At 30.6% G+C, this 72,089-nt stretch overlaps 1 protein-coding gene across 1 annotated transcript; it reads right to left on the reverse strand.

Moving 5' to 3' along the window:
- Positions 1-43,845: 43,845 nt before the first annotated feature.
- Positions 43,846-44,891, reverse strand: LOC122501900. Its single transcript, XM_043611674.1, has 2 exons — positions 44,711-44,891; positions 43,846-44,467 (listed from the first exon to the last, which is right to left on the reverse strand). Exons 1-2 carry the CDS (start codon positions 44,852-44,854, stop codon positions 43,850-43,852), a joined length of 762 nt encoding a protein of 253 aa, XP_043467609.1. The 5' UTR covers positions 44,855-44,891; the 3' UTR covers positions 43,846-43,849.
- Positions 44,892-72,089: the final 27,198 nt, after the last annotated feature.

Raw genomic sequence — 72,089 nt, forward strand, 5'->3', positions numbered from 1 at the left:
CAATTCTTTAGAATAATACTTATTCATTATAGTTCTATTTATAATTAAGATTCGAAGAAAGAATGCGTCTCATCGGCAACTAGCCAACATTTTACCTCATATATGGAAAATATGATGCTCGAGTTACAAGCGATGATTCCTAGAACTCGGGTTGCGGGAAAGAGGTCATAGCCGGCGCGCTCGAGCTTACGTGAGTCACTCTTTGATTCAACGCATTGTTCTTTATTTTTGTTAATTTTTATCTCTGGTTTTGTTTTTTTTAATCATTATTCTAATATGTAGGACGAAGTATAAAATTTCAGTTATAACTTCTATCTCATTTATTGTATTTTTACGTTTTTTACTTGAGTATTATGTGTTGAAATTAAGATAGTGAAGTTACATTACAGATATGCCTTTATAATCAAAAATAAAAATGTATCTGGGATGTAACAGGAAAAAAAATTACATATTCCCGTTTCTTAATATTTTTGTAGAAAATTTTCAATTTTCATAAGGAAATAATTTGAATCAATTCTATTTCTTAATTTCAATTGTTTTAATAAAATTCAAAGTTTTTTAAAAATAGAGGGAAAAAATGTTTATAAATTATATGTCAATTAGAAAATTTAATTGAAAATAAAACTGAAAATTTTGAAATTTTTAGAAAATAAAGGAAAAAATTTTACTAAAAAAAATGTTTCGTTACATTTTTACGAATTTCTTTAATTGTAAAATTATTCAAAAACATAAATAATTTCTTTTTTAAATAAATATTTAATTATTGTTATTTTTCTACAGGAATTAAGACATTCATATAAGTACGAAAATTGAACAAAGAATTGCAAAGAATACAATTATATTGCACAAAAATGTTTCTTAAACTTTAAACGCGTTTTTATTGAAACAAGATTTTTCAAACTGGTGGGTATCGTAGCGTCTAAACAATTTAATCAATCAACTTCGGATTTTCGGATCATTAAAGGTAACTAAATAATGCAAAACGCAGATTTTTTTAAAAATGTGTCCGCCATTTTGTCATTTTATTAACTTTTTAACTATTTTATAGGTATAATCTGTTCTTTAGGATGTCATCTTTATAAAAAAGTTTGAGTTTTTGTTTCAGACTGAGAATTGCGCAGTATAGAATGCCCACCGTTTTCCCTATTTAAAAAAACATTATTTTCCAGATGCGCCATATTAGCCGCCATTTTGCATTTTTTTGAAAATGAAATATATGTTTTGAAAGTTCAAGAATGTATCTTTATTTAGAAAGAAATATATCGCTAAGTTATAGCCATTCCTCACAACAAATTGTCAAAGTTTGTGTTTATTTTGGCCTCCGCAATGAGAACCTCCCCTTAACACATTAGAAAGACACAATTTTAATTTTACAATTTTTCCACAAGTCAATTTGGGGCCGTCCATAAACCACGTGGACACATTTGGGGGGGGTAAAAAGTCCACGTTTGTCCACGAAGGGGAGGGGGGGTGTTAAAGCAAATGTCAACGTGGACATATAATCAAAGATATTTCCAAAAAAGATATCTTAAGCTTAATCAGGATGATCATAAGTTTCAGTTAATCAATTTCCCTGACAATTTACTGACATTAAAATTAATTTCCCTGACAAAATTCTTTTTACAGGAAGATATGAATGTTTACGGAAAATGAGTAGGGGAGAGGTACGCACGTTGAGACGGGTTCTGTTTTTCAGTTATAATTTTTAAAAAACAAAATGTAGCGAAAAATTCGAAATGCTTTCTTAAAAGTATTGTCCAGGGCTACAACATTGCCAAAGAAAGTTATTTTTTTTTGACAGAAATGAAAAATTTATAGATGATTTTTCAAACATGTTATTTTTGACCCAAAAAAAAGTGGTACGCACGTTGAGACACCCATAGTAATTTATTTTAAATTGAAACAAAATGAATAATTACGTCAGATTCTAATTGTTTGTTGTTTATTTACTCATTTTGATGGTCTTAGCTCAAAGAAAAAAAATTAAAACATTAAAAATTAACTTAAAAAAAATCAAAAAATAAAATTTTATTTTGGACAAAAATAATTAATCGAAATTTTTATATTCGCAATTTTTACAGGTGAAGAACATGTAAAACGCTTAAAAATTGTGGATTCAAAATCAATTTTAATGACAGTACTATTTTCACACCGTGAGCGTTTTTACCTGCGTACCACAGTGTGTCTCAACGTGCAGACCTTGCCGTTATTTTTTTAAAGCTTTGAAATTATTTGTAGATGTTAACGTATGTCTAAATTTTCGTCGGAACTTTAAAGTAGAACCAAAATTGATATGTAAATGTTATCCGCAATTTTTTCTGCCACTAAAAAATACATGGTAAATACACTAAACAGAAATTCTGAAAAACACTTTTTTAAACTAAAAAATTGGTTCGCTCCAGTTCTACCGAAAAAAACAGGAGTTATTGCGCTTTTTCAAATAAAAAGTTTGGTATTAATGATACGATAAAATGCCAATAAAATTTTTGGTATTATCAGTTACACAGATTATAATATCTTAGTGTCTCAACGTGCGTACCTCTCCCCTAAAATTTATGATTTTAATTATTTTTTAAGGTATTTGTCGCGCGACTGGTCACTGTCAAAAGTTTGTATCCGTTGACTGTACTTATGAAACGATTATGAATGCGAGTTTCCGAAAAACTTTTGCAGACGTACAGTTTGACACACAGATGTTCTCAAAGTATATTTATAACCTCTCGCATGAAAAACGATCGTGGCAACGTCGCAAGTTTGGCGTATGGCCGTCTTTAAAATTTCGCGCCAAAAGTAGCAGACAAGCTGTAGTATTTGACAAGCGCTATTGCCACGTTTACAAATTCACCTGTCATTTACAGTAAATGTTAAAATAATTTTTCAAGTTTGATGTTAAATATCTTTTAAACAAAACGGTGAAAAATTTTCATTTTTTTTATAAAAGTTCATTTTGGTTCAATAAATAAAACTTTAGTTTTTCTAAAAAATCTGACGATTAGCATAAGTGCAAAAATTAAAAATCTGTGGTTTTCACATGGTTTTCCTATACCGTACATGTTAAAAATCGAAACTTTGATTTCATTTTTTGAGACTTACAGACGGTCAATTTTATTTTAATAGGCCTTATTTTGTAGATAAATATTCAAAGAATAATTATGTGAAATTTAAAAAAATTTTGTCGAAAACGAATTTAAGCGACAAATACCTTAAAATGACAATTATAACATTTCCTGAATTCAATTATTTTCTACAATTTCTAACTAAACCTTCGACTCTGGATCAATTAATTTAAATAATTTTCCGAAAGTTCTTCTAAAATTCTGTTATATTTTAAAATTATTTTTGAATTTGATTGATAAATTTTAATTAAAAATTTTGAACATGATTGTTTCCTCTAAAATGTTATAAAAATAATTTTAAAATGTTATTTTTTTGTATATATTTGAATTTTTGAAAATATGTAATTGAAAATATTGAATTTTAAAAAATTAAAAGCTAATTTTCATTAATTTTCATTTTTAAATTTACCTTTAAAGATTTTTTATTCTTCAAAAATTGTAACAAAAGACTTGAAAATAATAAATTAATTATTTTTAATTACATTTTACAAAATTTCAACTATTCAGAAAGATTTGTTTATAGTTATTTTTCACATTATAAAAATCAAAATAACTTGTACTATTTTTACTAAAAATTGTGGTATTTTGTCGCAATTTTTTTAAATGAGTCGAAAAAAGTCACAATTTTCTTAATTTCCCTGACAAAAAATTTTTTCCTGACATTTCCCTGAATTTACTGACATTCTTGCTTTAAAATATGTTTAAAAATAATCTTTTTTATTTTTTAACATACAGGAGTATGTTTAAGAAATGTCCACGACTGTCCACAACGGGGGTCAAAAATTGGTGAAAAATTGTCCACGTGGCTTATGGACGGCCCCTTTTAGAATTTGTTTAACAAGAAAATTTCTATTTCTTCTTTTTAGTCCAAAAGAGCATAAACAGTAATAACTAATCATTTGACAACAATATCAGTCTTGTTTTAAATTATTGCACTTCTAGAATAAAAATACCACAAGGGAGACAACCTGCAAGACTTGCCCATATTTTTTCATCAAATTTGAATTTTTTTTTATTAAAGAAGAGCTTCTCCCAAAACACGGATGTACTCAGAACTCTTTAATAATTTACTTTTGATTTAGAAAAAATTTGTTTCTTGAAAAACAACGCTGGTTTTGATAATTATTTTAAACAATTTTTGGAGTCAAATATAAAATTTGGTCTTTTTTCCATCAAATGGAGCTTTCTTTGAATAAAAAAGAACTTTTCTAAAAATTGTTTTTATCAAATTGGAGCTTTTTTATAACAGAAGAGTTTTTTGCAAAACACGAAGGTACTAAGAATTTTTTTTAGAATTTATTTCCAATTCAGAAAAAATTTCTGTCTTCAAAAACGAAAATGTAAAAAAAATTGTTAAGATTAGCGCGTCTTAACAACTGGAGCTTTTTTTATTAAAGAAGATATTTTCCGAAACACGGATGTACTCAGAAGTTTTTAATAATTTACTTTTTATTCAGAAAAAATTTGTATTTTGAAAAACGACGCTGGTCTTGACAATTACTTTAAACAATTTTTTTGCCCTATCTGCACGAAAAGTATGTCATTTCGGGCACTTAAGGCTGGCGCAAAGTGACTGATTCTCGCCCAGAGTCAGGGTAGCGGGCGCAAAAGTATTTTTACGCCCGCTTTTTTTCGTGCCCACAATGCCATACTTTTCATGCAGTTCGGACAAAAAATTACGTTCGTGATTACGACTCAGGCGAGATTTCGGGCGCGAAATTGTCTCCCCTTGATCCCTTAATCTCGCCATCGTCCCAATCCCTTATTTTTCGCCCTTGATACGAGAGTAACTATTGGAGTCAAATATAAAATTTGATTTTTTTCTTAAAAATGGAGCTTTGTTTTTACCATATGTACGAATTATCATTTCTATAAATTATTATTTTTAACATTTATTATCTACATTAATGTTTATATTATTTAGTTAATAAAAATTGATAATAATCAACATTGTAGTGAGTTTCCTTTGGTCCACAACCAGGATTATAATATCTAATAATAATAATAACAGGTTTTCAGTACCTGAAATCATAGTATACTATAAAACAAGTTGTAAATCCAGATGTTCATTACATGAACATTTTGCATCCTCTTTACGATCAGCAAAAAAAAATTTTCATCCTCGTGGAGGAAGCATTAACGATAAACATATTTCATTTTTAATTCATTTTTAATACAATTTAATATTTATAAAATAAAGTTCATTCGTCTTAATAAAAAAAATAAAATTTTCTTATAGAGTAATATGAATCTAAATAAACAAAAAAATTTTTAGTAAAAAAGTGAATTTTTCAAATTTAATTGTAATTAATTCTATAATTTTCAATAGAATATATACTTTATATACATCAATCGATTCGTCTTAAGGCTATGTCCAAGTTGTGAAATGTAAACAAACCAAAAGGTTACTATACCAGCACTAAAATCGCAATTTTGCGACAGCCAATTCTCCCACAAAAAATAACATTTTTACACTTTCTCTACAAAAATGGTAAATTAGAGTTTCAAAATGTCCAAAAAAATCATTTTTGACTATAAGCAATAAAAAGCAATTAGTAAAATAACTAATTAAAATGACCTGTAAAACAGCATTTTTGACGCGTCGCGAAAAATAAACTGTTTGAGTATATCAACCGCACGGATGATGAAGAAGTTCCATGTCAGCGATTGGACCTTCAACATGTGGAAGGGTAAATTTTTCCCTTTCCTCCTTGAAATTACAAGAGAAAGGGTAAAAACTTCTTCATCGTCCGTGCGGTTGATATAGTCAAACAGTTTTATTTTTCGCGACTTGAACTCTGCTGCTCGCTGCGCGTGCGCAGACCGTACCAAGGTCGCAATGACATCACCATGCAAAAAGGCACATTTTGCTTTTGACTGAAACTCAGTGGTTTTCTCATTTTTTCAGTTATTCAAAGTTTAGTAACCAAATTCGATACTTTAGTTCGCCATTTCCATAAAGAAAATGTGAATTTATATTGATTTACGCAAATGCGAACAGCGAAAAAATGCTTCATTATAGACCGAATAGTGAAGCATTTTTTCGCCGTTCCCATTTGCGTAAATAAATATAAATTCACATTTTCTTTATGGAAATGGTGAACTAAAGTATCGAATTTGGTTACTAAACTTTGAATAACTGAAAAAATGAGAAAACCACTGAGTTTCAGTCAAAAACAAAATGTGCCTTTTTGCATGGTGATGTCATTGCGACCTTGGTACGGTCTGCGCACGCGCAGCGAGCAGCAGAGTTCAAGTCGCGAAAAATTAAACTGTTTGACTATATCAACCGCGCGGACGATGAAGAAGTTTTTACCCTTTCTCTTGTAATTTTAAGGAGGAAAGGAAAAAATTTACCCTTCCACATGTTGAAGGTCCAATCGCTGACATGGAACTTCTTCATCATCCGTGCGGTTGATATACTCAAACAGTTTATTTTTCGCGACGCGTCAAAAATGCTGTTTTACAGGTCATTTTAATTAGTTATTTTACTAATTGCTTTTTATTGCTCATAGTCAAAAATGATTTTTTTGGAAACTTTGATACTCTAATTTTCCATTTTCGTAAAGAAAGTGTAAAAATGATATTTTTGTGGATGAATTGGCTGTCGCAAAATGTCGATTTTAGTGCTGGTATAGTAACCTTTTGGTTTGTTTACATTTCACAACTTGGACATAGCCTTAATGCAAAGAATAAGATTTTTGATTTATTTTTCAATAAATAATAACATTTTATTGTACAGCAACATGATTTTTTAAGAAAAAATGAATTTTTATTAAAACTGCAAATTTTTTGTCTATAACTGGTTTTAATTCTATAAATTTAAATACAATATATGCTTCTTCTTCAATATATACTTATCTTGGTGCAAAGAATAAGATTTTAGAAATAATTGAGTAAGATTTTCTTATACGACAACATAATTTTGCGGAAAAAACTCATTTTTTATAAAAATGCGAATTTTACAGCTTTAATTGTGATTAACTCTGTAAATTCTCATACAATTTATACTTTTTATATACCAATAAATTCGTCTTGATGCAAAGAATAACATTTTATTATATATTAACTTCAATAACCACACTGAGAAAAATGGATATTAAGGCTTACTATCTAGATATTCACAGAAAAAAACTTTACTCAAAATCGAGGGGCTGATCACTCAGAATCCAATTCAACAATAGTTTAAAAATTTATTATTTTTATTATTATTTGCATGGATTCACATGGAATCGACTGGAATCGTAGGTGACGAATTCTCTGAATCTATTGGATTCACATGAAATCGCTTGGATTCGTAAAAGGCGAATCCTTATGATTTCTTAAAATTCGGGCGGATTCTCCACGGATTTCTTTGTATTCGTAAATAATCGTTCCCTTACGAATCTTGTATTCGAGAGTGAACAGCCCCTCGCTCAAAATGAGTATCATATGATACTCATTTTTAAGTGCAACAAAAATAATACCCCTTCGACTCATTCTGAGTTTCTGGGGAAAATACTCAAAATGAGTATAAGCGGGATCATTTTGAGTTTATGAAAAAATTACAATAACATTGGAATAACTGGGAATAATTCATAAAAATATGAATTAAAATAATTCTATATAATTAATAAACACGTTGGAGTTGTCAAAACATTAATACTTGAAGTCGATTTATCGCATTTATGAGAAATTAAAAGCAATTTTTTAGGTTAGTCGCTTGTGAATTGACTGACAGGGATGGTAACCATATAACACGAAACATGCGAAACACAAACAAAGTAACGGCGCATCGCGCAGCAGACATTTTCTATAGTTGTTGCCATAAGTTTTTCCATTTTGATGCTCGCGATGCTCACACATCAAAACTGGGTGATAATATAACCTCACTTTTGCTTTATTGTAGGCTGCTGTAGGCGCCTTAAACGTTGCGCTTTCGCAATGCACAGATAATAAATTTCAATATATTAGATTTGTTAAGTTCAGTATCTAAACGTTATATTCTACAATACACTACATATTAAATCTAAACATCTTATATATAAAGCGTTAAAATCTAGATAATATATCTAAGTATCTCATTTTTAATATCTAATATATTAAGAATTTAAATATCCATTTTTCGCAGTGCAACTTAAAAAATTTTTTTTTACTATTGCCTGATATTTGAACCAAGTTTTTTGTTTGTTATTCCCAGGTAGAAATTAGTCAAGTAGTACTTGTTTCCTTCCAGTAGCTATAGAGTCGAGAGCGAGTTTTACTTGCCAAGACAATCTGGCCAGTCCTGAATGAGTGACTGGACAGTTTCACTGGATAAAAACAATTCCCCTTTGTGAACAGTACTTTTGTCAAGTCACTGACCAGAAAATCTGATCATAATCGTGATAAGAATTTCTTTCCAGACACTGGCCAGTCACTGATTTGAAGAATTATTTAAGATTCCACCTAGAAAAACTGGTCCACCACTGATCAGAAAAACTTGCAGAATCCTATTAAAAGAATTATTCTAGATTTTTCCAAATCGCTAGCCAGAAAATCTTGACACAATCAAAAAAAGAAACTGCGGACACAGTAACTGACCAGTTACTAAGAAAAAAACAAAGCACTACACTGAAAAACTGTTGGTAGAGCTGTTCGCCCAATGCGGTGAACTGCTACGTTAAAAAGAAACGCACAGCTCACTTTATTTTGGGCGAGTTACTCTCCTTTTTGATAGAGCTGCTGAACTATTTGTCAAGCTCCCGCTCACCAACGCCATTGGTAGTCAATAAAAGTGATTAATAATCAGTTCAAGTTCTTAAAGTTTTTAAGATGCATGTCATTTGAACCTTTGTAGGTTAGAATGACACGCATCTCTCACGTAAATTGAATTTTCTAAATTGCAGTAATTCTCTTTCAAATTTTAGGTTAGGTGTCCTTCATTTATAAATCTCTTATTTAACCTATTATATTTTTCTTTATTACAGTAAATGATTTATTAATTTCAATTTGAAATACTTTTTATTATTAGTTTAAAAATATTTATTGAAAAAGAATTATAAATTGTTACGTATGATTTCAACTAAATTTTATTTTAAGTCGAAGTTCTGCTTACGTCAGGCAAAATCTGACGCTTTCAACAATTAATAATTTAGAAATTTAAATAAATAAATCTCGCCGTCAGGCGCCAATTAATTTTAAAGGTAATTAATAAACTTAAACTCCGGCTTGACTCAACTTTACAACAATTCAACACCTCTGAGTTTCTCTCTCACTCAGAGGGAATTCTACTCGAACGATTGGCAAGCAGAAATGCCAACGACGAGACACGACTGGCACAAGAATGTCAAACGACTTACCCACGACGCTCACTGCCTTGATTTCTGACCTTTTTCCGTCTCCTCCTCGGCCCTTCGTCTCGGTTTCCTCCTGGAGATGTCTGATGACAAAAATCCCAAATTTGGAACAACACAAAGGGGGGGTCAAAATTAAAGAAAAAAACACAACTATTACTCTTTAAATTCACAACTTTAATCTTATAAGTTCTCGAGCTTCGCGCTCCACTTCACAAAACGCCCTAACTCAATTTTCTCACGAAAAACAAAACGATTTAATGTCCTCCTGTCGATACACAATGGTGGCGCGGCAGAACGAAAAACCGTTATGGCGGCTAATATATGGAACACCTGTAGCGTCCGATTTCTCTCCACATGGCCCGTCTTCTTCTTCTCGTTCTCATTTTTCAATACTGGCCCTGCCACCTGTCACTTTCTCTTCCTACTAACTAGCCGCGCGACCCACTTTCACGACTTTCACTGGGTCGTCCGGCGGCATCCAGTTTCCCTCATTATCATAATTCTGAACTCTATGGTTCAATGACTTCTGACAGGTGGCACCACGATTTCGATATTTGGGGTTTTAAATGAGAGTGACTATTTACATTGTCACAATCCCCTCCCCATGACCGGTACTATTTTATATAGAACCGTCATTTCATGACGAAATTTGACCTATCTATTGACTCTCTCCTCTCCGACCTTTCACTTCTCTACTGGCTCTCCTACTCTCTCATCTGGTTCCTTTTTGTTTTCTTCTCTCTGACCGTTTTACTTTTCTACTGGCCCTCCTTCTCTCTTATCTGGCCCTTTTCTCCCTTCTTTCACTAACATTCCACTTCTCTACTGGCTCTCCTTACTCTCTCATCTGGCCCTCCTCCTACTCTACTCATTTGCCGGATCCCCTTTCCAACTTCATTTTCCTTTCATAAAGGAGTTGACGGATCGCCAAATCCAACGTTTCCGCTGGTAGACCCTCGAGTGCCTTGGTCAGAGCCAAAACGCTTTGCGCTAAGTCATCGAGGTCTTCTTTTTCCTCCTCTTTCTCCTCTACTGTTGGCTGATCCTGGCCGCTCTGCTGGTCCTCTGAGTCGGATTCCTGGCTCGGGGGATTCGTGATTGCGGGGGTATTTTCACCGACTTCTTCTTCACCTTCCTCTTCCTCCGACTCCGTCTCTATTCTTACCTCTGCTTTGAACGGTCTTCCCATGTAGCGCGCATACGCTTTTGCACACCGGGGACATTTCTCCACACTGGTGAAACTCCGGCCGCAGTTCCAGCAATATTCTTGATGTTTCGGATCACGACAATGTTCGCATTGTGCCCCACTCGCCAGCAGTTAAAACAACTATAGGGTGGGGGATCTAGCGTTCTGTCCGTGGGGATTAGCGCCAACCCACCGAAAACTATTCCTCTGGCCTTTGGTTTGAGTGGAGGTTCCTCCGGTCTCTCCTTTGATCTGGCTCCTAGTGATGGTTTTTGTTCAGTCGGAGGTCCTGGTTGAGGGCTGTTCGACCTTTTCATCCTCGGTGTTGGTTCTTGACTCTCCAGATCTTCCTTCGTCCACTGCCTCTCGCTTCTCTCTCGAAGCGCCTTCCTCTGTCTGGCCCTAGCTTTTTCCAGTGCTACTGTCGTCATTGGCTCCTTTGCTTTTAAAAACATCTCTAGCTCGTATTCGGCCAATCTGCTTTCGTTTGCCTCGAAACTCTCTTTAGGGCCCTGGTCGGCCGGCCAACGGTATGGCACAACCACCTCTGCTCCGTCTGGCCGAATCGTCTTCTTCTCCTCCTTTTTCTCTCTCTCCTCCAGCATACTTAATTCTGCCCAGTCCTCGGGCTTCGTGACGAACACTGCCTGTCCTCCCGTTGCCCCTTCCATTTCCTCTGGCCGTTGTAATTCCTCCGCCGTTTGATGATCGTCTCTTCTCCTTCTCACGTTCTCTCTTCTGGCCGTTATCGGATTCTCCGATGTTGGTTCCGTAATTGGGAAAGACAGAAGAGACGGCCTAATCATTTGGACGTCTCCATGGTGAAATTCTGGTGTTGGGCGGTGATAACTCTGGCTTCTTCCCTGGCGATTAGTTCGTGGTGGGGATGGTGATGCTTCCCAGTCAGGTCCGACGAATTCGGACGAGGCTCTGTGACGGCTCAATGACCGTCGACTGCGGTTGTTCCTCTGGCCGGACATCTCCTTTCTCTTTCTCTTTCTCGACTTCTCTCTCTGGCCTGGGCTCCTCGCTCGCTCTAAAACAAATTTCTTTATTTTCAATAAGAACATGACATTTTACGAATTTAGGACAGGTAAGTATGGTTTCAGGTCAGTAATGTGGACTTTGGGGACTCTTCGGCTTTGTTCATCTCGCAAAATAAACACAGTTGGCGACCGAACTTCAACGATCTCAAATGGACCCTCGTATTTCGGTGCCAGCTTCGTCGCGAACTTTTGTGCCCCACTGGACAACTTATGGCTTTTCCGTAGTACTAAGTCGCCTACTTTAAAAGTCACTTCTTTCCTACCTTTGTCATAATACTTTGTTTGTCTCGCTCGCTCTTTGTCAATGTGTCTGGCCACCATATCTCTTAACGCGTCTAGCCTTTTTATCCTATCTACCCACTCTTCTGGCTCTATCCTAACTACCTTTCTCGTTCCCTCGACTTCTCTTCGTAGGCTCTTCACTGGCTTGGGGTGTCTTCCGTAATTCAGGAACGCAGGGGACGTTTTGGTCGCCGCCTGTGTCGCTGTGTTCACCGCATGACGGAACTCATGTACATGAAGATCCCAATTCCTATGATCAGCACCAATGAAGGTGGAGATCATCGTTTTAAGAGTCCTGTTGCTTCGTTCGACTGGGTTGGCTTGTGGATGGTAAGGAGGGGTCGTAATGTGCTTGACTCCATATTCCTCGAGTGTGGACTTGAGAAATTTGTTGTCAAACTCCTTACCGTTGTCAGTCAATAAGTACTCTGGCGTTTCCCATCTGAATAGGACCAACTCCTCGAATGCTCTGGCTACCGACTTCCCATCAGCTGACCTCAGTGGCTTCACCTCAATCCACCTCGAGAACAAGTCCTGGAACACCACCAGGTACTTGCACTGGCTCTTACTCGGTGGAAACTCCATCGTATCGGCAGCTACTACGGCCCACGGTCTCTCGACGATCCTCTGGCCCATCAGTCCGACTGGTCCGGTTTGGGACACCTTATGCAGTTGGCACTGGAGACAATGTGTCACATAGTGGTGTACATCGTTCCATATGCCTGGCCAATAGTACTCTCGTGCTATCCGATCGTAAGATTTCTCAATCCCCAAGTGTCCGGCTGATGCTTGGGCATGTCCATCTTCCATAACCCTCTCTCGGTACTCTTCTGGCACAACTAACTTCCAACCGTCCTCATTTCCGTTTATCGGCAGTAGAAGTGGGTCACTCCGATGGCGATATAGGTTTTCGTTCTCAACGATCCACCCTGGAAACCTCTGAGGATGCTGGCTCACCAACTCTCGGCGTTTGAGGTACCACTGGTCCTCAATGGATTCAAACGCGGCTACTGACTCTTCCTCATCTTCTTGCAGTCTGGACAATGCATCAGGGACATGATGTTGTGCACCTCGTCTGTGAACAATGTCGAAGTCCCACTGCTGCATTTCCAGGGCCCACCTGGCTAATCGGCCTGTCGGATCTTTTAAGTTCCTGAGCCATTTTAGGGCACTGTGATCCGTGATCACATGGAATTTGTACCCCTCTATGTACGGCCTGAACTTTTTGATCGACCACAGTAATGACAGACACTCCTTTTCTGTCACACTGTAGTTTCTCTCTGGCTCCGTTAGGACTCGGCTAATGTAGACTATCGGATGTTCTCCGTCTTCAAACTCTTGTGTTAATACGGCTCCAATGGCATAGTTGCTGGCGTCACATTGAATGGTAAACTTCTTCGTGAAGTCAGGTCGGGCTAAGACTGGCGCAGATGTCAGCTTCTGTTTAAGCTGTTCAAACGCTTCTTGTTGCTCGTCCTCCCACTCCCACGTCCGGCCTTTATGTAGCAACTTCAACAATGGTATTTTGATTTCACTGTCGTTTGGGATAAAACGGGAATACCACCCGACCATGCCCAAGAAACGTCTAAGTTGTCTCACGTTCTTCGGCTCTGGATAGTTTCTCACCGGCTCTGTCTTATTCGGGTCTGGCCTCAAACCTTCTCTGTCCAATAAGTAACCCAGATAAGTCACTTCGGAACACCCGAACTCACACTTATCTGGATTCACTATCAATTTCGCCTTATTCAATTTTTTTAGGACGAACTCCAACCACTTAGCATGTTCTTCGAAAGTGTCTGTGACTACTATTATGTCGTCCAGATATCCGAAGACATGCGGCTCTACTTTCGGCCCCAGTAATGCGTCGATTAGACGTTGAAACGTCATTGGCGCGTTCATAAGTCCAAAGGGCATCCGGCGAAACTGCCACAGTCCTGACCCAGGTATGGCAAAAGCGGTATATTTCTTACTCTCTTCGGCCATTGGTATTTGGTGATATGCCAGTTTGAGATCTACCTTCGACAAATATCTGGCTTTTCGGAGCTTATCCAAAATATAATCAATGGATGGCAGTGGATATCCATCCTTGATTGTGACTTTGTTGACATCTCTGTAGTCGTTACACTGTCGAAAATCGTTCTCTCCTCTCCTCGTTATTACTGGCGCACTTCTCCAACGGCTGGCTGATGGCTCAATGATCCCAAGCTTGTACAATTTTGCGGCATTACCTTGGGCCCAAGTCAGCATGGCTGGCGACATCCGTCTTATTCCATGTTGTACTGGCGTTTCGTCCGTAACACGTATATGATGTTCCGTCAGGTCTGTCATTCCGTGTTCTTCCGATTCTGGCAACACCCACTTGTCTACGATGGCCTGAATGATGCTCTTTTGCTCATCGTCGAGCGCAGAAATACCGGCACATTCGGCGAATATTAGTTGTTCATCCTTCTCTCTTTCTCTTGGCCCAAACTCATGCCATTCTCCTTGGAAAACTCTCCATAATCCTTCTTTCAGCTTCACTTCCATGTCCCAGGCCTTACAGAAGTCGATGCCCAAGATGATGTCCTGTGTCAAAGTCTTCATGACTTTTACTGCGAATTTCTGAGCAAATCCATCGACCACAATGTTAAGGTCCAGAATTCCGGCTGTTTCAGTAATACCTCCTGTCGCGCTCCTTACCACTGTTCCACACGGCTGGATACGGCTCTTATAAGGTGCTGCCACACTGGTGGTGATTACTGATATCATCGCACCAGGGTCAAACAGTGCTTCGAAATGGCGGTCGCCGATTGTCATGTCGAAGAAGTACCTGTTCTCCGTCCTAGATCCATCGATGTCCTCTCCATCACTTAGGTTTGGGTCAGCTGTGACTCTCACAGCCTCTCCCCTTCCCTGGACTATAGGTACCGGGATCACATCCGTACCTTTTGTCCCACACTCTTCGGCCCTTTTCTCCACTTCGCATCGGTAGAGTGAGCTCTCCTCACTCGACCGCTCTTGATTACATTCTGGCACGAATTTGAACGCGTTGTCCTCTGTCAAGTCGTCCCTACCTATGACTGGGTCTAAACTTTCCTTCGTTTCTTCTCTTCTCTCTAGTTCCAATTCTCGCTCAGTTTTTACCCAACTACAACTAGGCGTAAATTGGTCTCTACACTCACTATTTCTCTCTACTCTACATGTCTCAAAAATCTTGGTTCTCGTCTCTACTATACTTGGCTCATCATTTTTGACTCTACACCCCTCAACAGTATGATTTACTGGCCTGTTGGGTTTGAGGGGGGTACAGGGCTGCTCTGTGCCCCCCACACACCGTTTCCCAAGGCGGCTCTGACTGACACACAATTTGGGCAATTTAGAAAATTGCTGCCTGGCCTCTTGCATACCAAACACGCTTCTGTTTGGGCTGGCTTTAGAGGGCATTGATTTGCATAATGCCCCTGTTGCTGGCAAGAAAAACAGGTTCTCTGAGGACAATCTCTGGCTCGATGTCCCGTAGTCTGGCAGTGAAAACATGCCCCAACGAATTCTTTCGGGGTATTTTGGGTTTGTGTACCATTTTGCCCCGGTTTGGGTCCCTTTGGACCATTTGGCCTGGGGTAATTTGGTTTCATTCCAGGCGGAAACATCCCTGGGTAAACCATTGGATAGGCAAATTGCATTGGCATTTGCACTGTTTGGGGTGGCGCAGTACTGGCAACTTGGCCCTGGGCCATTGTTGGCTTCTGGCTTGGTGTCGCTTGACTCATGGCCTCGACGTTCTTCTCTTCTGGCTTATTCGTTTCTTTCTTGACCTTCTTATTTTTCTTCTTCTTTTTCTTCGGCTTTTCGGTCTTTGTAGAGTGATCGCTCTCACTCGACTCCGACTCCTTCTCAAGTGCTGCTACTTTTTCACTCTTGTTGTTCTTCTGGCCACTCTTCTTCTCTTTCATGGCTGCTGCGGGGAAACGCATCTTCTCTTTGGGTAGTGGTGGGGCGTATCTTTCATCCAAGTCCTTTGCTTTCTCAAAATTTCTCAGAATTTTCTCCATCTGGCTCAACGATTCAAAATGGAGTCGTTCTAGTTGACGACGGTAGGCTGGTGTCAGGCCTTTATAGGCCAACCTGACCTGTTGTTTCTGGCTCAATGGTCGTCTCATGTGACCCAAAATCAACCGGAAGCTGGTTAAATATGGAGAAATTTTCTCCCCTTTTCCTTGTGTTCTGGCCCGAAGTTCGTCTATAACGTCATCGTCGTCCACTGTCACTAAATACTCATTTTTGAATGCCCTCTTAAATGACCTCCAAGAATTTAATTCGCGGCGTAACGACCTAAACCAACTACTGGCGGTTTTCTGGAGGATGATTGGCAGTGCTTGTAAGATTTCTCGGTCTGAGAAATCTGAGTTGTCCTTACAGTCCTCCAATCGTTCCAGAAATTCTTCGGCATTGTCCTCATCTCCAAAGAATTTGAGGTCCCAGTCTTTCAGTGTTTTTATTACTTTGGATCTACGGCCTGGCCTACATTCTCGGTTCTCCCCACTACTGCTCAACCTCTGACTTAGGTCGCTCTCGATTTCGGACTCACTCGAAGAGTCATCTAAGAACGACCTCTGGCTCTCCCCCACTCTTCTTCCTACTATACGTTCTTTATTCGCCTTTCTTCGATTTTTCCTGTCCGGTTGGTTATTGTCCTTACCACTACAACTACATCTACTATTTACACGGCCCTCCTCACTACCACTATATTCAATCTGTCTCTCTAACTTGTCTCTTTTACCCCTACTTCGGCTCTTATTGTTTTCGGGATTCAAGACTGGCTCTCCATTTTCTGGCACTCTACGATGATTTATGCTAGAGTCACTCATGCTATTGCGGCTTGACTGACTTCTCGGGGCGGGCGTGGGCCTCACTCTATCCTCAGTTTGGTGATTGTTTGAGGTCTCGGCTAACAGGGAATTTCTTTGAGGGGACACTAGTCTCGATTGCTGGTGGTGAATCAAGTGGTGCCCTTCGGCAACCTCGGCCCTACATTGGCTTTGTCGTAGCTCCCATCCCCCTCCCGAATACTGGCGGTCCATCTTCTCGGCGTACTCCATAATCTTCTTTATTTCGGGTGACAAACCTAAACGTGCGACTGAATCACGGAGGCTTTGGACCACTGGGGCCATCGTGGCCGACTGAATAGTATGGGGTGCTGTCATGACCGTGCTCGTTGTCATACTCAACTGAGCATTCGATGTGGTGGGGGAAAACGTCGTCATACTGGCGGTTGTCATGACTGGGGTTGGGGGTGTAAAGTTTGGGGTGGATACAACGCTGGTCGGACTGTGTCTACTGTACGTTGTTTCAACTTTATTTTTGTTTCCCCCACTCCCTGGAGTTTTCCTGGCCCTAATACGTTCGATAACCTGACTTGCCCCACTATCTGATTCTTCGTCATCTGCCGATGACATCTGGCCGCCCCGACGATAATTTACAAATGGGAATTTGTCGAATTCTGGCTCTGGAAAAGCCTCCATTAAGAAAATTTTGTCAGAGCTTCCTAAGTCATAAGCGTCGCAAAATGGTATATCTAAATCATCAATTTGAGCTAACCTCAATTCCGCTCGCAATAATCTCTCCTTCAACACTTGTGACGAACCACTGATACACAATTGGTGTCTCAATAAATTCGTCACTATCTGGCCAACTTGCATGATTTTAATTTTTTCCCATGCTCGGCTTACACATGGTACTCCAATTAATTCGCTCATGCGTCTCTTATAATCCTGCATCTCATCAATTGCCTTTGCCATTTCAAAAAAAATTATTTTAAAAAAAAAATTTTCTAAGTCTGAAAAATTTTTAATTTCTAGGGGGGTGCGCAATTTGTATATACGGCACTGTGCTGTCTTGAAGCAAGGACGTGACTACTCAAGGAGGGCCCCTTTCTAAAAATTTTAAATTTCTGGCGGACTGGTGATTCGACTTTCCTTCTGTCTCTTCTTCTCGTTCTCTCTCTCTGTGTGTGTAGCCGCTATTACTACTACTACTAGGCCACTCTTTCCTGGCGCGTTCAACTTTCTCTCGGCTGTCGAAAATTTAAATATCCCGGCGCGTCGTTTCTCTCGACCGTCCGGCGCACTATTTACAGTCACGTGATTAATTCGAATTTTATTTCCGGTCTAACATGTGCTCGGCATAAATTTTTGGGAAAATTTTTGATTTTTGCACAAGTTGTGGGGAATTTTTCTCGGATTTTTCTCACAAACTGGCTTTCGACAAAAAAAATTTTTAATTGTTGACTTTTTTTTTTTATTTTTATCACGACAGGAAATTTTTACAGTCTCAAAAAAAAGAAAATTTCAATTTTACAATTTTAAATGGCAAAGGCACTCTACACTTTTATTTTACGCAAATTCTGGCCGTAATTTACTCATAATTTATGAATAAATAGATTTTTGGCATTGGCAAAATAAACAACAAACAATCTGGCAAATACAATTTAAATTTTGAATTTTCTGGCAATCTGGCAATGAAGAATATGAAAATTTCCAAATTCTGGCAAACAATACAAATTTCTGGCAATGGCAAGCAATAAAATTTGAATCTTCTGGCTATTGACAAATAAACTTTTGCTCTGGCTAAATTAAAGATTCAAATTTCTGGCACACTTGCACTACAATCTGGCTCACAATTAAATTTCAGTCGTGTCTCGGTTCGAGCCTGGCCCCACGTTGGGCGCCAAATTTTGTGACGTATGATTTCAACTAAATTTTATTTTAAGTCGAAGTTCTGCTTACGTCAGGCAAAATCTGACGCTTTCAACAATTAATAATTTAGAAATTTAAATAAATAAATCTCGCCGTCAGGCGCCAATTAATTTTAAAGGTAATTAATAAACTTAAACTCCGGCTTGACTCAACTTTACAACAATTCAACACCTCTGAGTTTCTCTCTCACTCAGAGGGAATTCTACTCGAACGATTGGCAAGCAGAAATGCCAACGACGAGACACGACTGGCACAAGAATGTCAAACGACTTACCCACGACGCTCACTGCCTTGATTTCTGACCTTTTTCCGTCTCCTCCTCGGCCCTTCGTCTCGGTTTCCTCCTGGAGATGTCTGATGACAAAAATCCCAAATTTGGAACAACACAAAGGGGGGGTCAAAATTAAAGAAAAAAACACAACTATTACTCTTTAAATTCACAACTTTAATCTTATAAGTTCTCGAGCTTCGCGCTCCACTTCACAAAACGCCCTAACTCAATTTTCTCACGAAAAACAAAACGATTTAATGTCCTCCTGTCGATACACAATGGTGGCGCGGCAGAACGAAAAACCGTTATGGCGGCTAATATATGGAACACCTGTAGCGTCCGATTTCTCTCCACATGGCCCGTCTTCTTCTTCTCGTTCTCATTTTTCAATACTGGCCCTGCCACCTGTCACTTTCTCTTCCTACTAACTAGCCGCGCGACCCACTTTCACGACTTTCACTGGGTCGTCCGGCGGCATCCAGTTTCCCTCATTATCATAATTCTGAACTCTATGGTTCAATGACTTCTGACAGGTGGCACCACGATTTCGATATTTGGGGTTTTAAATGAGAGTGACTATTTACATTGTCACAAAATATTATTAAAAATTAAAACTTTAATTTAATTTAATTTAATTTAATTTAATTTAATTTAATTTAATTTAATTTAATTTAATTTAATTTAATTTAATTTAATTTAATTTAATTTAATTTAATTTAATTTAATTTAATTTAATTTAATTTAATTTAATTTAATTAACTTTAATTTAATTAACTTTAATTAATAATTATTACTAAGAATTAAAACTTTTATGTATACATAAAAGTTTTAATTCCGTTTTACGTTTTGCTTGAACGGAATAAAAAGGTATTCAACTTGGCTGTTATCTATTCCTTACGTAGACTTACGAAGTATTGGAAAAATCAGGTATTAAATGGAATTCATTTTTTTAATTCCAATCAATTCCAGCCTTCTTGCCGGGTAAGTATAGCGCTGCACAACAGTCAATAGCGGAACTGTTCTACCAACAGTTTTTCAGTGTAGTCCCATAAAAATACACTCTTAGTCAATTATTTATAATTAGATATTAAAAATAATTTTTATATTCCATACGGTCAAAAGCAGAAAAATCTAAAGTAACTTTATATAAAAGTTATGATCGTACAACTGTCAAATTACCAAAGTTTACATTTTTATAAACTTTGACAAGATAAGCCGTCAAGTCTCTGACAAGTGACTAAACAGTTTATCTGGTCACAATTGGAATAAAACTTCAGTTCTTAAACTTGTAGCTATGATAAGTTAAGCACCTTTTACCTTTTACTTTAAATAAATAAATGACTATCAAAGTGTCAAAACATTTATTTAACGATAACTTTGGTTATCTGAAGTAAATTATAACAGTTACCTCCATTACACTCCATTATACAAAAAAAACTTAAATACGGTTAGAAAGCTGATTAAATTTTGCGTAAAATAAGCCGCCTTTGAGCTCATTTTGTTAACTATTTTTTGAGTTGTAGAGTGAAAAAGAAAAAAAATCATCAAATTTTTTCATTTTTGTCTCTTGAATCAACATTTTACCGCAGCTCTCTATCGACAGCTGTCTGCACAGGCAGATGTCCTTAATTAGGCGGATGATTTAAATTAATATTAAAATTAAATTAATAATCTTTTACTTTTAATTGTTAAAAAGAAATAAATCGATAAAAATCAAGTTAAATATCTGTTTTTTTTCGCTTAGGGACTTTTGGGAAATCTGCATACAGATACCTTGGACTCCGCATTCCAAGATTATGTGGGGTTGGTATAATAAAAAAAAGAAAAGGAAAGATAAAATAAGTAAAATTTAATAAACTGGCGCCCTACTGCCAGCCCCGACCCACTAAAACCCGTAACCCTTCTTTTGGAGCCCTTTATCTACCCTCGGAACTGTCGCAAGACTTTAGCCTTCGAGGGTGGCGCTCCGACTCTGTCGCTCATGCGACTTTGTTCTCTCTCTGCGGTTCTTCTGCGCCAATAGTTAAAATTAAAAACCATTCCAATGTCAAAAAATAAAGGAACAAATGTTAAAAAGTATTAAAAAGATTAAAAGGTTAAAAGATAAAATTGTAAACGGACATAAAAACAAAAATTAATCTATTAAAAATAAAATGTAAAAAGGACAGTATAAAAACTACAAAAAATAATCAAAGGATTAAGAAAAAACAATTAAAAACTATTCGCTCCTTTTAACACTTCTCATTTACTTTTAGTCCTTGCAAGAGTCTTCTTCGCCTCCTCAAGGGCCGACCTGAAGACTTTGCATCCTCCGCTGCCTGCAATATGGGTGGTTGACACCTTATTGCCAAACTTTTCAGTGCACAAAAAGCAGCTTGCGTTCTTTTTGCAGTTGGAGAACCTGTGACCGGCCTCACCGCACTTAAAGCACGCAGCCGATCTGTCCTCCTTCTGGCATTTGGCTCCAATATGGCCGTATCCCAGGCATCGATGCCACCGGACGACCATTACTCTTCTTTTGATTGGGCAACACATAAAACCAATTTTTACGTGTCCCAATTTCTCCAGCCTGTTCGCCTCTTCCAGATTGGTGACTACAACCGCGAGCTTCATCCCTCGGCGGTTGGGTCCTAAGACCGTCACTCTCCTGTTTCCTGGCTTACCCATTGCTTCAGACAACACTTGTTGCACCTCAGCTTCTTGGGTAAGGCAATCCAAATCACGGATCTCGAGTGTAACTCTTCGATCCAATGACTGCACCTTACCCATGCTTCCAACCGCTTTGGTGACCTCGGCGGTGAAAGCGTCCTTGTCGGAGTCTCCTCTGAACTTAATCAGAAGGTCCCCCTTGTTTGTAGCTTTTGCTGCTACTATTCTTGTATGGCTGTCCTCCGGGTTAACCTCTTTGCGAAGCTTACCTAGAACGTCAGCATACGTCAATCCTTGACCGACTCGGATTAGAACTGTGGATCTTTTTGACCCAATTCTTTCCAATTGAGGAATCTTTAGATCTGGTACTTCCGTTTCCATTGAAGGAGCTTCCTCCTTCTTCCTCTTATCGGTTTTGGTTCGAGTCTCTTCTGGACTGTCACCCTCTCTCTTCCGTTTCTGAGCATCTCTTATGATGCTTTTGAGATTACGCCTATATGAACGCTCTCTCTCTTCCTTACGGTCCTTGCGGTTACACTCGGCACCGCTCAGAACGCATGCCAAATCGACGTCCGACTCATCGGCCGCGACATGCTTTGCTTTTGCTTCTTTCAGCAGGACTTCGATGACTTTAAGTCCATCTTTTACCGTCTTCTTGACGCCCCTCTGAATGTCGCAAGACTCCATCATCTTTGCGACCTCTAACTCCAATTTGTCGAGACAAGTCGCCTCCTCCTTTCTGAGCCGCAAGCATATCTCGGGACTCTCTTCTATTGCCTCGTCGTCCACTTCCGAGTGGATAGCGCTGCGTACAGTCTTTCCGCTACTGCAACTTGACACACTCAGAAGGCTCGACGCGCTTCCTTTTCTCCTTCTTTCTTTTTCCACGATGTTCTGTGGTTCTAACCTTTCCACGATCACACGTGGTACTGCAAGAAATTGTGCGCCCCCACAATCCGCGCGCACTTGAGCATCAGTCCTGGGACCGATGGTGAGATTTCCCGTTTCCGGCCTGCTCACATGGGGTACCTTCTCTGAATTTTCTGAATCCATTTTTTCTTGCTGTTTAGTTGCCCTTTAGTGAAAAGCCCCGCCACCACGACAAGGTCTACCGAACATATCCATGATGCCAGTCGTGTCTGGCAGCGAACCCACTTCTCCCAACTCATCAAAGAAATCAATCATGTCTGGCAGCGGACCCACTTCTCCCAGCCCATCAAAGAAATCAATTATGTTCGGCAGTGGATCCACTTCTCCTAGTACATCAAAGAAATCAATGATATTTGGCAGTGGATCCGCTTCTCCCAGCATGTCAAAGACATGGATGATGGTCGGTAGTGGACAACCATCGGCGGGGAAGTTAAATATGTGTTGAATCGATACTTGAAATTCGTCAGCAGAAACTATGAAGAAGAATTTTTAAACGGAGTATATAACTACAGCAAAAAATGGAAATATAGTAGAAATAAGAGCACAATTTGAAAATGTATCAAAACTTGAATCGAAAAATAAAAAATTTTATTTTTCTCTATATTTTGCTTTTTTATGGAGAAAAAGAAAGTGTGGAATATTTGCTAGAAAATAATGTTGATCCAAATTTCACCTTTGGACCATATCTCACACCGTTACATGCTGCAATATTTAAAAAATTTGAAGATATTGTAGAATTATTATTAAAGTTTGGAGCCACTGTGGAACCTAAAATAACACTTCAATCCGGTGAAGGAAATGATTATTTTTGTTCTCCACTCATCGCTGTTGTGTACATGAAAAATGGAAAATAGATGGACACACTTGTGAAAAAAGCGCCAATGTTAATGCGAAATTGCAAACGGTAGAGGAGGAAGAACTAAAGGATTTACAGTCTAACTACAAGAAAGATGGAAATTTTTTGAAAAACTGTTTAAATTTTGGTACATTCAAATATTTCTATTTAAAAGATAAACCAAGTTTGTTCTCTGTAGCTGGTTCGTCAGTTCTGCATTTAGCAATAAAATCCGGCAGTGAGAATATTATGAAAATCATATTAGAACAAGAAGGTGTTGATTTATATATCAACCCAACACGTTTCGAATATCAAGTTATAAATTATTTAAGTGATATTCTTTCTCAATTGGAACAAAATTATAAACACTGTCCAATCATACTGGGAGGGGATTTTAATTGTAGGATTTGTTCTTTAGGGCAACTCAATGATCTTGTAATGTATAATTTAAATACTCAAATTCGTGAAGAACGTTGTTCGTTGGATTTGGTAGCAAATAAAAATGGGAAACAGTTAATCTCAATGATGAACAATTATGGGTTCATTGTGTTAAATGGTAGAACTACTGGAGATGATTTGGGGCAATTTACCATTTTAGGCGTAATGGAAAATTCAATCATAGATTTAAGTTTTTGTAAACTCAAATATATACTGAATATGTATCAAATTTTAGAGTACTTGATCTAGTCACGAATTCCGACCATCTGCCAATCGTTTTTGAATTTTTATTAGGAATAGAAAAAAGAAAAGAAATTGGAAATAAGGGAAACGAAGAAATATTTATTATGATATGAAATTCACAAAATGTAAATAGCTTTCAAAATTTTATGTATTATGCGGAATCGATTAAATATGTGAATAATGATATAAGTAGTACTATTAATAATCTGATCTCCATGATTATATTAGCGGCAAAAAATTCAAAAGTGAAACATGCAAGTATCGAAGGGAAAAAGATTCAAAATAATAAACCATGGTTTATCCTTAACAAAAGGATTTGCAGTCTAACTACAAGAATGATGGAAATTTTTTGAAAAACTGTTTAAATTTTGGTACATTCAAAAATTTCTATTTAAAAGATAAACCAAGTTTGTTCTCTAAAGCTGGATCGTCAGTTCTGCATTTGGCAATAAAAGCTGGCAGCGAGAATAGCAAATAGCTTTTAAAATTTTATATATCATGTGGAATCGATGAAATATGTGAATAATGATATAAGTACCCAGTAAAAAAGCAGTATTGGATAAGAGCGAATAGTATTCGCGGTGAGTTTCTGCCAATACGTTTTCGCGTGAAAACCATATTGGGAGCATTACCTCGGTAAGAACGAAAATCTCGCGAAAAAGACAATAAAAACAATTGAATGTTAAATAACTTTTAATCTCGCAAAGAAAACAATTGAATATTATTTGACATTCAATTGTTTTCTTTGTCTTTTTCGCGATATTCTTGTTCATATCGACAAGATACGAGACGATACTCGCTCATAATGCATCACTGAAGGAAATTAAAACTTAAAAATGACCTAAGCGTGGGTGTAGCGTGGCAATACCGTCGATATAAAATTGTTCTAAAATGACTTAAGCGTGGGCGTACTGTGGCAATACCGTTGATATAATATTTTTCAAAAATGACTTAAGCCACAACCAAAAGCCACAAAAAAAACATTATTTATTAAATAATAGACTTTAAAAATTAAAAAAAAAATTTAAAATCTGAAGTCTACTTAATGTAAACTTCTAAAATAATTTTAAATAATTCAGCATACTATTTCAAAAATGACACTCTACCTAGCAAATTAGTCGTACACACCGCCTGTCCCTACTAACCATTGAATACTTTAGTGAGATTTTCGGACTGATGAGCGGCAGTGTTTCGGTATTGACAATGTTACAAAAAAGGTGACCAAACTTGATCATTTAGAGGTAGTAAATGTCGTCAAAAGTTTTCGTAAGTGAACCTGTTGAAATATCATCAACGTATTATAGTTGAAGTGTATTATCTGCAAAGCATCGTCAACTATACTAGAATGTTTCCCTATCCACGAAGAAAATCTCAGCAACTTCCTAATAATTGTTTACATACCAATTGCGAAAGAGGAGTAAGTTATCTTGGAATATACAAAGGTTAATGACAATTTAAACATCACCTTTTACGACTACAAGATTTGCGTTGAATTCATATGTATTAGAGTCCTAGCCAGAATGTATATATTCACAGATAGAATATGACGAGTTGAGATCATGTGAAGTTATTGAAGGTGAATTTCACGTCAACTCAACACAGATATTTTCATGACCTAATGGGATTCGCTTAATATTCTGTTTATACACTCTATAGGTGATGAAAATAAACCCCTCCAAATGTTTCTTGAAAAAAATAAAAAATTGCGGAAATACAAGACTGAACTTTTTTGTACCATTTGTTTAAAAAATCTGTAACTTCTGTTCTAATAATACGATTTAATTTTTCAAAATCGGAAACTGTACCTTAAGTCTCATATTTTATAACAAATATTATTAGAATTAAGAAAACAATTTTAGCATTATTTTTGTCGAATTTGAAAAATAAAAAACGCCATTACAAAAATATGGGGTTTTTAATTTTTTTTATTTTTACACCAAATGAAGCCCAAAATTGTCTTCTATATGACCTGTGAGTTTCATTATGGGACCGTAACAAGTTTTGGAGAAACAAAATTAAGTTTTAAAAAAATCCAATCAACTTATATACTTTGTTTCAAAAAATATAAAAAACAAATGACAGTCAGAAAAGAAAAACGCGGACTGTTCCTTACCACGAACGAGATTTTTCATTATATCAAGTTAAACTTAATTTTTTTCTTCAAAACTTTTTACGGTCCCATAATGAAACTCACAGGTTATATAGAAGACATTTTTGGGCTTCATTTGGTATAAAAATAAAAAAATTAAAAATCCCATATTTTTGTAACAGCGATTTTTATTTTTCAAATTCGACAAAAATAATGCAAAAAATTGTTTTCTTAAATCTAATAATATTTATTATAAAATATGAGACTTAAGGTACAGTTTCCGATTTTGAAAAATTAAATCGGATTATTAGAACAGAAGTTACAGATTTTTTAAACAAATGGTACCAAAAAATCCAAAGTCTTGTATTTTCGCCATTTTTTATATTTTTTAAAAAACATTTGGAGGAGATTTTTTTCATCACCTATGGAGTGTATAAACAGAATATTAAGCGAATCCCATTAGGTCATGAAAATATCTGTGTTGAGTTAACGTGGAATTCACCTAAAAAGACAATATTCGGAGTGTGAATTGCTTATATAATTGGCTACACGGAAAACGTCAACTCTCTCATGAATGTTCAACCTAAAATTATCTACGATTTATTATGCTAAAGTAAAGTAGGTGAGAAAAATTTCTTAAAGTTGATAGTGGTGCGTTTAGTGTTGTAAACTGACAATTATTACCTAAGAAAGTTGAAAAATTGTCCAAGATACAATATTGGGAGTTGGAAAATGAAATGTATAGAGCAAAAAGTCAGCCAGGGTTCGGAAGTTACGCGTAACTTTGAGTTGTCTACGTAAATTACATATTCTACGTAATTTACGTAGAATACGTAATGTATGTAGACAACTTCAACTGTTACAACGAAATGCAAACATACTGTCTAAAATCAACAAACGCAGAATTTGTTGACATTTATTATTTGACTTATTTTTATTGCTGTATTATTTAACCAATGTCTTCTAAAAATGAAAATAGCAATTTTAAATAAACATATACAGAAATTTCGTGGCTCGAAATGAAATTTGAAAAAATTAAAACTGTTGAAGATTAGACGGTAGCAAAGTGCTTAATTTGTAAAAAAATTTTAAAAAATACAAGTTACATGCGACTTGTTGGCCACAGATATTTATTAATAAAACTTTAAGTTTTTAGATAAATAAATATTGTTTTTTATACGAAATTAAAATTTTTGCTTTAATATAAATACGGAAATTTCTGATAAATATAATATGTTTGCCATTTTCATTTCTTGATAAAGTAAAATTTAATTTATCACAAACTTCGTATTTGGGCCTGTCACCAGCACCACTACTACTTTTTGATATTTTAAGTTTTCTTTTAAATTTAATTGAACTGAAACTGAAAGCCAAATAATAAATATTTTCGTGTTTTCTCTACGCTTGTGAGCATGATCAACATGAACAAAGTGACATTAGAGGTTATGTTGTTAAGGGACGTAAACTACGTAGAGAACTAGACACGTAAATTACCAGGTAATATACGTGTAGACAACTATGTAGACTACATCGAGTAGTTTACGTTCCGAACCCTGAAGTCAGCATGAAGAAAACAAACGTATGAACATAAAAGCGATGAAAAAGGTGTGGAAGTGTATTTAGGAGACAATTGTTCCAAAATTGTTTATGACAAACTTTTCGAAGATGTCGATGAATACGAAAACAATGAATATATTTTTGCTGATAGTTAAAGCATATAAAAGGATGAAAGATTTTTTTTGTCAGAATTATGAAAGACTTGTTGTTCATAATCTGAAAATGCTTTAAACTACCCGGAAAAAAGAATATCAGAAGAAATGCGCCAAACAATAGGACAAGTTGTGTACGATAATTCAGAGCGTCTGGTGTGCCCTTTCGAAACATCAGACCGTGTATCTCACAGTGAAGGGATGCCTGTGAATGTCTTTGTGGGAGAGGATTTCCTGTTTCCAGCTTGCTATTTGAATTTTGTAAATTCATTATTTCTTGCTGTTTGGTTGCCCTTCAGTGAAAAGCCCCGCCACCACGGCAAGGTCTACCGAATATATCCATCATACCACTCGTGTCTGGCAGCGGGCCCACTTCTCCCAGCACATCAAAGACATCAATGATGTTCGGCAGTGGAAAATCAGCGGCGGAGTGTTGCTTGGGTCTTGTAGACGGTCTTAAACTCTTCAAAATCCAGATTATAATTCGAAAAAATATTTATAATTATCAAAATAGGGAGTGATTTTCCCAAAATAGAAAATATCAATTTTCTGAAAATTACACCACTTTTTATTATCAAATTTCTACTACAAATTCCTAAAATAATAATGAATGTTTCCTATGAATTTCAAGTGAGCTAAACCATTTTAGTAATCAGGAAATTTTTTTTTAATATTTATTTTCATAAATTTTTAAATTGTTGACGTTCACGTCAATAATGTTACGATTCTTATGTTTTTAAAAATACACGTCAAGAATATGAAAACCCCTTGCCAAGTTGTACGTTTTCGTAAATCACGTTGTGTTCATTTCATGAGCACTTTGCTTCTTCATAGAGATGTTAAGGCTATGTTCAAGTTTTGAAATGTGAACAAACCAAAAGGTAAACAAACCGAGTACAAAAATCGAAATTTTTAACAGCTTTTTTTCACATAAAAATTAACATTTTTGCAGTTTCTTTACGAAAATCGTAAATTAGAATGTCAAAGTTTCAAATAAAATCATATTTGACTATGGGTATTAAAAAATAAGGCCAAAATAAGTAAAAAGGGACACTTGAAAATTTGTTGTCTCCAATTTTCAAGGTATCTATAATTTTTGGTAATTATATAAGTACACTTTTTTACCCTAAAATATTTTTCAAAAAAAAATTATTTTTGAAGTAATCAGGTGTTGAAGTTTTGGGTCATTTTATTTTCATTGTAATATTACTTTGAAACCAAGAAAGATAATTAAGTGAATAAGGATGTGTATTTAAAATATTTAAAATCAGAAGTTGAATTTTGAGTGTTCAGGGGACTTAGATTTCGGTCGAGAAAAATTTATGTGCCCTTCTACGATCCAGCCGCTCAATTGAAATTTTATGCATAACATTTTTAAAAAATGCATAACTTTGACAAAAATTGACGAAACTTGATGATTCTTTTTGCAAATCAACTATAAAATTTAAAACTTTCTAAAAATAATTTTTACTCCATCGAAGCTCTTAATTTGTTATAAAAAATAATTATTTATTATAAACAAATTAAAAATAAAACGTATTCTGCATAACTATATTCAATTTTATAAATAAGAACTTTAAGAGAATTTATTAAGGATTGCATATCAAAAAGAAAAAATTGTTTTAAGCAAATATTTTATTAATTATGAATTTTTTTGTAAGCGCGCCCAAGCTCCGTGATGTGGGCTCCCGCGCCTGACGAATGTTGTGTGCCCCGCTTTGCACGCTTTAACTTGTTTATTTTGGAAGGTTTTCTTTCATAATTTTTTTCAAATTTGGTTTGTACGTTTTGAACTAAAATTCAATTGGAATACTTGTTTATAATAAAAATAGTAATACATTATTTTATTAATATTATTTATTTATAATTTCTATTTTAAGTTTATTCACTGAAAAAAATATTTTTCTTTTGAGAGGAAAATTCCTCTTGAATCAAGAATATTACACTTTATGGAAGAGTATTTTGCTATTAAGATAAGAGGATTGTTTTTGAGCCATATTCAAGAGGAAAATATGCATTAAAAAAAAGGAATCCGCTTAAAAGAAAACTATTTTTTTATTTTATTGTTTTCAGTTGAATATTTCTCGCCTCGAAATAACATGTTTAAACTGATTTTTTTTAATTCTATAATTTTATATATTTACTTGTAAACTTTCGTACCTATTAAAAATAAAAAGTAGTAATACAATATATTTTACTACTAAACAGACTAAAATTTTTTAGGAAGGTTTTAAGGCAATTTCCTGGGTAAACATAATGTGGTAAAATTTTGTTCACAAATTACGTCATAGTAAAAAAAAATTTTACTCAAACTAAAAGAACTTTTAAAAAATTTATATAACAATATTATCTTTTTATAAATAAAATTTTACAAAATCCTCAAACGAAAATGATTTTTAAAAAATTTATTTTATACAATATAAATTACAATATAATGTTTTTATAAAATAAATTTTATAAAAATCCTTTAAGTTTGAGTAAAATTTTTTTTACCTTCACGTAATTTTGAACAAAATTTTACCACATTATGGTTACCGAGCAGATTGCATTAAAACACTCATAAAAATTTTAATATGTTTAGTAGTAAAATATATTGTATTACTACTTTTTAATTTTAATAGGTACGGAAGTTTACAAGTAAATTAAAAATATTTTTAAATTATATAATACAAAAAAATTAATAAAACCTTGTTTTTCTGGAAGCAAGAAATATTCAACTGAAAACAATTAAACAATAAACATAAAATAGATAATATAAATAAATATAAATAAAATAATATATTACTAATTTTATAATAAACAAGTATTCCAATTGAATTTTAGTTCAAAACATACAAACCAAATTTGAAAAAAATTATGAAAGAAAACCTTCCAAAATAAACAAGTTAAAGCGTGCAAAGCGGGGCACACAACGTTCGTCAGACGCGGGAGCCCACATCACGGAGCTTGGTCGCGCTTACAAAAAATTCATAATTAATAAAATATTTGCTTGAAACAATTTTTTCTTTTTGATATGCAATCCTTAATAAATTCTCTTAAAGTTCTTATTTATAAAATTGAATATGGTTATCCAGAATACGTTTTATTTTTAATTTGTTTATAATTAATAATTATTTTTATAACAAATTAAGAGCTTCGATGAAGTAAAAATTATTTTTAGAAAGTTTGGAATTTCATAGTTAATTTGCAAAAAGAATCATCAAGTTTCGTCAATTTTTTAAAAATGTTATGCATAAAATTTCAATTGTTTATAAAAAATAAACAATTGGATATTTTTTAATAAAATTTACATGTTATTCGTAACTCTAATAAAACTCTTTTTGCACATTTACACTAATAAAATTCAACTTTTTAAAATTTAAGGTCCACTTAAAAAAATCTAACCCAACATAGCCTTAATATCTGTTTGAAGAAGCAAAGTGCTCATGAATTGAACACAACGAGATTTACGAAAACGTACAACTTGGCAACCCGTGCAGAAATTTTGACCGGGGCCAGATCGGGACAAACCGGCCCCGATCTGGCAACCCGACCTGGCCCCGGCCTGGTTGAAACACTAAAACCGACCGGGGCCATGGCACTTTGCCCGATCTGGCCGCCCTGTCGGGACCCGGTCGGGGCCATGGGATTTCCCCCGATCTTTTCGCTACCCAGGTAGAAATCCAATACTGACTGCATTTTTTTATATTAAAGCTCGTTATTTGATTATTAAAGCATGGGGAGTATTTACTTCAATATTAATAATTATTATTAATATTTTTGTAGTAAATAAACTTTTATGAGTGTCATTAAAAATGTAAATAATTATTAGAATTGCTTTTATTGAACTAAGTTTTTAAAAAAAATATTTTTCTTATTTTCTTTCATGAATTTAGACAGACTATCTTATTTAAATTAATGCCTAATTTATTATTATTATTGTTAATAATTATTTAAACCTATACTTTATGTAACATTATTAAGAATTATACACAAAACACTTAAAACTAAGACGGAAAATTATCGCACGCACGGGGGATCGAACCCTAGACCTCGAGGACGCAAGTCGAATACACATACCGCATAGCCACGCAAGCTTGGTAGCGACTTTGCTTAAACTTCCTTTTGAATCATGGGACCGTTATATACAGTGTTATCATAATAAATTGACTGTATCATATTTATTTATAGAAAAATTATTAAAAATGTATGTTATATATATATAAATTAATATGTTTATCATAATAATATGGTAAAAATTATTAATTTAATTATTCATTCTATATTATTTATAATTTAATTATTTTTTAAAATAATAAAAAATTTTTTATTATTAATAATTCACAATAATACTAAAAATTATTAATTAATAATAATTTATTTTTTTGCCTTAAACATGGAATTTCAATTTAAGTGTAAAAAATAATTAAGAGTTTTTAAGAGTTATAAATGTCAAAAATAATATGTTAATATTATAACCACAAATAAATTTAACATTTTAGGCAATATTTTTGGTTATCACCATGATAACATCGACAAATGGTTCACCCTCGACAATTGGTGCGTTTGTCCTATTGTTTTAAATTAAAGGAGAATAAATTCTTAAGACATCCCTCGAGGCCAATTTTTGAGTTTTTAATTGTTTATAATTTTTATTTTCAAATTTCAATCAAAGTTAACAAATTAACACAATTTTTTAAAAACGGACGTTTATTTTCTTATTCCGTTACTGCACATGCTCTAAATCAGTTCAAATTAATCCAATATTACCAGCAGACAATTAAAAACCCATAAAGTAATATATTTCAATTGTCATAAACAACATTAATTAACAAATAGTTAACTTTGATTCCTCTCCAATAAAAAATATTTTTTCCACATTTTCTTTTTAATTTTAGTTCATTTGAAGAATATTTTTCCTTTATAATTAAAAAATAACTTATTTAAATTGTTATAAAAAATATTAATTAACAAATAGTTAACTTATGATTCTGTCCAAAAAAAAATTTTTGTTACAAATTTTCTTTTTTACTTAGGTTCTTTTAAAGAATATATGTCTTTTTTGCTTATAATATAACTTATTTAAATATTTAATATTATATATTCGTGGTCTTTTAACATTATCTAAAGAAAAAAGTAAACGTGAAAAAAAAATTTTTTGTGGAAAGGAACAAAAATGAACTATTTGTTAATTAATACTATTTGTAACCATTTAAATAAGTTATTTTTTAAACAAAAAGGACACATATTTTTAAAATGAACTTAAATTAAAAAGTAGACGTGAAAAAAAATTTTTTTGGTGGACAGGAACATAAGTTACATAACTAAAAAAAAAAGAGATTCGAGAAACAAAAGAATCCATAGAATTTCTGCAAGATTATAATCAATTAATAAAAGATTTTCAAAAATTAAGCATCAGTAAAAAATGAGTTTTGCGAAATTAAATATTGCAGGCAAAGGAAAAAACTTTCTTCCTACAAAAAAACTTAGTGAGTTAGAAGAAAATAAGGTGATTCAAGTGACAAATATAAAGACTGTGAATACAAGATTCGGACTCAGGGTTGTTGCGGAAATTGAAGAACAATTTCAAGTGTTTTTGCCGAAAAGAATTGCGGATGTAATAAGTGAGGACGAAACTTTATTGCCGCATTTGAAAGACTTATCTGCCAAAAAAAAAATTTGGCCTTAAATATTTGGGAGGACCGCATAATTCTATTGAATTCATCGAGCTGTAAAAAGAAGATAAATGACTTATGTGCCAAACAATCATCTAATTTTTTCAAATTCATTTAATTTAAATTCATCCTATACAAAACAAGTTTCAATAGGAGCAGAATTTTCATCTAAAGGAGAGTTAATTAGTGTTGTTAAATTTGTGTCCAGTCATCCTAAGTGTAATATTTCACTTGATATTAAGGATTGGAAAATTTTTAAGAAATATATCAGCATTATTGGTGAATATTTTAAACGTAAAGAAACTCCTCATGAAATAAGAGGTGAAAATTTTAATCTACGATTCGGAATTTTGTATGGAGAAGCTGCAGTATCACTGGAGGATAGAAGAAATAAAAAGTTTTACTACCCATTCATCATAAAGGAAGGATCTTTTAAAATTTGGAAAGTCTTATTTTTTGTGTTGATCATCGATTAAGAAAATTATCTTCTTTACGTTTAACAAAAAAGTATCGTTTAGTTGTAGAATCTATTGCGGAAATTTTGTGTAATACAAATGTGTCAAGTGAAAAAGATATTGAAATTTTTGTAAAAAATAATTATAAAAACTTATTGTTGCAAAGGAATAGACTATAGAAAATTAATGTCAGGATTAGTAGATTATTGCAATTTATCTGAAGCATTATCATTACCATATTTAAAATCAGATTTAAAAATATTAAAATCGATTGTAGGCGATGAAACCATTGATTCATTAGAATACAAAGGTTATAGGTTTTCTAATGATTTTCTTGAATTTTTTCAAGACATTTTGATTGGTCAGTAATTTATTGTTTTGAATTTAAAAATATTGATAAAGATCTTCTTTCAAGAATTTCACTTGAAAAATTTGGATGGGAAATTGTAAAATTTTCTCATGTGTATAAATTAACAGAAAATGAATAAGAGTATGTAATTTTATTTTATAATAAACTTCTAAAAAATTAAAAAAGAAATGTATAAATAATAGACAATTTGTTTTTATTTTTCAAACCTTTTATATTTTTATTTCAGAAATTTTAGAAAAGTATATTACAAATCTGAATCATTTATCCAGCTATTATGAGTATTATCAAAACCTAACCATTTTACAAAAAATTTTTTACCTTGTTTTTTAAGTATTTTTTCAACTAAATAAATATTTGGAAATTTAACTTTAGAAAGTTCTTCTTCATAAAAGCTACCACTAATTGGATTTTCTTGATAATCTTTAAGAAGGTAAGTAACTGGTTTTGTATTTTTTACATGATTCACAGTAAAAATTTCTGTTGTCCAATTTGGAGTATAACCTTTCTCAAAAATATGTTTATATTTACTAATACGCACTTTATCTCCAACTTTAAATCACTTAAATTGTCTATTAATTGAAATTTTTTTTTTGAAAACATTTAACAGCAAATGTTTTTCATTTTTGACATTTACATCTTTTGGTTTCATTTTAATAGTTCGATGTTTGGTATTATTATATTCATGCATTAAATCACTTAAAATGTCTATCCACTTATAATTACCGCGTAAACTAAATTTCATCCACATTTTATTTTTTAACGTACGATTGAATCGTTCACAAATTGATGCTTTTAAATTACTATAAGTAGAGTATAAATTAATATTAAAACGTTTCATAAGATTTTCAAAGTTTTTATTATAAAATTCTTTTCCTCTATCAACTTGTAAATTCTTCGGTACGCGTTTCTTATTTAAAACAGATTCCATTGCTGCAGTCACATCTTCACCTTTCTTGGATTTGACAGGAACCGCCCATGCAAACTTAGAGAACGTATCAACAACAGTTAACATGTACTTGTAGCCCTTATTCTCTCGCGCATACGGTTGCATTTCAACGAGATCCGCTTGCCAAGTTTCATCAATTCCTCGAATGTCCACTTTTCTACGCTTATAATTTCTTCTGGCCGGTTTGTGCAATTCTTTAACCAATTGCAATTTCTGATTTTCCATTTTTTTTATGAATTTAGTTTAACTTCAAGTGCTTGCAGTCTGCTATCCAATTGATAAATAAATTCAGAGTTTAGATGCACCAATTTTTGTAGTTCCGCATAATTTGCTTTGATGCCATTTAAAAATTATTTTTCAAAAGCATACTCTAAACTTTTAATCATGCCAATAATATCATTAATTTGTTGTCTTAAAATTGTATTATTATTAAAATTTTTCTCTGCTTCTTTTTCCAATGAATTACGCAACAATTCTAAATTTACTACGTCATTTTTGTGGGAAGCTTCCGCAACATTGAGTAACTTTTTATTTTCCATATTAAAATCTCCTTCGGATGTGAGTTTAAAACCAAGACCTGGGGGGCCACGATTTACAACCTGTGCCTTCTTAAATTGACGTCCGAATATATCAATACACATTTTGAAAATGAAAAAAAACCAATCAACTACTAATTAATAAATAATTCTAGCTTCTCGCAATTCCTCAATAATAGAAATTATCTCATTATTATGGCTAGGATTACCAGCTGCTTGAGATGCTAAAAGTAATCTTAAACGATCAACCAATTCATTAGGATTATCCCAGTAAACATAATCAATTTTTTTATTCTTTCGATCAATCATATACTTTGGAATTAAACCTTTACCGGAATGAGTAGCTATATAATATTGAAATTTTAAATTCTTGCTATCACGAACAGCGCCATCTACCTTGTAATATTTTTTATGCGCATTTGTTGAAATAACAATATTTTTATCATTTTCACGATCAGTTAAGCTTATAAAATTTTCTTGGGGTGTTTTTTTAAATAAAAGTTCAAGTAAACCTTGAGTTGTAGGATAACTATTATTATTAATTAAAATTTCATTTTCTTCAAAATTTATTGGTGAATCACCAATCATTAATTTTCCTTTAGTTAATTTTCGAACACCATATACACTGTCTATGTCTTTTTTTTTCTCATCTAATAATTGCAAATACACATTTAAAATATTTTCCTTTTTTGGTGAATTGATAATTTTAGAACTATTATATTTAATATCATGAATATTTGCTTCAGAAGATGCTGTTTTAAATGAATTGATATCATCATCATCATTTGTTTCGAAATTTTCATAAAAATTATTGTCATTATTTAGTAAATAATCATTTTCATTTTCAGACTTAATTGGTAATTCATTTTTTGTTTTAATTTTAAGGGGTTGTATATGTTTCACTATTTCAATATCATCAACTAATTTTTGAATTGGTGTTACAATTGGTTTAAAAGTATCATTAAGCGATTGTTCAATTTGTTGTCTACCCAATTTTAATAATCTATGTTTTCGACGAATCGAATCACTCGCTTTAGCAATTTCACCAAGAATATTTTTTTGTTTTAGTAAATTTTCTATCTGTGTCGGTGGCATGTTGTTAGTTCAATGTTTAAAATTATACTGTCGTTTTCTTATATTAATCATCTAATTTTATAAAACAATCAAAACATTTCCTATATCTACCCTGATTAATTTCACGATCTTTATCAATCACTATAAAATCATGCTTATTTTGCCAACAAGAACTGCAAATTTTTTTAAATTTCGAAAATGTCATGTCAGTGTTTACATGATCATCATAAATATGTTTAAGATTCATTTCATCTTGCCTAAATAATACTAACAAATTAACATTGTCACGTATTAAATGCTTCGGAATACGCGCATAAGTTTGACACAAATAAAAGCAGTCAACGGCCTTGTGTCTCCCCATAGCAAAGAAAGCTTTAATATTATCTTGCTTCTCACAAGCTACGTCATCAAATATGAATATTGAGTTAGGTCGCGCATCGTTTGGTGTTATAACGTCCGCATGCTCATTAAATGCATAGTATTCAACACCATCTACTGGTTGCAAAATACTTTCTAAAAATTTATATTTCGGTTGATATAATGACTTTGAATATACATAAACATTTTCAAATCTGAGTCCATTTGGGTGTGTCAAAAGTGAAAGTAAGGCATTTGTCTTTCCACAATTTGATGGACCACAAAAAATCGCTCGAACACTATTCGGTAATAAATTGCCATGACGATTTTCTAGATTTTTATCACATTTTTGCGTAAGCGTGTCAAAATTAATAACTGGCGGTTTAATAGACTGTGCTTCAAACTCCATCTTGATATACACTGAGTTGAAAAACTATAAATAAGAAGCTTTTATTTGATTTTGGGTCAGTTTATGGAAAGCCTCTTTTGAGTTAACAAGTATTTTGAACCTTGTACTTGAATGCGCAGTTTCTGAATGTTAGTGCTTTTCGATGTAGTTTCTGAATGTTAGTGCTTTTCGATGTAGTTTCTGAATGTTAGTGCTTTTCGATGTAGTTTCTGAATGTTAGTGCTTTTCGATGTAGTTTCTGAATGTTGGTGCTTTTCGATGTAGTTTCTGAATGTTAGTGCTTTTCGATGCGATCGCTGAATGTTAGTGCTTTTCGATGCGATCGCTGAATGTTAGTGCTTTTCGATGCAATCGCTGAATGTTGGTGCTTTTCGATTTTATATTTTGATAATTAACTATTATCATTTTTTTTGTTTTTTTCAAGATCTGCAGAGCTTGAAGCTTTGCAATGAACTGACACAAATTAGTATAAATACCTTGTTTTTATACTTTTTCACTTTAGTATTAAAAAATATTTCAAAGAGAATATAAGCATGCCTGTCAAGAGAAAATCAATCAGTTGTAAAAAACCTGTCAAACGTGGCAGAGGTATTTTGAATAAAATTATAAACAATTTACCCTTTGAATTACACATTCCTGGCTACCAATATTGCGGCCCAGGGACAAAAGTAGCAAAAAGAGTAGAAAGAGGCGATCCAGGAGTTAACCCTCTTGACGCAGCGTGTAAAGAACACGATATTTCTTACTCGAAAAATAGGGAAAATATTGAAGCGCTAAACGCTGCAGATAAAGTTCTTGAACAAAAAGCTTGGCAACGTGTATTTGCAAAAGACGCTCCTATTGGTGAAAAGCTTGCTGCTTATGGAATAACCAACACAATGAAAGTAAAATCAAAATTTGGAACGGGAATGAAAACAAAGAAAAACATGAAAAAAGCGAAAAAATAGAAAGAAAAAATCAACATTGCGAAAAATTATAACGGCTGCTAAAGCATCAATGAAAGTAGGTAAAAATGTACCATCAACTATTAAATCGGCTCTTCATGGTGCACGTAAAGCTGTAAAAGAAGCCGGCGGCAAGCGTAATATAAATAAGCCTCGAGTTTTACCAATGCCATCTAAAGTCGGCGGTGTTTTGCCGTTTCTACTTCCCTTGTTTGCGGGTTTAAGTGCTACAGGAGCTCTGGCCGGAGGGGCAGCTGGCATAGCCAAAGCTGTGAATGACGCAAATGCTGCTAAGCGTCAACTAGAAGAAAGTAAGCGACATAATACGACGATGGAATCTATTGCTTTAGAAAAGGGACTTTATTTAAAACCATACAATACTGGACTAGGACTTTATTTGAAGCCGTACAAAACAGGACATGGATGCAAGTCAAAAAACTTAAAGTGAAACTACCTCGCCGAGCCCTTACAGATTTAGATTTACTGAAATTTTCAAAATGTTTAAAAATTCCATTTTTTCGAGGAGTTTTTATGCGAAATGAGCTCCCTGTACTTGGCCATAATGAAAATGAATCCGCAATAATAAATCTTGATGATAATAATGGTCCTGGTACACATTGGTGTGCTTATAAGAAAAATAAAAATAAAATTATTTATTTTGACAGCTTCGGTAATCTTCGACCACCTTTAGATCTTATTAAATATTTCGGTGTTGGTAGTATAATGTATAATCCTAACAAATATCAAAATTATGACTCATATATATGCGGTCATTTGTGTCTTAAATTTTTATGTAATCAATTGAATTTTCCTGATATGTATTCTATACATATAAAAGACAAATAATTTAAATTTTCAAATCAGTAAATATTTAGAAGTCATCATGGACGAATCGCTTATTTTAACGCTATCTGGAAATTCTTCCATCTTAGAATCTCAATTTTTCCCACCTATAGAGCTATCTCCCTTTAAAAATTATGCTCTTGGTCTTGTTGAATTTTTGACATTTAATTCAATTCCAAATGTAGATGAGGGAAAAAATAAATTTTATGTAGATAATGAAGTTATCACTATACCCACAGAAAGTTATGAAATTAATGATATTGATCATGTTTTGAATTTTATATTGAAAAATAAAGGAATAAATTTCAGAGTCAAACCCAATAATAATACATTAAAGTGTACAATTTATTGTGATAAAGAAATTAATTTCGAACACAATTATTCTATTGGTAGCTTGCTTGGCTTTTCACCGCGAAAATTAAAAGCTAAAGAATACCATGAATCTGATCAACCAGTTTCAATTATTAAAATAAATTCACTAAGAGTAGAGTGTAACATAACTACAGGGGCATATATTAATGGGGAAAAAGTGCATACAATCCATGAATTTTTTCCTATTGTACCACCAGGATATAAAATAGTGGAAGTGCCAAATCACGTCATTTACTTGCCAGTCGCTGTAAAGACAATAGATCACATTCAGCTGAAAATTGTTGATCAAGACGGAAATTTAGTTAATTTTCGAGGAGAGACAATAACAATTAGGATTCACGTCAAGTCTTTAAAATAATGGGCATTGCATTTTATAGTAAAAATAAAATTGGTTATGGTTATAAAAATAAAACACCATGCCAAAAACAAATCAGTTAACTGCGAATCCTGAAAAGGTTAACACCTCAGAACCTGAAGCTGCTCAAAAGTCTCGGTCTCAAAATCGTAAAAAAAAGAGGATAAAAAGATTTAAATTTTTTTGTAATTGTGTAAGTTTATTTGTTTTTAAACGAATATTTTTTTGCTATGGAGGGGGAAATTTTAAATATTTATTCACCAATTATTTTTGATGAATCTATTGCTCATTATGAGGTGCATGCGCAACAACCATATACCTCATCAACATTCAACAATAGCGATGAAATTCGCATTACTGTACAAAACCAGGATCATTGCTTACTTCCAAGCAAAAGCTCGATTCACATAACAGGAAAACTTGTGAAACCTGATGGAACAGCCCTTGAGCGTACAAATTTAATTTCTAATGGAATATGCCATTTATTTGAGGAAGCAAAATATGAACTTAATGGTGTAGAAATAGATAAGAATAAGAATGTAGGTCTTACAAGTTTAATTAAAAATTATATTTCTCTTGATGCCAGTCAGAATAAATTTTTTGAAAATGTTGGCTGGTTAGAATTTACCGATGAACCAACCTTAACAAATGCTCAAGGTTATTTTAATGTTTGTATTCTTTTAAGTATGATTTTTGGTTTTGCAGAAGATTATCAAAAAGTCATTATTAACGCAAAACATGAGCTTATTTTAATTAGATCAAGAACTGATAATAATGCAGTTTTGCAAGTAGCGCCTTTAGAAGAGTATAAAATTGTAATTAAGAAAATCGAATGGTTATTACCATACATAAAATTATCAGATGCTCGAAAATTTAAATTATTGAAATATATTGAAAAAGATCCATTCATTCCTATCAGTTTTCGAACTTGGGAATTGTATGAATATCCATTGTTACCAATTACTCCTAAGCATATTTGGAGTGTAAAAACTTCAACACAATTAGAGAAACCAAGATTTATTGTTTTAGGTTTTCAAAGAAATAGAAAAAATAATACTGTTCGTAATTCTAGCTATTTTGATCATTGTAATTTATCTGATGTAAAATTGTTTTTAAATTCGCAATGTTACCCCTATGGTAATATGAATCTCAATATTGGTAGAAATCAGTACTCAACTTTGTATGAAATGTTTACTAATTTTCAAACTTCATATTATGGTAAAGAATCACAACCAATTTTAACTAAAAAAGAATTTTTAGAATACGCTCCTTTAGTTGTCGTGGATTGTTCAAAACAAAATGAGTCATTAAAAAGTGGACCTGTAGACATTCGCTTGGAATTTGAATCACAAGATAATTTTGCAGCAAATACTTCAGCCTACTGTTTAATTTTGCACGATAGAATTATTGAATATAAACCAATAAGTGGAATTGTAAAAAAAATTATCTAATTTAAAAAATGTATTTAAAAATTTTTTTTGTATTATTATAAATAAATCATTAGTAAATAATATTATTATTTGAGTTAATTTTATTTAACATTCCATAAAAAAAATCAACACACATAATTTAATTTTTTTTTCAAAAAATCTGTTTTATACAAATATTTTTTTTAATTTGCAAAAAAAAAATTTTTTAAATATCTATTTTGAAAATTTAACCAAACAACAAATTGTTTTTAATAAACATTTAAAATTTTTTTTATTACTGAATAAGAGAAGAAAAAGAAAAAAAAGATTATGAAGTAAAGAAACGCCTATGACTAGTGATCGACCTTCGGAGAAATTTTGTCGTAGGTCAGTTATGTGTAACTTGAGAAGGTCGTTCATTGACACACACTCATACTCCAGTTGATTCAAAAATTTTTTTTTTTCTTGCGATTACATCATCATTATCATCATCCTAAGCTTATTAAATGTAGTACATGAAAAAATATTTCTCAGTTTCTTTAAAAATGGAGTACTTGATAGACGTACAAGGGTTTAAATTGCCGGTCAATAAATTTATTGTAAAAGAGTTAGCTGTTGCCTCGATTAACAATGATTTTAAGCCGTTTAGTTTAATTTTTCAACCGCCTTGTTCGTGGGATACTATCTCAAATAAATATAAATATACCAATCGCTGGTTGGAAAATAATTTTCATGGACTTTCTTGGAATGATGGTGATATTCCATATATTTTTATGAAGAAAATATTAAACAGTATTTTAAAAAATGCAAAAACGATTTTTGTGAAAGGCTATGAGAAAAAAAAGTGGATAGAAAATATAATTATCGAATGTAATATTAAAGTTATAGACATGGATGATTTGAATTGTCCTTCGATAAAAAAATTAGTAGATATAACAACAGCTAATATTTGTTTTCAACATCCAAATAAAAAAAATCTTTTATCTGCGCTCTTCAAAATGTTCTAAACTTGAAAAGCTGGTTGCATGAAAATTGTAACAATTATAATAATAAATATAATTAATTTCAATAAATTAAATGTGATTCTTATTTCACCTCAATGTATTTATTTATTTATTAACAGGCAAAGTTAATTAAATTAAAAGTGTAAGAAGTTAACAATCTTAATTTTTTTTCTTTAATTATATAGTTACTTTAAAAACTTTTTCAAATTCGATTCTTTTAATATCATAGTCAGGGACAAAAAAAAATTTGATAAGCGAAAGAGGAAGTTTATACTTACTGTTACTACTGAACGATCTTAGTGTTTTCAAGTCTCCGCTTTCACTATTAATTAATTTATTTTTTTTCTCTTTATGATAAAACTTAATTAAAGAATTTATTTTGTTAATTAAATCTTAAAAAGTTTATACGAAAAAAGAATTTTTCTTAATTTTAAAATAGAAAAAATACTCTTTTAAAAATATTACTTATTTATTTCAAAACTGCCAATTTATGTTTCGATTATTATTTTTAAGAATGAACTATTAACCTGAAATAGACAAAAAGGAAATTTCAAAAATCATCCTATAAAAATATTTTTTTTTTGTTTTTTATTTTTCAATGCATTCGAAGAATGGAACTATAAACAAACAATATTTTTTTTGTTTATGAAAATGAAGTTAAATTTAATAAAATGGTGACCGACAGATTGGCTCAGTCGGATAGATGCCTGGCGTTGGTGGTCGTTTAAGGACCAAGGGCACAAGTACCCTTGGTTCGCGCCCACTTGGCTTGGTATTTTTCCGGCACGTGAGACAATCTGAGCGGGAGGTTTGACGTCGAGGTATAATGATGTGCACCGTCGATTATTGTCCGGTACACACCATTAGAACTCGACTGTCGATAAACCGGTTGTACTCAGAGAGGTTTTCTACAGTTTCCCTCTTCTCTGGCGAGAAAACCCATTGACGGGTGGTCCAGGCGTAATGCGAGTACTCCTAATAAAGTCGGCTGTAGACGCAAAATTAGGTTAATATATATATATAGAAAAATTTCTAAAGTAGAATGGTTATGCTTAATCCAAAAAAAGTATTTCTCGGGGACTGTTGTCGAAGTGCGTAAGGCCAATAGGGCAGGAGTATAAACAATAAAATAAAAATAAAAAAAAAAAAAAAAAAAAAAAAAATTTAATAAAATGGAGTATAAGAAAATTTAAAAAAAAATATGCATAATAGAATTAATAAAAAAAATGCGTAATAAAAGTGAATAAAAAACTATGTGTAATAATATAAAAACACACTAGTATTCTTCTCCCCCCTCCACGTTCTCCTCTTTTACTTCTTCTGGCTCCTTTTTTATAATTAAATTTAAGGGTTCTTTCTCCTCCATTTTCTCAACTACTTCCCCTTCTTCCACTTCTTCTTCTTCTTTTGGAGGTAGGATAGATAACACTGCTCTTTTTAATTCTTCTTTTTCTTCTTCGTTCCCCATCTCCTCATCCTCCTCTTCATTGGGGGCTTCAATAGCAAGCACATCATTTGGGTTAATATTATTAAACTGAATATCGGTCTGCCCCCATGTTTTATTTCCTTGCTCCATCTCCTCCATTTCTTCAGTATGTACAGCTTCCGAATCAATAATATCGAAATCGAAACCTTCTCCCACCAAAGTCGTAATGTCAGGTCTTCTTTGCATTAAAAATGTGTAATTGCCAACCTCTTTTACTTCAACGACAATGTTCAAATGTTCTAAGAAGTACTCGTCTCCATCGATGGGATTGTCGTTGAAAAGCGAATACCGCCTAACACCTGCAGCTAATATAAGGAAATCGGACAGCCTTTCAATATCCAAACAATTTTCAATCCATTCTGATGGAATGTGAAAGTAAAGATTGAAGCCAATATAATTTTGATTATTCTGAAACAAAGAATAATAAAAACAATTGTTAATAAAAAATGGACAATTTAATATAAAAAAAATTAATAAATAATAGAAACAAATGTTAATAAAAAATTGTTAAATAATATTAAAAAATTAAGAATGAAATATATTGAGATAAAAACTAAATTAATTAAATTAAAATAAAATGAACATTTAAGAAAGAAGGGTATATTATAAAAATTACTATTAAAAATTTAATCTATAGAAAGAAATATTTACCAAAATTTCTTGAAAGTTCATGTCCACTCGTCGCAACCAATATCCATTTAGAAGCGAATTGACTTTCGCCCTAATATTGTTGTATGATAAAAATACAGGTGTGGAGCATTTGGTTATCCCATTAAATAAATCTCTTGCTCGCATTGATAAACCCGTAATGCATAGCTCCTTAAACTGATCCACGTTGCTGGAACTTTCCAGCCATGCACGTGGAGCTTGAATAATATTTATCTAAACCACGAGTAAATTTAAAAAATATTGTATAAAACTAAAAATTCATAAAAGCAATAAATTTTCTAAAAATATTAAATTAATTTTTAAAAAATTAATAATTAAATTTTTTTTTAACATTCAAAATAAATTTATTTAAAAAAAATAATGTAATTGAAAAAAAATAAAATTTTATTTAAAATTAAAATTAGTAACTAAATTTAAAAATTAAAAAGTTGATTAAAAAAAATGTGTACAAAATTTCTCTATAAATTCAACGAATCAAATGATTAATAAAATAAAATAAAATTTAAAATAAAAACTAAATTTTTTTTATAAAAAAAGGAATAAATTTAAAAAACCTTTTTTCAGAATATAAAAAAAAATAAAAAAGTCAAAAGTTAATTTAAAAAAATTTATTTCAAAATTAAAATTGGTAACTAAATTAAAAAATTAAAAGTTGATTGAAAAAAGAAAAAATGTGTACAAAATTTTTTTATAAATTTAATGAATCAAATGATGAAAAAAATAAAATTTTTTTATAAAAAGAAATAAATTAAAAAAACCTTTTTTGCAGAACATAAAAAAAAAGTTAAAAGTTAATTAAAATTTAAAAAAAAATTTTTTTTTCACAGTCCGTAGCAAAAAAAAAATGTAAACTCATCGAATCAAATGATAAATAAAATAAAAAATTTGAAATAAAACTAAATTTTTATGAAAAGGAATAAATTAAAAAACCGAGTTTTTTCATAACATAAAACTAAAAAAAGTTAATTAAAAGAATTTTTCATAAATTTTTTTTTTAGAAATAACTGTTAAATTATAATGCTCACTTTGATTAATTGGAAAAAATAAATCCACTGCACTTTTTCGCTAAAATTGAATAAAACACTTTTCACGTATTCCAACTGCTCTTAATTAGGAGGTCTCTTTTTAAAAATCACTGCACTGCTCTTGACGCGACGTGTCAAACTTCAATAAAAGAGATCACTTTTTCTAATGAGTCCTCTATATGGAGCCGGACACTTTTTATACCCGGCCCGAATGTTTAGAAAATGAGGAACAGAGACATAAACATATGTTGAAAGGAGAGAGAAAAGTCTGATAACACACAAAGGGCTTTGCCAAAAGCATGGTGACTAATAAGATGAAGAGTGAGAGCATGAGAAATACATATAGAGAGAAAGAGAAAGGTTATTAGAATATATATATATAACTTTTAATTCTCTTTATTGAAATTACTGATTTTTTTTCCATTAATTATTTAACTAATTTTTTGTACCCCCAAGGAAGCGTATCTGTATTTTTCGGTAAAAGTACTCTTTTATCGTCAAACCAACTTAAAGCTTCTTTTTTTTGTTTTACAGTGTAAACTTGATGTTTTTCACTGCGAATTGAATATTGATTTTTAACTAGATTTTCATTGGAAAAAAGTGTTTTTTTATAGTCGTCAAATGTAATTTCTTTTAAAGCTGAAGACCTGACGCCTTTAGCTTTTTTTTTCTCACGATTTTCGTTTAATATTTTATATGAATATAATTTTGATCTCAAGCCGATAAACTCGGTGACAATTTTTCCGTTGCATTCATCTTTCATTAAACCGAGCACTTTATTATTTTTTAATTGTATACCATAGCAGTTATTTTCTGGATAATCGGAAGTATCGAAATAATCGGAATCTCGCTTAATATAATCATAGATGTTTGGAATTTTAATATGATAAATTAAACTATCAGTATCTGTGTACAGTAATTTAGATTTATCAGCGAAATTTTTTTTAATATAATTATAGTGAAAATCGTAAAGAAAGAGTTTCGATATATCAAGAATGCTAAATCCCACGTAAATCGGTTTATTAAATATAATTTTAACTTTATTCATCTCTATTATAACTAAATTCTTTTCTAAAATATAACAACTGTTGAAATTCGGTTTACTAATAAGAGCTTTGGCACCATATCTACCTTCCCATTTTGTAACAATACGAATATCTTTATGGTTTCTTATATTTTCCATTGTTTTCCCAAAAACAGAATTATTCATTAACTTGTAAAAATTCTTTTCAAATATATTTGTAGACTTTTTTCGGAATTCTGTATTTAAATCAATATACTTTTTTAGCCATTGAGATTGTTTAAATTTTAATATTCTATGAATTTTCGTTAATTTCATTCCAAGTTTTAAATAATATTTTAAATTTCTATAATGAATTACATATTTTGTTCTAGAAAATAAATGTGGTATCAATTTAGGTAATTTGCTGTCTGGAGCGGGGGGAATAAAATGTTCTGGGCATAAGGGCAAATCTTTATGCAAATCATGCAATTCTGCAGGATATTCTAAATCTACTTCTAAAATATATCCAAAAGAAGAATCGTCATCAATTTTATCCACATCAAATCCTAATAAATTGGTCTCCCATTGAAAATCAGAATAGGGTAAAAAATGACTCATTGCTGTGCCATACAAATTATTTATATCAAAATACATTATATAAGACTCTTCAATTTCTGAATTAAATTCTGGCCCCATAAAACGATTGTTTGCTTTCGCGTACCTATTTGAGCATTGAGAAATTCCTCCGCGAATACCTTTTTCTATGAAAAGTAACATGTCAATATCTCGCAATAACTCTAGTTTTATTTTCGTGTATTTTAACATAGCATCAAATGCCAGTCCTGGTGCAGTAAAATAGTGTAAGGGATCTAAATTATATGCTGACAAACATGTTTTTCGAAAATTTTCAAAAATGTCGGCTAAAAGTAAAACATCTGTTTTTAAATATAAATCAGAATATTCCCCCAAATTATTTAAATTAAATGTATTCCACACTTGGCAAGCATGCTCATAATCTTCATTTGATATGTTTGAATTATTCAATTTCGAAAAAAATGCTTCTATAGGCGGCAATTTATTTTCCTCTAATTTTTGCCAACTATCAATGTATTCGTACGGAAAAACCCCTTTTCTGACCAGTAAATTAAATTCATCAATATTACTGCAATATTTCGCAGTAATTTTTTTTTCGTTATTGTTTAAAAAAGTCGCCAACTTATCTAAACTACTAGGCATAAATCTAAACGAATCTAAAAATTTAAAACATACATTCTTGCCATCTACGTATTTAGTGAACGATATATATTTTTCTTTATTTATTGGTAAAAGTTTTAAAGGTCCGTCAAAACAAGTGCACAATTCTTTAATAAAAAAATGTGCATCGTACCCTGATAAATTATGAAAAATTACAGGAATCGAATGAGAATTTTTATAATTAATATTACAACCCTGGTGAGCTGCACACCTATATTTTCCCGTGAAATGACAGTGATCGCGATGTTTAGTATCATTATCTTCAAATGAATCTTCACAAATATGACAAATTTTTGCAGTTCTAAATTCTAATTCTTGTTGAAAAGATAAAGTTTCCATTGGTACTATTGTTTTTAAATACAAGTCAACTAAATCAGCAATACTTATTAATTTTTCCATAAACCATGAAATGCAATCCTGCCCTCTATAAGTTTCAAACACTGATAGTGAATCATCAAAATCACATTTTAGATAATATGCAACGCTCGTCGGAATATGTTTTCTATACGCCCCAGATATTACTTTATTATCATTAATAGGTTCTAAAAGACTTTCAGTATCGGCATACAGTACAAATGGCACCTTTTCTTTGAATCTGAAATTTTTAAATTTTAAAATATTCTCCTCTTCTGTCGGTAGAATAACCTTACACTTGTTTAAATTCATACAATCAGTTTTATGTTTGAGAAATGAATTTTCATAATTAAAATGACATAAACATCTATCGCATAACCAAGTTCGACCGTTGTGTTTTGTAAATTGTGACTTTACCAATCGCGACAAATTGCGAATCCACGCAAAATGATAATTATTACTATTATTATCAATATCGTTTATTTTATCACTTTTATTTATTGCAGAAAAAGTTTCTCCTTTATTTATCATCAGTAAGTGAATAGTATCTTTTTTAGAGAAATTGTCACTTAAATAAAAAGGAACAATCTCTTCTTTATTTTTACCAACTTTTTCCAAACTATAAATATTTATCTTCAAACTATTCATTTTTTCGAATTTAGACACATCTTTCAAACTTATAGGAAAATTTATTCCCTCATATTTTAAAACATTCCTAAAATCCGGATAAGAACTAATCAGATTCGCGTTATTTTTTACTGGAAACAAAGCTGCCATTACTGACCAAAGAAAACAATAATTGTCTGCATTTTTTATATTTACAACAGCATGTTTTTCTATAATAAATTTTGGCAATTTTATATTTTCCGAACAGCCTACTTGAATTGGCGCATGTCTATTTATGTTCACCATTAAATTTAAAATCTCTTTTAATGACCAACCTGACTTGTTTTCATTAAATTCCTCCACTTCTTTTAAAATATATTTATTTAATTTATTAAGAATTGCATCCAAATCTGAGAAGGGAGAAATAACTTCATTTTTCGTATTAAAAGATTTTTTTTCTTCTATATTTTCACCGCTTTCAATAGTTGTAAAATTACCCATTAAAACAAAATTTACTTTTAAACTACTATTTTCTCTAAAGGCTTTTTTTAATCGTGATTTTATTAATGATTTAGACTCTTCTAAAAAGTTGAATAAATCTTTGTGTTTTAAATTAATCACCATTCCTGTTTTAATCCTATTCTCAAAAGCTGATTCTAAATTTTCCCATTTTATTCTTTTTTCCTTTTTTCCTGTGCTACCTCTACCAGTTTTTTGAATTTCTTTAAATCTTTCACTAATTGTTTTTAAAATTCCAACTGTTGTTAAAATTCTTTTTCGTTTATTCACGTTAATCAATTCTTTTTTGATTTCAAAATTTTATTTAAAAGATTAATATTTTTTACCGCTAATTTCATCCACTTTTCCGATTCAAATAATAATTTCTTTTTACTTTTAATATTTTTCACTATATCATAAGCATTCTCAATAATTTCAATGAGTTTATAAAAATCTACAGAATCCATTTTTTCCGTTCTTTTTTCGTTAGATTAAAAAATAAATGTTTTTTTGTTTAACAAACACGAGCAACCGAACAAGCACCTTGTTTATACAATACTAATAATTATTAACAAATGTTCCCTTCCATTTATACTAATTTTCAAGGTTAAATAAAGGTTAAATAAAAAATTGTTAAAAACAATTCCTGGAAATACAATAATCATTTCCTTTCTCACGATCTGAAAAAATGAAGTCATACGATGACTAATATTCGAATTAAAAAATATTAGTGTAAAATAATACTTTCTCCAAATTGAGATAAAGGCTTTATTCTTCAGTCTCCAGTCGAAAAATCAAAACATTTTTTTCTCAGCTTTTTTTCTCCATAGCACGTAACAATACACTCGCTCTTCATACAGCTGAAAAGTTTAAACGTAACCTATAAGATGGAAAACTCCGCACTCAAATTTCAGGCCGGCGATCTCTAAAAGTAATAAACCTGTCAACATGTGAGAGATGTAAAAAGATTGTTTCTTTAAAACTTATAATCGCACAAAGATGAATAGAAAATTTGATACCTCAAAGACAAAAGTATAATATAACGAGAATTTAAATAACGTAATTCCCAAAGAATGTACCCATAACTCCAAAACGCAAAAAACAGATAACGCTTCTTGGAAGTTATAAATAAACTTTTCATAACAATTCTAATTAAATTATTATAAAAAACATTCTTAATACCTAAGAACAAAGAACCGAAAAAAATACGTCATCGATAAAAAATGCACCTTCCGAAAATCAAAAACAGGAAATACCAAGTTTTTTTTTTATTGCGCACTATTGCACAACCCTCATTTTTTAACATTATTAATAATTTATTAATAATAATATGTTAATAATAAATATATAATAATTAAAAAAATAAATTAATAATATTAAATTAATTAAATTAAATAGCATGTTAAAAATAAATTTAAATTGAAAAAGAAACAAACAATATATATTTATTTGTCAAAAATTCACCTGTTTCAAACCTACTGCACCTGTTTGAAACCTGCTCCACTTGTTTCAACAGTAATAAAATTTTGGGTATTTAGAGAAGAAAGGGACAATGCCTGCATTGTGCTACTCTTTAGCACTTGTTAATCCCTCGCGCTGCGGGGGAGGCCTGCCTAGACTTAAGATTTATTACCCAAACTATTTTTCCTCGCTCTTACTACTACTTGAAAATCCCTCGCTACGGGGAGTCTGGACCCAAACACTTTTCTTTCATCAAAATAATTTTTCTTTAATATTGATACTTAAATTATTATAAAAAACATTCTTAACACCTAAGAACAAAGAACCGAAAAAATGCGTCATCGGTAAAGTATGCACCTTCCGAAAATCAAAAACAGGAAATACCAAGCTTTCTTTTTATTGCGCATTATTGCACAACCCTCATTTTTTTCGCTAAAAAATGTCGGTAATGCCGGTAAAAGATTTCTACTATCCAGAACTCCCCCAGCCTATCTACTTTTATAACAATTGTAATGTTTCGTTCTATTCTTCCTCTTATTGTTTCTTTAATTTCATTCAATTTTGGGAAGGAACACGAAGATAAAATAATGACACAATCGATTGAAGATAAATCACTTATTTATTGTCCATAATTTTCTGGGCGACGACTTACAATTATCAATTTGGTATAATTGTTTAGTGTTAATTTGTGCTTGTGTTTAAAGTGGTGGTGGATTTCGTGGGTAAATCCCTTGTTATGGTGTGTGATTTATTTTATTTTTTAGAGAAAATAAACTAAATAATATGATCTCGAAAATTATAATAATAACAAAAATAAACTTTTTCTCTTCGTCGATAACTATTTTCAACTCATGGGTGAGTAAAAATTAAACTTAAATTTAAACTGAACCTGATTTGAACTAAAATTAACTAAACTTCATTTGAGTAAAAAATAATTAAACTAAATTTTAATTAAAATGATATGTTCTTAACTTTCACCTTTCAGGCGGACCACGACGTTACCTTTAACTCTTAAGTGAGTAAATGAACAAAATAATATTTCTCTTATTTCCTCACACTTAACAAAGTAATGATTTGAATTCTTTCTAAACTAAAATAATTTTTCTTTGTTTTTAGGTGGAGAACAATTTTGGTCGATGGTCTTTATCCATAGGTGAGTATTAATGAACTGAGTTAATGAGATCAATATTTTCTTCCTCTCAATTAAGTAAGACAATTTACACTCCCTTTCTAACTTTTTGGTAAACAATTAAACTGAACTTTGACTTCCGTAGTAAAATAAAATAAAATTTTCTTTCTTTCAGGTGATGGGGATTGTAACTCGTAAACTTAATCCACAGGTAAGTGAAAAGTTGGAAGGCAACGAATTTAACGTAATTTTCTATTAGAGAGGATACGATGAGATACGCTGGATTTGATTTCTACAGATAAGTGTAAATCAACGTGATTTGAATTTCGTTGGTTGGTTCTTTCTATTTATCGATAGGTGGCTTCGAGCTCATTCTCCTGAGGTATGTTCTTGATTTCAGGGGAATCACTCGCGATCAACGGCAGCTGAGGTAGCGTGCACCGAAGGTAAGTTTATCATGAGAGTCACTCACGTATCGACGGCAGCTAGCGCAGCGTGCACCGTAGGTAAGTTTATCATGAGAGTCACTCGCGTATCGACGACAGCTAGCGCAGCATGCACCGTTGGTAAGTTCTCGACACTCGCGGTTTAACGGCAGCCGGTGTGGCGTGCACCGTCGATAATGTCACTCGCGGTTTAACAACAGCTAGTGTGGCGTTCACCGTTAATTATTATCACTCGCGGTCATGGGGTCGGTTTCGCGACTTAATTTAGGGATCGACAGCCGAGATGGCGTTCGTCGTGGAACTTAGGAGGTTTTCCCAGCAGCCATTGCAGCATGCACTGAGATGAGAGAAAGGAAACCGGGTAAGTGTTGGAAAAGAGGATGGACAACTCCAGTTACACCTTCTCCGACGCCGAGGTGGCGGTCCCAAAGAAGATGCCTCACGTACCTGGTAACCACTGGGTGCTGGGGTCGAGCTGCTTGGCAGAACTGCTTGGCTGATCTCTCTGACTGCTTCCTTCCGAATGGTTGGAGAGTTGACGCCGCACTGCCCTCTGTCCACTCGCCGGCGAGTTTATATAAGGCTCTTAGGATAACTCACTCGCGAGAGAACCGAGGGTCTATTTTCCTGCACTAACTACTGGACGTCCGACATTTAAAGTCTCTCAGTAGTAGTGCTCAATGTGATGGTAGCCCTATTTCGCTTCGTCACACAATTTAAATAAGTTATTTTTTAATCAAAAAAAGACAAATATTCTTTAAATAGACTTAAATTAAAAAGAAAATGTGAAGAAAAAATTTTTAGTGGAATAGGAATCAATGTTAACTATTTGTTAATTAATATTGTTTATAACAATTTAAATAAGTTATTTTATAATCAAAAAGGACAAATATTCTTTAAATGAACTTAAATTAAAAAGAAAAGGTGAAAAAAACATTTTTTAGTGGAGAGAAATAAAAGTTAACTATTTGTTAATTAATATTGTTTATAACAATTGATATAAATTACTTTCTGTTTTATTAATTGTGTGGTGGTCATATTGTATTAATTTAAACTGATTCAGATCATATGCAGCAACGGAATAAGAAAATAAGCCTCCTTTTTTGAAAAATTGTATTAATTTGTTAACTTTGATTGAAAATAAAAATTATAAACAATTAAGAACTAAAAAATTGACCTTAAGGGATGTCTTAAGAATTTATTCGCCTTTAATTTAAAATAAAGAATACTGAAACCGGTTAAGAATTGTAGGCTGTAGACAGTTTTGAACAGTAAATTGTAAAAAAATCCTATTGTGCGCTGTTTGTAGATCCTTGGGCAAACCCGGCCTGGTCCTGGTCGGGGCCACGAAGTCGGGGCCAGATCATGAAAACCCGACCGGGGCCAGGGCGGTAATCGGGAACAAAAGTGGCGATTTCTGCACGGGAAGGGTTTTTCATATTGTTGACGTGCATTTTTAAAAACATATGAATCGTAATATTATTGATGTGAATGTCAACAATTTGAAAATTTATGAAAACAAATATTTTAGAAAAATTTTTCCTGATTACTAAAATGGTTTAGCTCACTTGAAATTCATAGGAAACCTCCATTATTATTTTCGGAATTTGTAGTAGAAGTTTGATAATAAAAAATGGTGTATTTTTCAGACAATTGATATTTTCTATTTTGGGAAAATCACTCCCTATTTTAATAATTATAAATATTTTTTCGAATTGTAATCGGGACTTTGAAAAAGGTCAAGACCGTCTACAAGACCCAAGCAAACCTCCGCCGCTGATTTTTCACTGCCGAACATCATTGATGCCTTTAATGTACTGGGAGAAGTGGGCCCGCTGCCAGACACGACTGGTATGATGGATATATTCCGTGGACCTTGCCGTGGTGGCGGGGTTTTCACTAACGGGCAACCAAACAGAAAGAAATAATGGATTCACAAAATTCAAAGAAAGTACCCCATGTAAGCAGGCTGAAAACAGGAAATATCACTATCGGTCCCAGGACTGATGCTCAAATGCGCAATGCGCAGTGTTACGGGTGGTCGTTGAAAGGTTGATTACACATAGTATCGTGGAAGGAGAAAAAAAGGGAAAGGAAGCGCTTCGCAAACATAAATATCCATTTCTCTCACACTCATAACATTCCATTTCTACATTTTTCTACTTAGATTGAATTATTCTAATCAAGAATAGACTAGGCTGAACAGAAATTATTTTATTTAACGAGTGTTCAAGCTGCCTTTTCCAATAAACACAAAAAAATTTAAATCAACTACAATTAATTTAAATTGAATAAAATTATTGAGTAATTTTCCGTTTCTACATTTTTCTATTTAGATTAAATAACTCTGATCAAGAATGGACTAAAGAGAACAGAAAATATTTAATTTAACAAGTGTTCAAGCTGCCTTTTCCCATAAAAACAATAAAATCAAATTAACAGCAATTAATTTATTTTAAATAAAATTATTAAAATAATATTCCGTTTCTACATTTTTCTACTTAGATTGAATTATTCTGATCAGGAATTCACTAGGCTGAACAGAATTTATTTAATTTAACGATTGTTCAAGCTGCCTTTTCCCATAAAAACAAAAAAACTAATAGACTGCAATTAATTTATATTAAAAAAAATTATTAAAATAATCTGTTTCTACATTTTTCTACTTACATTAAATTATTCTAAACAAGAATTTACAAGGCTGAACAGCAATTATTTAATTTAGCGAGTGTTCAAGCTGCCTTTAACCTAAATATAAAAAAATTAAAATTGATTGCAATTAAATTATTTTAAATAGAATTATTGATTTAAATTTCCGTTTCTACATTTTTCTACTCAGACTTAATTATTCTGAACCAGAATTCACTAGGCTGAACATAAATTATTTTATTTTACGAGTGTTCAAGATGCCTTTTCCCAAAATATAAAAAAATTAAAATTAATTGCATTTAATTTATTTTAAATAGAATTATTGATTTAAATTTCTGTTTCTACATTTTTCTACTTAGACTGAATTATTTTGAACCAGAATTCACTAGGCTCAACATAAATTATTTTATTTTACGAGTGTTCAAGCTGCCTTTTCCCAAAACATCAAAAAATTAAAATTTATTGCATTTAATTTATTTTAAATAAAGTTACTTATTTAAATTTTCGTTTCTACATTTTTCTACTTAGACTGAATTATTCTGTACCAGAATTCACTAGGCTGAACATAAATTATTTTATTTTACGAGTGTTCAAGCTGCCTTTTCCTAAAATATCAAAAAATTAAAATTTATTGCATTTAATTTATTTTAAATAAAGTTACTTATTTAAATTTCCGTTTCTACATTTTTCTAATTAGATTGTATTATTTTCAACAAAAACTTACTAGGCTGAACCTAAATTATTTTATTTTACGATTGTTCAAGATGCCTTTGCCGAAAATATAAAAAAAATTAAAAATAATTGCATTTAATTTATTTTATATAGAATTATTGATTTAAATTTCTGTTTCTACATTTTTCTACTTAGACTGAATTATTTTGAACCAGAATTCACTAGGCTCAACATAAATTACTTTATTTTACAAGTGTTCAAGCTGCCTTTTCCCAAAATATCAAAAAATTAAAATTAATTGCACTTAATTTATTTCAAATAAAGTTACTTATTTAAATTTCCGTGTCTACATTTTTCTACTTAAAATGAAATATTCTGTACTACAATTCACTAAGCTGAACATAAATTACTTTATTTTACAGGTGTTCAAGCTGCCTTTTCCCAAAATATCAAAAAATTAAAATTTATGGAATTTAATTTATTTTAAATAAAGTTACTTATTTAAATTTCCGTTTCTACATTTTTCTACTTAGACTGAATTATTTTGTACCAAAATTTACTAGGCTGAACATAAATTATTTTATTTTACGAGTGTTCAAGCTGCCTTTTCCCAAAATATCAAAAAATTAAAATTTATTGCATTTAATTTATTTTAAATAAAGTTACTTATTTAAATTTTCGTTTCTACATTTTTCTACTTAGACTGAATTATTCTGTACCAGAATTCACTAGGCTGAACATAAATTATTTTATTTTACAAGTGTTCAAGCTGCCTTTTCCCAAAATATCAAAAAATTAAAATTTATTGCAATTAATTTTTTTTAAATAGAATTATTGTTTTAAATTTCCGTTTCTACATTTTTCTACTTAGATTGTATTATTTTCAACAAAAACTGACTAGGCTGAACCTAAATTATTTTATTTTACGATTGTTGAAGATGCCTTTTCCCAAAATATAAAAAAAATTATAATTAATTGCATTTAATTTATTTTAAATAAAGTTACTTATTTAAATTTTCGTTTCTACATTTTTCTACTTAGACTGAATTATTCTGAACCAGAATTCACTAGGCTAAACATAATTTATTTTATTATACAAGTGTTCAAGCTGCCTTTCCCCAAAATATCAAAAAATTAAAATTAATTGCACTTAATTTATTTCAAATAAAGTTACTTATTTTAATTTCCGTGTCTACATTTTTCGACTTAAAATGAATTATTCTGTACCAGAATTTACTAGGCTGAACATAAATTACTTTATTTTACAGGTCTTCAAGCTGCCTTTTCCCAAAATATCAAAAAATTAAAATTTATAGCATTTAATTTATTTTAAATAGAATTATTGTTTAAAATTTCCGTTTCTACAGTTTTCTACTTAGATTGTATTATTCTGTACCAGAATTTACTAAGCTGAACATAAATTATTTTATTTTACGAGTGTTCAAGATGCCTTTTCCCAAAATATAAAAAAATTAAAATTAATTGCATTTAATTTATTTTAAATAGAATTATTGATTTAAATTTCTGTTTCTACATTTTTCTACTTAGACTGAATTATTTTGAACCAGAATTCACTAGGCTCAACATAAATTATTTTATTTTACGAGTGTTCAAGCTGCCTTTTCCCAAAATATCAAAAAATTAAAATTTATTGCATTTAATTTATTTTAAATAAAGTTACTTATTTAAATTTTCGTTTCTACATTTTTCTACTTAGACTGAATTATTCTGTACCAGAATTCACTAGGCTGAACATAAATTATTTTATTTTACGAGTGTTCAAGCTGCCTTTTCCTAAAATATCAAAAAATTAAAATTTATTGCATTTAATTTATTTTAAATAAAGTTACTTATTTAAATTTCCGTTTCTACATTTTTCTAATTAGATTGTATTATTTTCAACAAAAACTTACTAGGCTGAACCTAAATTATTTTATTTTACGATTGTTCAAGATGCCTTTGCCGAAAATATAAAAAAAAATTAAAAATAATTGCATTTAATTTATTTTATATAGAATTATTGATTTAAATTTCTGTTTCTACATTTTTCTACTCAGACTGAATTATTTTGAACCAGAATTCACTAGGCTCAACATAAATTACTTTATTTTACAAGTGTTCAAGCTGCCTTTTCCCAAAATATCAAAAAATTAAAATTAATTGCACTTAATTTATTTCAAATAAAGTTACTTATTTAAATTTCCGTGTCTACATTTTTCTACTTAAAATGAAATATTCTGTACTACAATTCACTAGGCTGAACATAAATTACTTTATTTTACAGGTGTTCAAGCTGCCTTTTCCCAAAATATCAAAAAATTAAAATTTATGGAATTTAATTTATTTTAAATAAAGTTACTTATTTAAATTTCCGTTTCTACATTTTTCTACTTAGACTGAAATATTTTGTACCAAAATTTACTAGGCTGAACATAAATTATTTTATTTTACGAGTGTTCAAGCTGCCTTTTCCCAAAATATAAAAAAAATTAAAATTAATTGCATTTAATTTATTTTAAATAAAGTTACTTATTTAAATTTTCGTTTCTACATTTTTCTACTTAGACTGAATTATTCTGTACCAGAATTCACTAGGCTAAACATAATTTATTTTATTATACAAGTGTTCAAGCTGCCTTTTCCCAAAATATCAAAAAATTAAAATTAATTGCACTTAATTTATTTCAAATAAAGTTACTTATTTAAATTTCCGTGTCTACATTTTTCGACTTAAAATGAATTATTCTGTACCAGAATTTACTAGGCTGAACATAAATTACTTTATTTTACAGGTCTTCAAGCTGCCTTTTCCCAAAATATCAAAAAATTAAAATTTATAGCATTTAATTTATTTTAAATAGAATTATTGTTTAAAATTTCCGTTTCTACAGTTTTCAACTTAGATTGTATTATTCTGTACCAGAATTTACTAAGCTGAACATAAATTATTTTATTTTACAAGTGTTCAAGCTGCCTTTTCCAAAAATATCAATAAATTAAGATTAATTGCATTTAATTTATTTTAAATAGAAATATTGATTTAAATTTCTTTTTCTAGATTTTTCTACTTAGACTGAATTATTTTGAACCAGAATCTACTAGGCTCAACATAAATTAGTTTATTTTACAAGTGTTCAAGCTGCCTTTTCCCAAAATATCAAAAAATTATAATTTATTGCACTTAATTTATTTCAAATAAAGTTACTGATTTAAATTTCCGTTTCTACATTTTTCTACTAAGACTGAATTATTCTGAACCTGAATTCACTAGGCTGAACCTGAATTATATTATTTTACGAGTGTTCAAGATGCCTTTTCCCAAAATGTCAAAAAATTAAAAATGATTGCACTTAATTTATTTCAAATAAAGTTACTGATTTAAATTTCCGTTTTTACATTTTTCTACTTAGACTGAATTATTTAGAACCAGAATTCACGATGATGAACTTAAAGTAATTTATTTTACGAGTGTTCAAGCTGCCTTTTCCAAAAATATCAAAAAATTAAAATTGATTGCACTTAATTTATTTCAAATAAAGTTACTGGGGTGCGTTCACGTAACTTTCAATTTCAACTTTCACTTTCAACTTTCACTTTCACTTTCAATTTTACCCAAAAAAATTTTCACTTTCAATTTCAACTTTTACTTTCACATTCAATTTTCACCCAAAAAATTTTCACTTTGAATTTCACCCAAAACATTTTCACTTTCAATTTCACCCAAAAAAAATTTTCACTTTCAATTTTCACCCAAAAAAATTTTCAATTTTCACCCAAAAAAATTTTCACTTTCACCAAAAAAAATTTCACTTTCAATTTTACCCAAATAACTTTCACTTTCACTTTCACCAAAAAAATTTTCACTTTTAATTTCACCTAAATAACTTTCACTTTCATCAAAAAAATGTTCACTTTCAATTTCACCCAAATAATTTTTACTTTCAACTTTCAAACACAAAAAATTTTCACATTCAATTTCACTTAAATAACTTTCACCCAAAAAAATTTTCGCTTTCAACTTTCACCCAAAAACTTTTGGCTTTTAATTTCACACAAAATATTTTCAATTTAAATTTAAAAAAAAAATTTCCAATTTCACTGATAAAATTTGACTTTCACTCAAAACTTACTTTTTGTGAAGAAAATTTTCTCTTTTAATTTCACTTAAGAATTTTGATATTCACAAAAAAAAATTTTTTTATTCTAAAAATTCTCACATTCACCTCGTTCACTTCCATTCAAAAAGTTATACTTAAAGAAAATTCTACTTTTTATTTTCACTTAAAAGTTCTAATATAGTTTTTTGTTTTTTTTAATTAGTAACTTTTACTAATTTACATTAGAAATTACTATTTACTAGTAAACTTTACTATTTTAGAAATTTTCGGATCTAGCGGACAAACCAAAATATTTAGTAGGAAACGAATAGTATCTTTGGAAAGCCTGGTTATTTAGCTATAATTTATTTGCAGTGAAAGAATAAACAAAAATTTTTAACTATCTTTGCCCCAGTACCGGGGAACTTACAAGAATCCATATGCTAAAAATGTTATAGAACATCGGTAAATTTTCGTTCTCTTTATTGTATTGGATTTAGACTATTCAATATTGATTTTTTAAAGATTAGCAATATGTTTTGAAAATTTTCTAAATTTCAATTATTGCATTAAAATTTGTGTGAACTAGAATCTCACTTTTAATTGACTCAATTGATCTCAGTTTTTAATTTTAATTTAATTTCAAGGTCAAATTGAAATAAAACAACTTTTTTCCGTCATAAGCTTGTAACACGTGAAAAACCCTTTAAAAATCACTATTCACAGTTGTGATTTGATTAATTTTACTTATCTTATATTAAATCGAAAAAAATATGTTTTCAAAAAAAGTCAAGATTTTGAACTTCCATAACTCAAAAAATATTTTATTACATTTAAAAATATTCAATATCTACACTTGTATTAATAATATTAACATTTTGTGCAAAGTTTCAAGCAAATCCAATTTTTTGACCTAGGCAGTTGAGGAATTTTGCACTATATGCGCAAAACTATGACTGGTCAAAAGTGGTCTTGACGCATATATGCGCAACTTAAAAAAAGTGACTAAAAACTTTTTAAATGTTCCTGAAACCGCGGTTACGCGGGGGTTTTCGAAATCACTGATTATGAATCTGATATTAGTTTTCCAAAATTCAAAATGGCGAATCCAATATGATAGACGACAAAATAACAAATTAATCAGATTGACTTGAAACTGAAACACACTTTTGGCCAAAACAGTGGAAATCTCCTTGACAGCCAAGGGGTTAAACATTTTTTTATAATTTGCAGTGGTATTATCAGGATTGTACAGTGCCGTATTAGTTTAACTATTCTTGACCGATGGGGGGACTTCCAATTTTTACTATCATCTATTGATGTTAAGACGCGAATAATGATTTATTTTTCAATAATGATATAATTAATTGAAGCGTTTTGTGCAGAAATAGCATAAGTCAATAATTCAAAATTGTTCAGGAATAAATAAAAACTGTTTTTCTTGTAAATGTTAAGATTTTTTTTACTGCTGCTCTTAGTATTACATTCTACTAACCTATAAGTTGAGAAATCAAATGTGATTAATTAATTATCTACTTAATATAAGAAATAAAAAAATAACTTAACATTTGGACTTATGCTGTTTCTCCACAAAATGAAATGAAAAACATAGAAAATTTATTGAATCGAGTAAAATATCAAAGTTTTATTAAATATTTAATAACATTAATTTAAAATATTGAATTTGGATTATTTTTCGTAACATTTTATAAATAATAAAATTGTTTTAAAAATAAATTTAACCAAGTTTCAATATTTTTTAATTTTAAAATAATTCAGTCACTACTATCAGTTTTTGCTCCATTTAAAAATAATTTTCAATAAAAAAGTGATTTTCTAAAAAATTGACTTATACGGTTTCTGCACAAAATGCTTTAATTATTATTATGAAGCCGAAGTCCTTCCAAGCTAGCGTTGTTGTGAGGTATGTGTATTCGACTGAAGTCCCCAAGGTCCAAAGTTCGATCCCTCATGGGCACGAGATTTTTCAACTCAAGTTGATAAACTTACCTTGGAAAGTTCCTACACACTATAAGAAAATTAAAAGGGGCACTACTGATTAACACTTTATTAGAATCATTTCAATTTATTTAATTTTTAAGTTAGAAATTTTCATTTTCGGTTTCCCCTAGGGTAACTCAGAATAGGATTCGATTATATATTATAGGTTAAATTTGCGACAACTGAGGAAATAGTAAATTCAAAATATTACGAACTATATTTTTAAATGTTTTTATTAATAAATATAATAATGTTTAAAACTAAAGTAATAGTAATAACAAATTTAAATTTAAATGAATAATTGAAAATAATAGAATTTTAAAATGAAAAAAAAGTAAACTACTTAAATAGGAATTGTTTTAAACTTTGAAGTTGTTCGCTTATATTGTTTAATGCATTCAAGTTTCCCTGCAATAAAATGAAAAAATAAAAAAAAATGAAAAAAAAGTAAACTACTTAAATAGGAATTGTTTTAAACTTTGAAGTTGTTCGCTTATATTGTTTAATGAATTCAAGTTTCCCTGCAATAAGTCAATTTTTCTTTTTTGGTATGGTGTCAGTTCGTCCTCCGTATTAATTTTTCTTTTCATCATTAAATCTGTAAAAATAAAAATTAATAAATGCATTAGAAAATTGTAAAAGAATTTGGTAATGTTCTGAAAAAAGATCCGAAAAATCCATAATTTGATAAAAAAAAAGGACGAAAAGTTTGTAAATTGTATGATTATTCTTAAAACTTTTATTAAAATTAGTCGAAAGAACTTGATTATTTAAAAATTTGATGACAAAATTCTCTATGAGAATTTAATTATATCCTAAATTGAATTATAAACAAATAAATTTAAAAATTCGCAACGAACTATTTCAAAAATTATTAAAAATAATTAATTTAGGTAGAAGAATTTTAGTCAAAAACTGTAAAAATTAATTTTGGAGAAATTACAATTTATTGCAGAAATTTAATTATTGTTAAGAGAAATAAAATTATATGCAGAAATTTAATTATGTTCAAAAATGATAAAATTCTTTTTACGAATTTAATTACTTTCATAAATAATAAAACTCATCGCAAAATTTCAATTATTTTAAATTCAATTTTAATCGAATTTTAATTAAAATTCATCAATAGCATTAAATTATTTAAAAATTTGTTGATAAAATTCTTATGAGAATTAAATTTTAAGAAACATACAATTACTCAATCAATTATATTTACAATATTTACTTAAATGAATTTCAATTAAAATTTTAAACAATAATTAAAAATTGAATGCAATATAGCATGAATTTTTAGAAAATATTAAATTTTAATATTTATTTTCTTGAAATATTATTTAAAGTTTTTATTTTCTAATATATATTATTAATTGGAAAATTTAAGAATTATTGAAATTTCGTGAAATTGAATATTGTTAACAAATGAATTTGAAAATTGTCAAAGAACTTTTTAGAAAATTATTAAAAATAATTTATTTAGATGTATCTGATTTTTTTACTCATAAATAAATATTATTTACTTTTAAATTTGCTCAGTGGTTTAATATTTAGCTGATTGTCGTCATTTTTCTTATCCGGCTCCTCATCAGAATCAATTATCTCCAGAATATCTTCATCTGGCGGAGGATCCACGTGACTGGTTTCCACTGCTTTCGAACTCGTCGATGCCTTAACTTGGATCTCTTTTGTGGAAGGAGGAGCGGCATTTTTCGTAACCTAAATTTACCATATGTTACGTTTAAACTCGTAACGATTTTTATTTTTATTTTATTAAGAAATAAGACAACTTTTATATTATATAACTTCAAAGGAAATTTGGAAATTATTATTGTTTTAGAATTAAGTATTTTTCACACAATTAATAGAAAAGAGGTATTTTCTTTACTATTAATCCACTCAACAATTAACGATTTATTAATTAATCTCGAATCATTAACCTACATTAAAAATAAGCAACCTAACTTCAATTGCTTTTTTTTAACTTTTTAATATTATCAGAATAATATTTTAAAAATTACAAAATATTATAATTTTAAAGAATATAAAATCTTTCAACATCTATAAGAAATTGTCAGAATCATCAAAAAAACAATTTCACAGGAAAGACTTTTAAATGTATTGGTAAAATACCAAGGAAAAGAAAATACCTACACATTGGCAATATAGAAAAGAGAACATCGAACTCTATCACGCCATTTTTAAAGAATTTGCAAGCTTGCAAAAAGCTTGCCTAGTAACAATAAGTTCGAGGGGCCGTGTGCAACGGAATCCCCCACTTTACCGATTCTGAACCGAATTCGAGAGTGTGACCAAAATCACAGGTGGAATAATCGAGGAGTCTTAATTATCATTTCCCGCAAGGCGGATGTTTGATATATTTTATTTGTTTTATTTCCCGCAAAAGGCGGAGGTTTATATTTTTTTTGTCCCCAGAAATAAAGGTTGATTTTGAATTGTTTTAATTGATTGAATAAAGTGAATTGAATTGAGAATTTCTAATATTTTACGCGAAATTAAAGAAATAAATAATTTAAAAGAATACAAATACTAAAAGTGAATACTAAGTGAAATACTATTTAAAGAAATAAAAAAAGGAAACTAAAGAAAAGATAATCAGTTAAGAATACATTGTGTTGATAAAGTGAATTAACGAAAAGTGAAATTAAAATAAGCTAAGTAAAAAGGGAGTGTTAAATATGAAACCTCCGTCTAGTGCTTTTTAAGAATATTTTATCATTTGTCATTGTCAAAATAATATCAGGTTTGATTACAAGTTTAAATTCGGTGACCCCGAACTTTAAACATTAAAATCAATTTTTGATATAATTTTTTTATAAAAGTAATTTAAAGTATAATACTGATAATAATAATAATAATAATAAGGAACTAGAAACAAAAAAGAAACAATTGAAGGAAAATACGAAGAAAATAATTAAAAAAGAGGAAGAAATAATTCATATAAGGAACCTGTCCCAGGTGTGAATCTGAGTGATTCACTTGAGAAAAGTAACAGGATACTTTTCTGTACTTAAATACAAAAATTAATAAAATTGTAAGTTGGTGAGTCGATTACTATTTATCACATTATTTTATACATGATTACATTTACACATAACCATATTCTACACGTATAAAAATATATATACAAAAAATTATCTTGTATGCAACAAATAATAGTTAAGTTATTATAAAAGTTGTATTGTTATACACGATTTGAGAATTCAAATAGATCATGTTTTATTAAGAAGGGATATTTTACAATAATAATTATTACTTGTTATAAGCATAAAAGATTTTAAGGGGAATTAAAAATCTTGATCATTTGTAAGATTTTATATTAATTTCAATCGCATTAAAATTAATAAAACTGAGTATATTACATTCCACTCATATTACATTTACTGTTTTATTACAGTTGTTATACTGTTGCCACCTTTTCCTTTTTTTACATCTTTCAATTAAAGTACCGTCTAATCGGAGGCACTGAAGTAATAGTGCACTTAAAGGGGGGATCCTTTATTAAATTCTAATAATAATAATTATTACTTTAAAGAATTTAAGGTTTTATTTCTAAAGATATAAATACTGAGTATTTTCTTTTATTTAAAAATTTATCGAAAATCTCTTTTCGATACAGTTAAGTCTAAATTCGATTTACTTTAAAAACTTTCTTTTTTAATAATAAATTCAAACAATCGAATTTAAACCTAACATTAATGGTGGCAGCGGTGGGATTTCTTTTTTATATTTTATTGAAAGAATAAAAATTTATAAAGGTTGGAAATAGTTATTTTTAGAAGAAAATATTTTTTTTGACACTTATACAATTACACAAAACGCAAACATACATATCGAAATGATTTTTTTTTGTGCTAATGCACGGGAAATTATGTAAAAGATTTTATTATACATGAATGTTTATTTTCAGAAAATATCGAATTATTAAAAGTGCGTGTGTAGATTTTTTTTTGTCTACTCGCTAAAGTCAAGTTTAGAGAACGGTAACTACCCTTGCAATCGGCAAGCTCTGGTTTCCTCAATAAAATCGGCTCTTTTTTCCTCGAATAGAAAAACAACCTTGTCGGAAGTGTGTAGCCACTTGGACAAGTGAGAGGATTAAAAAAAAAATAATTTACGAAAATTGATGTCGGGCAACTTAGGATTGACTCAAAATTAAAAAATAAAGTATATAAAAAGGTTTATAAACCTATACATAAAGAAATAAGTATTCAAGATTTTTTAATAAAAATATTTTTGCAACAAAGTTTAATTTAAATAATTAAGATATTTATATATTCTTGTTAACGAATAATAAATTTAAATCTCATAAAAAGGCAGAATTAGTTGGCGTAAGCATGCTATAGAAGAGACTTTACTGAAACAATTTTATTTATCTTTATTTCTTTATTTTTTAAAATAATAATTAATTAATATTTATAAACTTTTTTTTGGGTTTATTTTAATATAAAGATTGAATAAATAAAAGGGAATTGTTAATCTAAAATAAAAAAAAAAGTTTTGCATTTTTTTTATTAATAAATAATCAAGTTTAAAATAAAATAAACCAATCATAATTTTGTTGACTTTTAAAAATCAATTGACTAAATATTGATAATTGATCATTATTGGTATAAATGTGATTAATGCACCTTGAGTCATGAAATAACATACAAAATAATTCCAAGATTGAGGAAGAGTGCTGACGATTCAAATTGGGTAGAATTGCAAAGTCAAGGCCGGTCACAACTAGCAAAGAATTAAAGAGGACAATATATATAAATTTATTTCAAAAAAAACTGTTGGCATTTTTTTATTGAAAGATAATTAAAATAATAATTGTAATTTTAATTTCCATTTTGAAATAATAAATTATAATAATTAAATAAATTTAAAAATATTGTTTTTTGAATAAAATAATTTATTTAAAAATAAATCAACAAATTAGTGTTAAAATTAAAAAAATAATTGATCAATTAATACAGTAAAAAAAAACTGCAAAAAAAAATTTTTTTCAAGTAATTATGTCGGTCAAGCAATTCTATAAATTATCAAAAACGGTCAAATGGTATAAACTTAAAAAAGCAGTAGAATTTTGTAACTTGAGCGGATATAAAAAAATAGTGTTACCGCACTACGCTTCAAAAAAATTGTTATCGATATTTTAAATTGAAAATCTCTTTCAACTAAAGAGAAGTTAAACGAATCACTTATTTTTCATTGTTTATGTTTGAATTGTATTAATTAAAAAATGAAATCACTATATGAAGTACTATTACAAGAAGGCCACATAAAATTGAAATCGGAGGGATATAATGTTGAAATAAAGAACTATGAAAGTATTTTTAGAGATCAATGTTACAAAAATGTGTACCAAGAAAACTGTAACATTAGGCAGGATAGTCACAGGATGGAAGAAAGTGATTATGATCGAGATTTTGATTATTTTAATTATATTAAACCACAAATGGATCATGAGAATCGGTACTACCATAAAAATGCGAAAAACCAAGGTAAAATGTATGAACTAGATGCACCAAAAAAATACGAACAACCATGTAACCGACAGCGGAAAAGAGGAAACCAACGACAAAGGCAACGAGTTCGTAAAAGGGTCCATGGCCATAATGAATTTTATAACCAAAATAGGAACACGAATTTTGAAGAACATTGTCAAAATAGGGACATGACATCGGAAGGTTATGAAAGAGAAATTTTTTACAACAGGGATCAAAATTGGCAAGAATATAACGTTGAATCCAGAAATTTACAGCACAGATTTATCGACGAAGAAGAAAGTATTTATCTCAGAGACGAATGTAGAAGACACAACAACATACAGGATGATTACGGAAGAGAGGAACATAGAGATTATGGATGCTTTAACTATAATGACTCGTATATGAACTATGAGGAACCATATTTTGTAAATGACAATTTCGAAACAAATTATTTTATAGAAACCAGGCCTAAAAATAAAAAAATATATAATCATGATTTCACAATACCACCAATTATTTTTAAAGATTCGCCCAGAAACCAAAGCCCTTTAAAGGACAAAAAACAATTAGATCATAATGTATCACTCTCCATAAAAGAACCACATCTTCAAACAGAAAACGAAGAATCAAGTGACATGAAAGTAATTCACAATCCAGAGGAAACTTCAGAAAATGAACAAACGGCGTTGTATGTAAGTCGCATTACAGATACTACAGAAGAAAATATCAGTATCAATGAAAAACTTCCAGATAATAAAATAGTAGATAGAATCAGGAATTGTATCAAAAAAGTAGATTTGTTAAAAGCGGAAAACCAAAATTATTTCCTGGACAACAAAATTGTGGAAGGCAGTAAAAAAAATAAAAAGGACACTTCACAAAATACTGATTCGAAAAGCAGCAAACTTACAATTGAGGTAGGGAAAGAAAATCAATTGAAAAACTATACCTGTCCTAACAACGAAACTTTACTACTAAAAAATGATATTTCGGAATCTAAAGTTATCCATGGACTAAATGAAATAAAACCAGATCAAAAAAGAAATGAAAAAGTAATTAAGAAGAAGAAAGAACTTTTAGATAATAAAGAGACTAATTATGAGAATATCACAGGTATAAATAATTCATATCCAATAATAAAACATGTAAATTCAGACAGTCCTATTATCAAACTAAGAAAGGGAAAACCCCCGGGTAAAATCAAATCATTAGGTGAAGAACAATTTGATGTGAAAAGTGGAGAAGGAAGAAAAGAAGAAGAATTTAGTGGTCAAATGGTAAATGAAAACGTCATTATTTTAGCAGATACATATGCTGAGGAAGAAGAATTTCCCATAAATAAGACTTTTTCATCTCACAAAAGTGTTAATCAAGAAAGTTTAGAAATGATTGAAAGAAATAGCAAATTATCAGTAAAACATCAAAAACATTTTTTGAATAAATTTTTACTCGAATCAAATGAGAAAAACAAAATAAAAAATGAAGAAATATACAAATTAGAAAGGAAAACAGATACTATAAACATAGAGAAGAAAAAGAAGACAATGACACTAAACACTCTTACTCAGCAAAATTTTCGCACAACAAGACTATTGCCATTTACACAGAAGAACATTTTGGTGAACCTGAATTCAGAAATATATGACAAAGGAATGAATCTTAGTAGAAATTTAAAGCACAAGTTAAATGTGCATTATTTTCAAGAAAATAAAATATTACGAAGCAAAACACCAAAAATACTAGAAACAAAACTTAGCTTCAACAGGTTGGGCATTGGTTAAGCATAAGAAAGCTTAAATTTTTTTATTTGGCTATAAATATCATAAACGAACTATATAATAATCGATTAATTTAAAATAAAGGGTACTTATAGAATACTTATAGATATAGAATTTAAATGGGTTTTTCTCAATGTTCCAAGAGATGCATTTGGAGTTATTAAGTGACGCACATAGTAAAAAAAAATTAATACATAGGTATAAATACAAAATATGCATGCTTTATAAATGTTTACTAATAACAGAAGTAGGTTATTTTTTTGTGTAAAATTTTTATAGATTTTACATGTGAGTGTTATTGGGGTAAATTTCAGTAAATATCTTTTGTCCCGAAATAATTTCTGTATAAAAAATTAACAACATAAATTAAATTACTTGTAAATATTCAGTTTGATGCTATAAATAGACATAAACTTCATTTAACACAACATTAATGTTTTAAAATAAGAGTAAAACTAGATTCCAATTTTTAGTAATATTGACAAACAAGTCAAATTATAACTTAACTATAACACTTGTCCTTTTCAAGTAATTTTCGTTAAGGATTTTATTTTATTCATAATAGACTGTATTAAATTCGTAATTGAATATATTTAATGAAATAATTAAAATTAAAAGTCTTACATACAACTTTTTTTTACAAGGAAATATCGAATACTATTATTTTATTGAATAACCATCGAAATTTCAAGCTGAATTACTAATAAAACAAATGACATTTAAGCACTAATCAGATTATGCTTTTGACTAACTTGTAAAATGTAAAATATTTGCAAATAATATTTTTAAGAGAATTCTTTAATACAAGACAGCACTAAAGAAAATAAGCCTTAAAGTTTAAAAAAACAGTAAACATATGTCACTAACATTAATAAATAGCTAACATTAAACTACTAATATTAAAAAAAAAATTTCTAATGACTTAATCACAGAAAGACAAATATACTCAAATATTGTTAGACATTTAAAAAAAAAATTTTAACAAAGACTCAACTAATACAAAAAAAAATTTTCGAAAGGTTTGCTTATAGTCATTTGTCATACTAAAAAAAATGAACTTTAGATTTTCAAAGATTTCAATGTTTTTGAGTTCCATGCTACAATGTTTTTATTGTTCAATATTATGCATAATTAAAACTAAAATTAATTTCTAGATCAATTTTTTGGAGGGTCCTATCACAGTATAATTTTTAAATACAAAAATTAATAATTGAAATAAAATATAGAGAAAAATGTATAAAATTAGACAGGTGTACGAACTTGGATACGCGACACTGTGTAAGGTTACATCTCAGGTGACTAGGTCAGGAGGAAGTATACATTGAAAGAAATACCTACATAGACAATTAAATTCTCATTCACTTTTACGTAATTTAAATGAAATATACATTTCTTATTATTCTTGTTCTCTAAAAATTATAGGCGACAAATTAAAAAAGTATATTTTAATGAAATTAATAATCAAAATATACACAGTGTCTAAAAAGCAAAGTCATAACGCATATAACAATAAAATCTATCTCAGCATTTTAATAACCTTCAAATTAGGATACATAACTTTTCTTTAAACATTAATTTGAGGCAAATAAATAATTTCAAATTAGCAAAAAAAATTGAATTACAATTTCAAAAAATCAAGAATTCTATTTAAAATTTTAAAATTAAAAAAAAGGTTTAAATATTAGAACATTATTGAAAACACAAATTTATAAGAAAACAATTTCTCATAAAAATTAAAAAAATATAGAAATTAAACCGCTTAACAAGCTTCGGAAAATGGTTTTGTCCAAATTCTAAAAACATAAATAAAACACCTACACTAAAGATTGCTATTAAAATAAAAATGTTAATTAAAACAAAACTTGCATGGTTAAAATACTTATTCAACGTTATGTATAAAATCAAGAAAGCCCTAACATTGCTTCAAACAACAACTGTATATATAATCTTTATTAATACTAAAAAATTAACCAAATTTATGTTCAAATTGAAGTTCAAAATATCAGTAATATGTCTTAATAATGAATAATTATAATATTCATTGAAATATTCAATAATTACGTTTTATGGATGCTCTGATTAAAATATGCTGAATTGTAAATTAAAATATGCTTAAAATACTTCTAGAAAATGCAACTAATTTTCTTATAACACTTTAAAAACCATAAAACAGTAATATCAAAGAAAGAACACTACATTTCGAGCATAAATGAAACTGTTGTAACATCAATAACAAATTATATAAATTATCAAGTTTAAAAATATTAAATTGAAACTTTTAATATTGAAATTTTTTTTTGTAAAAGATAAAAGCAGAAATAAAATTATTTCTTTTTGAAAGCTAAAATAAGGATAAATCAATCGAAATACGATGCAAAAGCAAATTCTTAAAAACATTTTACACAGTGCTTTTACATTAAGAAAACAATTTAATTCTTCCTCTTTTTATTAAAAAAAAGAAGAATATTAAATTATTATAAACATTACATTTCGTATTAAAAAAAAAATTTAAAAAAAGCACAAAATTAGCATTTTTTTATAAATCTTAGTACATTTCATAAACAAAATCAAGATAAACTATGGCTAAATATACACATTTTTTTAAAGTCCCAATTAAACCAAAATCTTCTCGCTACTGTGTTTTGTAAAGATTCAATAAACATAAAATTTAAGGACTATTTTGAATACGTTTCCTTTGTCAGAAGTATTATAAAATTCAAAAGAAAATAGTAAATGATTTACAAACTACGTGTGAAAACAAAAATGTTGATTATAAAAACGTCCAATTTGATCAATTTTTACCCGAGTTATAAGCATTAAAAAAAAAATTTTTACGTAAAAAAACGTCATTACTCAAAAAACTGTATTCTCCTGAACTGATTTAAAAAAAAAA

Source organism: Leptopilina heterotoma, unplaced genomic scaffold, assembly GCF_015476425.1.
Source record: "Leptopilina heterotoma isolate Lh14 unplaced genomic scaffold, ASM1547642v1 Lhet_1051, whole genome shotgun sequence".
Taxonomy (NCBI): Eukaryota; Metazoa; Arthropoda; class Insecta; order Hymenoptera; family Figitidae; genus Leptopilina; species Leptopilina heterotoma.

Coding starts and splice junctions, on each gene's coding strand:
- LOC122501900 (XM_043611674.1), bottom strand. CDS start 44,854: ATGCGAGCAAGAGATTTATTTAATGGGATAACCAAATGCTCCACACCT. Junction 44,468..44,710: donor TGAACTTTCAAGAAATTTTG/GTAAATATTTCT, acceptor TCTTTGTTTCAG/AATAATCAAAATTATATTGG.